This window comes from Musca domestica, unplaced genomic scaffold (genome assembly GCF_030504385.1).
Source record: "Musca domestica strain aabys unplaced genomic scaffold, Musca_domestica.polishedcontigs.V.1.1 39, whole genome shotgun sequence".
Taxonomy (NCBI): Eukaryota; Metazoa; Arthropoda; class Insecta; order Diptera; family Muscidae; genus Musca; species Musca domestica.
The window spans coordinates 6,427,015-6,489,015 of record NW_026712326.1 but is presented as its reverse complement, the minus strand read 5'-3'; the positions used below and the strand labels follow the sequence as shown (position 1 = coordinate 6,489,015).

The 62,001-nt window shown below is 35.9% G+C and overlaps 5 protein-coding genes across 5 annotated transcripts in view; all 5 read right to left on the bottom strand.

Moving 5' to 3' along the window:
• Window positions 1-2,193: 2,193 nt before the first annotated feature.
• LOC101895954 (uncharacterized) lies at window positions 2,194-6,198 on the bottom strand. The gene is made up of 3 exons (XM_020036713.2): window positions 5,817-6,198; window positions 2,575-3,438; window positions 2,194-2,513 (listed from the first exon to the last, which is right to left on the bottom strand). Exons 1-3 carry the CDS (start codon window positions 6,016-6,018, stop codon window positions 2,320-2,322), a joined length of 1,260 nt encoding a protein of 419 aa, XP_019892272.2. The 5' UTR covers window positions 6,019-6,198; the 3' UTR covers window positions 2,194-2,319.
• A 3,020-nt stretch (window positions 6,199-9,218) lies between these two features.
• LOC105261801 (uncharacterized) lies at window positions 9,219-19,465 on the bottom strand. Its single transcript, XM_059126471.1, has 5 exons — window positions 19,220-19,465; window positions 16,735-17,622; window positions 10,557-10,778; window positions 9,541-10,404; window positions 9,219-9,470 (listed from the first exon to the last, which is right to left on the bottom strand). Exons 1-5 carry the CDS (start codon window positions 19,422-19,424, stop codon window positions 9,277-9,279), a joined length of 2,373 nt encoding a protein of 790 aa, XP_058982454.1. The 5' UTR covers window positions 19,425-19,465; the 3' UTR covers window positions 9,219-9,276.
• Window positions 19,466-21,247: 1,782 nt separating this feature from the next.
• Window positions 21,248-40,751, bottom strand: LOC101895777 (uncharacterized). The gene is made up of 9 exons (XM_059126492.1): window positions 39,600-40,751; window positions 33,251-33,813; window positions 32,970-33,193; window positions 29,366-29,865; window positions 28,939-29,305; window positions 28,682-28,874; window positions 22,207-22,906; window positions 21,602-21,968; window positions 21,248-21,542 (listed from the first exon to the last, which is right to left on the bottom strand). Exons 1-9 carry the CDS (start codon window positions 40,572-40,574, stop codon window positions 21,349-21,351), a joined length of 4,083 nt encoding a protein of 1,360 aa, XP_058982475.1. The 5' UTR covers window positions 40,575-40,751; the 3' UTR covers window positions 21,248-21,348.
• Window positions 40,752-44,829: 4,078 nt separating this feature from the next.
• Window positions 44,830-50,039, bottom strand: LOC101893925 (uncharacterized). Its single transcript, XM_005183405.4, has 3 exons — window positions 49,103-50,039; window positions 45,131-45,693; window positions 44,830-45,066 (listed from the first exon to the last, which is right to left on the bottom strand). The coding sequence occupies exons 1-3, from the start codon at window positions 49,970-49,972 to the stop codon at window positions 44,949-44,951; spliced, it is 1,551 nt and encodes a 516-aa protein (XP_005183462.2). The 5' UTR covers window positions 49,973-50,039; the 3' UTR covers window positions 44,830-44,948.
• An 11,301-nt stretch (window positions 50,040-61,340) lies between these two features.
• LOC101895604 (uncharacterized) overlaps window positions 61,341-62,001 on the bottom strand; it is a 2,841-nt gene continuing 2,180 nt past the window's right edge. The window contains exons 2-3 of the mRNA XM_020036712.2: window positions 61,648-62,001; window positions 61,341-61,565 (exon numbers count right to left, since the gene is read on the bottom strand). The exon at window positions 61,648-62,001 is cut by the window's right edge and continues 13 nt beyond it. Of these exons, the coding sequence (XP_019892271.2) occupies window positions 61,375-61,565; window positions 61,648-62,001 (545 nt within the window). The 3' untranslated portion in view covers window positions 61,341-61,374. The remainder of the gene's footprint in view (window positions 61,566-61,647) is intronic.

The window sequence follows — 62,001 nt, the reverse complement described above, 5'->3', positions numbered from 1 at the left end:
TCATTTTTTAGAATAAGTTTAGATTTGTTCGAATTGGTCACCTTTTCACGAATTATGGCCTTCAAACGGCCAATGAAACCGACACACACTGCCTGAATGTTGCTCTGCCGTAGTTTGGCCCAAGCGCTTGTTTGAAGTGATTGATACTTTGGTATTTTTTAGTGCCAACCTTGCTTTCCAAAACACTCCAGACACAATAGTCTAATGGATTGGTATCCGGAGATTTTGGTGACCATTGTGCGCTGGAAATGAAGCGAGGAACCTCATTTTGTAAACATTCATGGGTGGCGCGTGCTGAGTCCTCTTGGAATGTCCAAGGTCTGCGGCCAAACTGCGGCCCACAACATCACCATTACCGGCGCTTGAGTTCTGGTGGGCAAACGAAGATGCACATTTTCAGCTGACCTCTTTGGCAAGTAGACACGATCATTTTGTTTGTTTACAAACTGCTGGACAAAGAATGTTTTCTCATCGAAGAAAACCAAATTCGGCACTTCACAACTTTTGCTCTTTTGAGTCTATTTTCTTTCAGTTGCGTTATAAGTTCTTGCACTGTTTGGAATTTCAATGGCTTTACCCCGAGTTCATTTTTCCAACATTTGCTGAATATAATATTATGTTATAATATGTTCAGCTCACGAGCCATTTTTCGGCCACTGCGACGCGGGTTTCGATCAAGTCGCTTCTTTACTTTTCGAACCATTTCTGCTGTTTTCTTTCACGGTAACGAGCAATGGAACGAGATACAAAAGATTTATTAACATTTAACTATAGCCACTTGTGGTTTTCCAGCCAAAATAAAGAAATAACACTATCACGCTTGAATTCCATCACGAATTATTTTTTTTCTGGAAAATTCTCACCAAAATGCTGTTGTACGCTTGTAAGCAAAATAATGAGCAGTCACTGGAATAATTTTAACAGCTGTCGGGCGAGTGGCTTAGAGTTGTGAGACAGCAGTCTGAAGTTGGATGAAGTTTTTTAATCTTACCCGAATATATTTTTATTATTAATCCTTTCTCATAAAAATCTGTAGACTTCTTGTCTTCAGATTTAAGAAGAGTTTCCAAAGATAAATAATTGTTGTTTCTCATCGGGTTTGAAATTGTGACCGAAACCTTCAAATTACCAAAAATTAGGAGTAACAGTAATTTGGGTCTATACGAAATACTGGAACAATCATGAAAAAATTTTGCGTGAAGAGATTATACCTACTCAGAACTCCAAATGTCAAGTTAGACATGATTTGGTTTAAAATTGTGGTGAAAACATTCAAAATACCCAAAATAATAAGAAACGTGGACCGATATGTCCCATTTTTAATTCCAAACATACTAATGTAAATGTCTGACGACAAATTTCAGAGCGATATAATGCTTCCATGAATTAATCTCCGTTTTTTTGCATATCAACCCATTGTGCGACGGTGACTTTTATACCCAAACCAATAGGCTTTGTCATTCTCATTTTTGGGGTTCCATTTTTCTGAGATTTTAGAATAACTCCTATATAAGGGTAGCCACAACTGATGGACTACAATTGAGGATGTATACATTTATGTCTTTGTGCATTTGTTTGTAACCTAGAGAAGGGAGCGAGTTAGACCCATATTTCCTTTTGTTGATCTGCATAGAATCACATTCGGAGTCGATTTATGCAGGTCCGCCCATCCGTTCTGTCCATGTAATTTTTAAATAAAGTACAGGTCGCATTTATTGAAATTGGAGATAATCGGTAAAAATTTAGATACAGCTCCCATATATAACTTCGACCGGTTCGCTTTTTATTGTGCACCAAATGTGTAATATCAGACCAAATAAGATGGAATTTGGCACATATAAATTGAGTCTAAAAACAAGTGTGTCAAATTTAGTGGAAATCTGTCCAGATATAGCTATTCAGACACAGCCATAATATGCACTCCGTAACAACGGTACTCGGAGAAATATATCAAATACTTCTCAGAAATACCTTAGCCAAATTGTATCGAGATCGTCTTTGGTAGGTTTAGTTCTCAATTCCCCATAAAAACGTTTATTTGTTATACGTAGCTGTACTACGTATGCATAATAGTGTAGGGTATCATAAAGTCGGGTCAGCCCGACATTGGCCTTTCTTTACTGAATTTGTTTTGCAAGCTTGATCTAATTAAAATTTCATCTTCTGAAGAGTCAATATAAGTACGCAGTGAATTTTATTTATTAAGTAATTAGATGCACTTGTTACAAAATCAACAAACGCAAAGAAACTTAAAATTGTTCTAATTAAAATTAGTTTAACTAATTGCTCTCTCTCTCTCTCCCCTCTCCATACAGATGCTTAGTAATCAAGCAGGCCTCGATACAATAGCCATGGCAATATAGCTTCCATGTGTTTGCGGTAGCGGGGATTTGAATACATTTGTCGTTTGAATGCAACGCCAGCATCCGATTCGCCCATAAAATTATCCAGACTTGCATTTTCATTTGGATCACATAGAACGGCGGACATGACGCCGGTCACGGTGCTAAAAGCTATAAAAATAATGACATTTTTAATATCACATTCGAGATGGTTTTTAAATGTATCTCTTACCCCATATTCCATCCTTGTACAGCATTAAATGCAGATCCTTGAGTGAGGGTATTTTCTTTGGATACTTCAACAGTTTTAAATTCTTCTCCAAATGCTGGTGATAGAAGGCAATGAGGTAATCAAATTGTTGCAACTTGATTTCATATTGAGCCGAGGATAATATGAAATACCACAAATCTTGGGCGGGTGATGCATATCTCGGTATTTGATAGTCCACAAAATAAGTTTCAAGTATCTTGCCCGCCTCTTCGTCATGACAGAACATAATATTATTAACCCAGGCATCGCCGTGATTGAGAACACTAAACTCACTGTCGCGCTTAGTGTCGGCTGTTTTGAACATTTCCACGGCAACCTTTTGATACATTTCTACAACTTTGCCGTAATACAAATCGGAATTGGAATACTCTTTGACACATTCCAAAAATATCTTTTCTGAAGATTCATACATTCCCTTGATCAAATCAAAAGATTTTGGTCGAATATAGCCTTCGCTGTAAAGATCCGAATACATGCCTTTGCTGGCAACTCGTACAGCTGAGGCAGCATGCCATTGGGCCATTTTCTCCAAAACACATTTAGTATGATCCATATCAAGGCCATCCAAGCGGTTGGCATTTCGGAAACCTTTTTCTTTGAGGTTCTCCAGCAGAATGTAGGATTGATCTGTGGCTAATGTATAGGATTTTGCTCCAAATTTCACATTGACACCGGCATCAGAATATATTTTTTCTAGTTCCGGTACTACCTCACGATACATCCCACTTTCGGCACCAAATATATTATGACCTTCCATCATTTCACGGAATAGGTCAGTGTCGTGACCAACTTTTAACATAAAACTTAGGGGTTTTGTTGACTCATCTGAAATTAATATATATTTTTTAAATTAATTAAAAACAAATAAATAAAAATTATTTTTTAATTAATTTAAATTAAAAGATAAAAAATAATAACCTTAAATAAGTTCAATTTGTTAATCAAAAATACATAACAGAAAATAATGAAAGATACAAAATTAATTACTAATTAATCGTCTGGAGGTGGTTTTAGAGATGCGTACTACAAGTACACGAAAAGTACTTTATGGTACCAAGTCTGGTACTGCTTGAAGTCTGATATTTGAAATCAGGGTCTTTGATGTAATTTGGGATAGAAGAACGAAGAAGAAAGAGTTTTTTTGAACTTCAAACAATAAAAGTACCAAAATGCACTAAATTTGAGAATACAATTTTGAGCCAGAATTGATACGGTTGAGATTTAGAGGTGATTTTATAAATACGGACAAAAAATGTGCGAAATTCTACACTAAATGGTATTAAATTAGAAGGTATGACTAAAAAATTACAAAACAGTACTAAATTTTATATCTGGGGATGTAATAGAGTTGGAAATCTAAAATAGGTCAATTTTTTTTTTTTTTGGGGGGGGGGGGGTATACAGGGCGAGATGAAAAAACGGCAACCAACTTCAGACTGCTGTCATTTCTAAGCCACTCGTCCGACAGCTTTTTAAATTATTCCAGCGACCGCTCATTGTATTCTTTACAAGCGTACAAAAGCCTTTTGTTAAGAATTTTCCAAAAGAAAAAGTTATTCGTGATGGAATTTAAGCGTGATAGTGTGATTTTTTTATATATTTGGCTGGAAAACCAAAAGTGGCTATCGTTAGAGCACTCCAGCATTTAAATGTGAATAAATCTTTTGTGTCTCGCACCATCGCTCGTTACCGTGATGCTGGTAGCGTAGCCCGACGTCAAGGAAGTGGAAGGAAGAATACAGCAACATCGGCTGAAATGGTTCGAAAAGTAAAGAAGCGACTTGATCGAAACCCGCGTCGCAGTGGCCGGAAAGAATGATCTGTGCATGTCCACGTCTTTGTATAGCCCCCATATAATGGAACCTCCCGATATTTGGTAATTTGATGATTTTAGCTACATTATTTACCGATTCTTTTAAGTTTCGCATTTGAATATTCTTTGCTTATGACAAAAGTTACCTACCGTCGTATAGACCCTAATATAACAGCTACATTCGGTATTTTTAAGATTTTAATAGAATTTTTAACGGATTTTATTGTTTTTGAGAATTGCCAAATTCGTTCCAAATGGTGGAGGGTATTCAAAGTTCGGACGGCCGAACTTACATCTTTGATACTTGTTGGAATTTCAATGGCTTTACCCCGAGCTCATTTTTCAATATTTGCCGAATATAATATTGCGATATGTTCTTAGCCACTCGTGAGCTGAACATATCGCAATATTCCATTCGGAAAATATTGCAAAATGAGCTCATGGTAAAGCCATTGAATTTTCAAATTTCCAAAATTCAATGGCTTTAGCTCCTAAGAGCTAAAGATTTGCTTCTCTTGGCCCAAAGTGGTGAACTGTCGAATTTGGTTTATTCCGATGAGAAAACATTCGTTGTTCAGAAATTTGTAAACAAACAAAATGATTGTGTTTACTTGCCAAAGAGGTCAGCTGAAAATGTGCACCTTCGGTTGGCCACCAGAACTCAAGCGCCGGCCATGTTGGGGGTGTGGGCCGTCATAACAACCGATGGTCACTCTACGCTCGTATTAATCGACCGTGGCATCAGAATAAATGTCGAATATTATCGCGAAAATATTCTGGAGGGTTTATTGAAGCCTTGGGCACGCAACCATTTTGGCCGCAGACCTTGGACACTCCAATAGGACACAGCATCATCGCACTCAGCACGTGCCACCCAAGAATAGTTACAAAATGAGGTTTCTTGCTTCATTTCTAGCGCACAATGGCCAACAAAATCTCTGGATATCAATCTCTGGATATCAACCAAAGTGTGGTTTACCTAAAGCAAGCGCTTCGCAGGAGATGGGCCAAAATACCGCAGAGCAACATTCGGCAGAGCAACTTTTCTTAATTTTGAAGTTTGCATTTCAAAAAATTCGTGCATCTATTCTGCTATAAATTAGTGACTCTCATTCCAAATGTTTGGTAAATTTTTGTACCTTTGGTATCCTTTTTGTACGAATTTCCCAAAACCCAGCACTATGACTGACCATCGTGCAAAATTTCAGGATTCTAGATTCAGCCGTTTCGACTGGGCATTGATTCGAGATCTGTCAGATAGTCTGTCATTTCATGATTCTAGCTTCAGCGGTTTCATCTGGCGTGACGTATGAATATTTCCAAATTCCACTAACAAGCACTAGCTAGTAGCGTAAATTATGTCTTTAAAGAGTGTTTTTAATTTACTTACCCTTTAATTTAATGATAAATTCCGCTTTGAGCATAATGGTGCAATAATTCTCTCCCGGCGCCAAAGCACCTTTGGCTTTGAAATTAACGATTTCTTTAAATTCCGATTCCACTTCCTTTAGAGCTCCTTCAAAGAGACTTGCTTCAATCCATTTCGGAACAATTGATGAAGTATCGTCTTTGTTGTTGTTTTTAGCACCCATTGATTGAATTGTTATAAAGTCAAGTCAATTGAATTCGTATCAATCTGCCACACGCTTTATTATTAGCTTTTCGGACAGCGTAAACAATGGCTGTGTTTATCAAACGAACGTAAAAACTTGTCTGGCAGCAGCACGCCTTAAATTCCCACCATTTAAACGTACCGGAGATCCCCTATCTACTGTTTGCAGCGACGACGACATCATGACTGGTGAAATTTGTTATTGTCCAAGCTCCAACAAACAAATTTCATCATAATGGCAAAGCTTTTTGTTTGTTGATAAATGAGAACTTACGGCAGTTGGAAGAAATTTGTTTGTGTTGTATTTCTGGATGGGGAACCTCTTGTGTGGGAACCTCTCTGGCTAAAGCTGCAACTGGTTTATATTTTAATCGAGCTTTTATTTTGTTTTGCTATGTGCTTGTAGCTGTTTACGAAAATGCAAAAACAAATGTTTTTGTCAACTTCACAACCAAGTCAGTAGTAACCGTATTGAATATTGTAAATTTTGAAAAAAATAAAACCGGGCAGTTAGCTAGTGCGTACTTGTATACAATGTTTCACACATATAATGTAATTTTTCTGTGAAATAGAGATTTTAATTGTTATACTCAGTACTTGTAAGTGACCGGTACTTTCTTGGAGAAATAACACATTAATAGAACAGAAACAAAAAAAAATATATTAATTTGTTTATTATAATAATAATTATTATAATAATTTTAAAATAAAACAAGCACAAAAGCTGTAAGTTCGGCCGAGCCGAACTTTGAATGCCCTCCACCATTTGGAACGCATTTAGAAATTTTCAAAAAAATCAAATCCCTTAAAAATTCTGTAAAAATCTAAAAAATACCGGTAAATAATGTCGCTAAAATCAATAAAATACCGAATATCGGGAGGTACCGTTATATGGGAGCTATAGGAAGACGTGGACCTTCACAGACAATTTTCTGTCTTAGGCTGAAGTATCCATAACGAACTTCAAATATCAAATTTGAAACAATTCCGGTGAATAATGTCGCTAAAATCATCAAAATACCGAATATGGGGAATAAGTGTTATATGGGGGATATACGAAGACGTGAACCTGCACAGACAATTTTCTGTCATAGGCTGTAGTATCCATTTCGAACTTCAAATAACAAATTTTAAACAATTCCGCCAAAATCATCAAAATACCGAATATCGGGAGGTACCGTTATATGAGGGCCATACGAAGACGTGGACCAGCACAGACAATTTTCTGTCTTAGGCTTTAGTATCCGTTATGAACTTCAAATACCAAATTTGAAACAATTCCGGTGAATAATGTCGCTAAAATCATCAAAATACCGAATATCGGGAGGTACCGTTACATGGGGGCTAAGTGAAAACGTGGACCTGCATGGCCCATTTACAAACTTAACTTACCTACTGGAAAAATAAACATTTGTGCAAAATTTTAGCCTTCTATTTAAAATTTGTTCGAAAGATAGCGTGATTAAAGCAGACCATCTTCGATCAGATCTTATGTTGGTATTAATATTAAAATGTGCGAAATTTGATTTTTTAAATTTTTTTTTTAAATTATTTTATTAAACTTATTTCTTATTTTAAAAGATTTATAGTTATTCAACATTTGTCGATTTTCGCAGAGATAAAAATCAGATCAAATAGGATCTACAAAGTTCGAACAAAATCGAATGAGCTTTTCTCATTCTATGAGGTAGTTTATTTTCTTTGAAAATGTTGACCATTTGTGGGCGAGGTACCAGAAGTAGTGCACGAATGTTTCCCATCTCCGAACTTAATTTAAGTTTGACAATAATATTACGATGTACCAAGTTTGAATTAAATAGGATACTCTCTTCGAGAGTTATTCTGCGCACGGCAGGGAATTAGCAACAATAAACGTAGACAATCCAGTGCCGCTAAATGCGTCACGTCTTGTGTTAAAGACATGGGAAAAAAACGCCCACATATCCCTATGGAACAATGAGGGTGTAGGGAAAACCACAAAAATCTTATGGGGCGATCCCGATGAGATAAAAAACGAAAAACCTTTTATTACTAGGTAAAAAAGAGATCAGTGAGGTAACAGGCATCCTTAAGGGGCACCTGGGCCTACAAGCTCATCTGTACAAGATAGGATGTGCAGAAAACAGCATATATGTGGTTATGTGGTAATCAGACCATGGTAAACGATATAAGACAAATTACAAATATAAAAGACTGTAAACTGCCCGCCTTCTTCAAAAACAAAACCCTTAGTCTAGAGCGCACAACAGGTCTATACCGGCTTAAGTGTATGTCCAACGTAACATTACCTAACCTATTGTGCGCACCAGTAAGATAGACGGACGGACGGACCCTTTAGATCGATCTGTAACCTATGATTGAAAATTGCTTACGTAGGCCCACGTCTCCATATAACAAATATATAACGGTATCACATACAGGGTGAGATGAAACCAAAGTGTCGATCATCTCAAGCAAGCGCTTCGCCGGGAATGGGCCAAAATACCGCAGAGCAAGATTCGGGCAGCGAGTGACGGTTTCATTGACCGCTTTTGAAGACAATAATTCGTGCCAAAGGTGATCAATTCGAACAAATCTAAACTAATTCTAAAATTTCCGACATTTTTTGCTTTCATTCAATAAAATTAAAAGAAAATGGAAAAATTATGGCGTTTGGTTTTATTGCAGTTATTTTTTTTGTCTCGCTCTGTTCTCTTCCAGGGGGTAAGATACTCAGAAGGAACTCCTTGTATGGATTTTCAGACTATTCCATTGAAAAATGTGACTAAAATCATCAAAATACCGAACATCGGGGGACGCCATTGTATGGGGCTATACGACGTCGTGGACCCATATAGAAAATTCTCTTTCAGGGGTAAATTACTCTCGAAGAACTCCTTGTGTAGAATTTCAGACAATTCCACTGAAAATGTGGTTAAAATCATCAAAATACCGAATATCGGGGGTACCGTTATATGGGGGCTCTAAGATATCGTTGCCGATATGGCCCATCTTCGAACTTGATCTGCCTGCAGACAAAAGACAGATCCGCGCAAAATTTTAGCTTCCTATCTTTATTCGTATTGACTAAATTATTATTTCGATAAGGTACAAATGGAATGACGAACGGAAATATATCAGCGCTTAGAAGCGTAATCAACATTCTAATGTAGATCGAAATTAAATAAAACAATTAGTTTAAATTACTATAAACAATAAATTTCTATTCAACAATCCTAAAACTAATGATGCAATTTGATTAAAAATCAAGCAAACCACGATAATACAACCATGGCAAGATGGCTTCCAAATGTTTACGATAGCGGGGATTCGAATACATTTGCCTCTTAAATGCTAGACCAGCATCAGATTCACCCACAAAATTATCGATGCTGGCATTTTCAGTGGGATCACACAAGACAGCGGCCATGACACTCGTGGCTGTACTGTAACCTGAAATTACATTAAAAAAATATTAAACTCACTTTCTCGCATTTTTTCCAATGTCAGATCCCCTACTTACCCCATATTCCATGTTTGTATAACATTAAATGTAAATCTTTCAATGAGGGTATTTTCTTTGGATACTTCAGTAGGTTTAAATTCTCCACCAGTTGTTGATGATAGAATGCAATGAAGTAATCGAATTCCTGCAACTTAATCTCATATTGAACGGATGATAGAATGAAATACAACAAATCCTGCACCGGAGATGTGTAACGAGGAATTTGATAGTCAACAAAATATGTGTCCCGAATTTCACCAGTCTCCTCCTCATAACGGAACATGATGTTATTCACCCAAGCATCGCCATGAATGAGAACCTTAAAGTCATCATCGTACTTGTATTCGGCAGTTTCGTAAAGTTTTCTTGCAAGCTCATGATGCAGGCTTACAATTTTCTCATAATACATTTGAGAATTGGGAAATTCCTTTACAACTTCCAATAGTACTTTTCCCGAAGCCTCATACATACTTTGAATCATATCCAATGTGTGTGCCATAACATAACCGTCCAGATACATTTTGGGATATATGCCCCGAGTGGCAACTCTGACAGCCGAAGCTGCATGCCATTGGGCCATTTTGCGAAGGACACATTTGGTGTGTTGCATATCGAGACCTTTCAAACGATTAAAATTGCGGAAACCCCTTTCTTTTAAATTCTCCAAGAGGATATAAGGTTGATCGGTGGGTAAGTTGTAGGATTTTGCGCTAAATTTCACCTGGACACCAGCATCGGCATATATTTGTTCCAATTCCGGCACCACATCAAGGTACATGCCTGCTTCGATGCTGAATATGTCATGAGTTTTCATCATTTCCCGGAAAAGTTCACTGTCGTGGGCAACTTTTAACATAAAGGTAATGGGTTTTGTGGAACCATCTGAAGTTCAAAAATTTAAAAATATTGGATGGATAAATTGCAAAAAATAAGATTTTAAATTTAATCGAAAATTGAAAACATTTTTTCAGGTATCAGGTTCCTCGTATTTGAAAAAAAAATATATATTGGGAAAAATTCCCCCTTTTCCTTACCTTTCAATTTGATCACGAACTCAGCCTTGAGCATAACAGTAGCATAATTTTCACCCGGCGCCAGAGCTCCAGCCACTTTAAAATCAAGAATTTCTTCGAAATCTTTTTCCACCAGTTTTAAAGGTTCCTCAAATAAATTCGCTTCAATCCATTGCGGAACAACTGACGGAACTGATGAATTGCTGTTGTTGTTTGTAATGTTGTCAACGCTCATTGATAAAAAATAGTTTTAATTCACTTGAGTCTCTAGAGAAATTTCGTTTGAGCTTTTCGAACAACCGAATGTAACTGTGAGCGAAAACTACTCTACCCGAACTTTTTATATTTTCTAAACATACATAGTGAGTTATCTACAAATTGTCACAAGAAAAATGATAGATAGACAAGATAAAATTTTAAATCTCCTAATGCAAATTTCATCATATTCCGAAAGTTCAAATGCTTTTCATTGTGAATGTTTTCAATATGTTTACCATAAACTTTGGCAAAAACTACAAATCATAGATGTTTGAGCTTTTTAATTTTAAATAACGTAAACTTCTTCATTAATCCAAAAAAAATTAATGATAATGGATAAGAGTGATAACGATAAATATAAGTCGTATTTCACAAAAAATTCTGGCAAGTAAATTATACTGTAGTAACAATTGACCTATACTTCGTTTACTGAATATACCGATAAAGAGATTAAAATGGTGGAAAATCAAGAACTCAACAAAAAGTAAAACAAGTAAAAAAGCAGCTAAGTTGGGCACGCGAACTTTTAATACCCTCCACCATTTGGAAAGAACTTTCAAAATTTAAAAAAAAAAAAAAAATCCGAAAATTACCACTTAAATGGAAACCATTATATGGGGACTATACGAAGACATAAACCTGCATTCGACATTTTTACACCCTACAACACTATGTGTTGGGGGTATTATAAGTTTGATTGGGCCAAAAATTATGTAACACCTCGAAATATTGGTTTCCCACATAGGAAAGTATATATGGATCTTCCTAGCTCGCCGAGCTGAGTCGATCTAGCTATGTATGTCCGTCCGTCCGTCTGTCCGTCTGTCCGTCTGTCCGTCTGTCCATGTTAATTTGTAATCACTCTACAGGTCGCAATTATGGCCCGATCTTCACGAAATTTAGAATGTAGGTGGGGTTGAGGTCAGAATAGAACCCTATTTCTTTTGGAGATGATCGCCAAATGTTTAGGGGCTGAAATGGACCAAATACTGAAAAAATGTCGGATTTTGCAGTAGCTGTACAGGTCGCACTTATAGAACAATCGACGCGGAACTTCGCATGTAGCTAGAGTTTAGGGCGGGGAAGAAGCCTACCAATTTGGGTGGTCATCGGATAATATTTAGCGGGTAAAATAGACCATATCTTTTGTGTCGAAAAAAATCAAAATTTTTCATTAAACCGCGAATATTTTAAATCCCGGCAAAATCACAAAGCCATGACAAGGTTACTTCTGACCTTTACATTGATGTTAACATCCAACAAAACGGATATATAGCAAAATATGTGCGATATATATGTCTATCAAAGAATATATGCTTGAAAGATCTCTTATATGTCGAGAACGGCTGAACTGACTTCGACAGTTCTCATTAATTTAGAATGGCCTCTTGGCAGGAAAGAAACAACGTCTAAAAAATCGCATAAAAATATCTCTCTAAAGATGAAAATATTGATTTTGAAACATTTTCTCATATTTTTTCAATTTTGTCATATTTTTGGCATATTTTCATTTTGAATTAAACATTTGGTAATATTTCTACAGCTAACAAAACTAAGTAGTTAGGATATCAGGATATCATATACAGATCGCATTTATGGCCCGATCCTTACGAAATTTTGCATGGGGATAAGATGAGGGTCAGAATAGAAGCCTACTCTTTTTGGAGATGATCGCCATATATTTAGGGGTTGAAATGGACCAAAAAACTGCAAAATTGTCAGCAGATCGTAATTATTGCCCGATCCTCACGCACATTTGGATGGGGGTTACCGGACTTTGCAAAAGCCAAGCAGTTTTGGATGGCCATCCCAAAAATATTCAATGTGTGAAATAGTTTGCCAACTTTTGTAGACAAAATACGAAAATGTCCATTCCGGTGACTTTTTGGAGAATTCACAAATACAGGAAAGACGCACTTCTGACTATTTCGTTAACGCTGATTTCGTTGCGTTTCAGTAAAAAACCAATAATAAATGTTAATCTTTTGCCACGTCTGAGGGATTATAGGTCTTTGGGAAATATAGGTTCCAGATCTAGGAAGACCATTTAAGTGCAACATCTACCAATTAATTTTAAATGTGCAAATTAGTTTAAGTTGCTATTATACGAAAATTAGAGAACGAAACCTGATGGTTTTCTTTTATTATTTGTCACAATATCTTGTGGAATTCTTTCGAGTATCTCGCCTATATAAACTGTATCATTTATTATAGTGTTGTAGGGTATTCAACGGTCGGCCACGCTCGACTGTAGCCTTTGCTTACTTGTTTGTCATAGGCATGGGTACAACATAGGGATGGGTACGAACTTCAAATACGAAATTTGAAACAGTTACAGGGAATAATGTCGCTAATATCATGAAAATACTGAATATCGGGAGGTACGATTATATGGGGGCGATACGAAAACGTGGACCGTTATATGGGGCATATACGTAACCGTGAACCTGCATTAGAATTTTTTTTTTTCATATGCTGCAATACCCATTACGAAATTTAAATGCGAAACTTATTACAATTCCGGTGAATAATGTTGCAAAAATCATTAAAATATCGAGTATCGGGAGGTACCGTCATATGGGGGCTATACGAAGACTTGGACCTACATACGAAATTTTTTGCCATAGGCTGTAGTACCCATGAAGTCTTTCCAATACGAAATTTGAAACGATTCCGGTGAATAATGTTGCTGAAATCATCAAAATACCGAATATCGGGAGGTACCGTTACATAGGGTCTATACGAAGCCGTGGACCTGCATACAAAACATTTTATTATAGGCTGTAGTATCCATTACGAACTTCAAATACGAAATTTGAAATAATTCCGGTAAATAATGTCGCTGAAATCATCAAAATACCGAATATCGGGTGGTACCGATATAGGGGGCCATACGAAAACGTGTAGCGACATGGCCCATTTACGAACTTTATCTGCCTTCTGGTAAACTATGCATGTATGCACAATTTTAGCCTATCTATCTCAATTCGTTCGAAAGACAGCTTGATTACAACAGACAGAGAGACAGACGGACATCGGTAGATCGTTTTAGAATTTAACGCTGTTCCAGAATATACATACTTTGTAGGGCATATAATGAATATTTCGAGGAGTTACAAACGGAATGACAAAGTTAATATACACTCCATAAATTGGTGGAGGGTATAAAAACAGTAAGTACAGCCGGGCCAAACTTTAAATAACCTCCTCCATTTGGGAGGAATTGGGAAATTTTCAAAAAATACTGAATATAGGGAGTACCGTTACGAAAACGGACATTTTTTGTCAAAGGCCATTACAACGTTCTAATAAAATCATCAAAATACCGAATATAGGGAGGTACCGTTATATGGGGGCTATACCTAAACGTGTACCTATATAGTCCATTTTTAATACCAAAAGTCCTGCAGACCGAACACATAGACATATTTTTAAGAATGGACATAGAATTTTATGCTGGTCTGGGGTCTAAATGTATATTTTGAGGTGTTACACATGGAATGACAAACTTAATATACCATCCATACTATGGTGGAGGATACAAAAATTTGATTCTAATTCCACACACATGGGATATAGTTGTACATCCTTGCAAATTATGTTTTCTAACACTACATGATATAAGTAAAATATATGTGTTTCAGTCGACTTGGTGTTTAAGTCCCTCACATTCAGAATATGTACTTTAACACAATGATTTAGTACCAGATATTAGATGCAGATCATTAGAATACCTCTCTCTAATTGTATTAATATCGGTTCAGATTTGTTCATAGCTCCCATATCCGAGTTCACGTTCATTACGCATCAGCATTTGGAGTGGAATTGCAAGTACGACCGAATTCAGCCTAGAAGCAAGTACATCAAATTTGGTGAAAATCGATTCAGATATAACTATAGCTCCCCTATATATGTTTCATCCGATTTGGATTTTTAAGCCCCTCACATGCGTAATATGCACTGCACAAGAATGATATTTGGTATCAGATATCATATACAGCCCAGAAATACCCTTGTCAAATTTTATTGAGATCGGATCAGATTTCGATTTATCGATGGCTAATATCAGCCCAAATTAAATGAATTTTGGCACTTCCGACGGAATTCAGCCCATAAGCAAGTACTTCAAATTTTGGAAAATCGGTTCAGATATAGCTATAGCTCCCATATATATGTTTCATCCGATTTGGCGTTAAGGTCCGTCACATGCGTAATATGTACTCCACAAAAAGGATATTTGATACCCGACGTCAGATGCAGCTTGAAAATACATCTGACAAATTTTATCGGGGTCGGTTCAGTTTTTTTTTTATCGATTCAGAGTTGGATATAGTTCCCAAATTGTGACTACTCTGAAACCATGATACGCATTCAAATAAGGTTCATAGTTGGTATGATCTACTTCACATAAGTTCCCAATATAAAATTTTTTGTTACGGGAGCTCTATGAAATACACATAGTGGTGTTGGGTATCATATAGTCGGTCTCACCCGACTTTTGAACTTTCCTTACTGGTTTTATTTTATTTGATATTTCATTTTTATACCCTCCACCTTGGAAAGGAGGGTTTATTAACTTTGTCATTCCGTTTGTAATATCCCTAAATATCCGTCGTAGACACCATAAAGTAAATATTTTAAGTCGATTTAACGATGTCCGTCTGTCTGTCTTTTTGTAGCAGAACAATTTGTATTATGGTAGTTGGTATTCAAAATGTTTTGGTATAGTGCAGATATTCGGATTTTTCACGGATTTCTCTAAAAATTGGTATTTGTTGGTCATAATAGATTCTAGCTCCGGCGCCGAAACACGTTTTGGTACAGCCCCTATAAAACGGTACCTCCCGATATTCGGTATTTTGATGATTTTTGCCACAGTTTTTTACGTATTTCTCTATAAATTAGTATTTGTCGTGTATTATGGGTTCTAGCTGGTGTGGCGAAACATAGTATGTATAGGTCCACGTTTTGGTACAGCTCCATATTACGGTACCTCCCGATATTAGGTATTTTGATGATTTTTATCACATGTTTTCATGGATTTGTCTAAAAATTGGTATTTGTGGGTCATAATGGGTTCTAGCTCCGTTGGCGAAACATTGTATATATAGGTCCATGTTTTTGTATAGCCCCATATAACGGTATCTGCCGATATTCGATATTTTGATAAAAATTGGTATTAATAGTTCATACCCACTATCTTGTCCGGTGGCAGAACATTGAATATTTAGTTCCACGTTTTTCTGTAGGGCACATATAACGATACCCACCGATATACGGTATTTTAATAATCATAGTCCTATTTACCCCAGAAATTGTTTCATATTTGGTATTTTAGAAGATTTGATAGATGATATTCTTTAAGTATAAAATTTTCTATAGAGGTTCCTGTTTTGGTATGTCCCCATATAACGGCCTCACTTACTTTATGGTTTTTTGATAAGCTCAACAGCATTATCCAACCGGTCTTAGTGGTATATTAAATTAATAGTGAAACACGCTTGAATGCAGATACTTTTATATAAAAATGTTTCCTTTACCCTTATATGGAGGCTATTAAAACTTCGACACGGCCGTTTTTTTCTTGTTTTATACATTTTTTTCTATTTTATTTTTTTTATACTGAAATAGGTTTAGCAATCCAAGAGTCCCCGATTCAATAGCCATGGTAAAATGGCTTCCATATGTTTTCGATAACGTTCATTTGAATACATCTGTTTTTTAAATGCCAAGCCATCATCCGTTTCAGAGATGAAGTTGTCTAAATTAGCACTATCACTGGGTTCACACAGAACCGGGCCATGACATTGGTGATGGAGACATAACCTAAGAAAAAAGAAAAATGTATGTTATGAACTTTGTAATTTTGAAAAAAGAAATTAAAAAATATATTTTTTTTAGCATGCAACGTTTGAGCCTAAGAAAAAGCCAAAAAACTCACCCCAAATTCCGTATTTAAAAATCATGCAATGAATATCTCTGAGTGTTGGTATTTTCTTAGGATATTTGAGCAGTCTTAAGTTTTCCGCAAGAAGTTTATGATAGAAGGCAATCATAAAATCAAAATCCTGCAATTTTATCTCATATTTGCACGAAGTCAATATGAAATACAATATATCTTGGGCTGGTGAGGAATAGCTAGGAAGTTGATAGTCTACCAGATAAGTTTCCAGCAATTCTCCCGTTTCATCATTATACTTAAACATAATGTTGTTGGACCAAACATCACCGTGATTGAGGACCTTGAATTCCTCCTCAGCATCAATATCCCCAACATCGGCACTGTGATTTTGTGTTACCTTAAACAGTTCATCGGTTACTCGATGTTGAAGTTTAGCCACTTTGTCATAGTACAAATTCGAATTTGAATATTCTCGAATACATTCCAATAGCATTTTGGTAGAACTATCAAACATTTCCTTCATCATGTCATAGCATTCCGATCGAAAATATCCAGCAGAATATAGATCTGGATATGGTCCTTTTTGAACAACTCGCATAGCTGAGGCAGCATGCCAATAGGCCAACTTTGTGAGCACACTTTTAACGTGTGTCATATCAAGACCCTCCAAACGGTTGGTATTACGAAATCCCATATCCTTAAGATTTTCCAAAAGTATGTGTGTCTCATTTGTGGGTAGACGATATGATTTGGGTCCAAATCGTAAATTCACACCAGCATCGGCTAAAATATGCTCCAATTCAGGTATCACATCTCCATAGATTCCAGATTCAACATCAAACATGTTGTAAGTTTGCATCAGTTCTTGAAACAACTCATTGTCGTGTAGAACTTTCAACATGAAACTTTGTGCTTTATTCGAGCCGTCTGAAAGAAGAGAAGAACAAGTATAGTACATTTTTGTAACAGATTTTAAGCAATCCATATAAAATTATGTTGGACCAAGGAGTTCAAATTGTCGACGTTGTTGCATAATATTAGTATGTCGCACAGATTGTCGCCTTTTTTTCCTGAAAGATATTCCGTTCGTTAAGAAATTTTTGATGATACCCCCAATTAGTTCAATCCTTCTGGTACCTCCTTCACAGACACTCGTCTTTATCGACCGTGGCATCAGAATAAATGCGAATATTATCGCGAAAATATTCTGGAGGGTGCATTAAAGCCTTGGGCACGCAAACATTTTGGCCGTAGACCTTGGACATTCCAACAGGACTCAGCACTATCGCACTCAGCACGCGCAACCCAAGATTAGTTACAAAATGAGGTTCCTCGCTCCATTTCCAGCGCCCAATGGCCACCAAAACCTCCGGATACCAATCTTTCGGACTATTGTGTCTGGGGATTTTTGGAAGTAAAGTTGGCACTAAACAAGTGAAAAAGCAGTAAGTTCAGCCGGGCAGATCTTTGAATATCCACCACCATTTTGATCGAATTTGGCAATTTTCAGAAAAATAAAATCCTTACAAATTCTATTAAAATCTTAAAAATACCGAATGTAGCCGTTATATCAGGGTCTATACGACGACGTGGTCCTGCATAGGCAACTTTTGTCATGAACCATTGCCATATTCAAATGAGAAACTAAAATCATCAAAATACCGAATATTGGGAGGTACCGTTATACGAAGGGGCTATACGAAAACGTGGACCTATACAGACAATTTTCTGTCATAGGCTGTAGTATCCAATACGAACTTCAAATACCAAATTTGAAACATTTCCGGTGAATAATGTTGCTTGAATTACAGTAATACCGAATATCGGGAGGTACCATTATATGGGGGCTATATCAAAACGTGGACCTACATCATCCATTTTTAATACCAAAAGTCCTGCAGACATAATACACATTTGAGTAAAATTTTATCAACCTACTTCATTTCGTTCGGAAGCTAGTGTGATTTCCACAGACTGACATACGGATAGACAAACGGATATCGCTAAATCGACATAGAATTTTATGCTAATCAAGAATATATATACTTTTTGGGATCTAAAAGGTATATTTCGAGGTGTTACAAACGGAATGACAAACTTAATATACCTCCATACTACGGTGGAGGGTATAAAAATACCAAAGTGTCGATCAGCTCAAGCAACCGCTTCGCCGGGAATGGGACAAAATACTGCAGAGCAACATTCAAGCGGTGTGTGACGGTTTCATTGGCCGTTTAAAGGCCATTAGTCGTACCAAAGGTGCTATTTCGAACAAATGTAAACTTATTCTAAAATTTTATGCTATTTCCGACCTTCCTTTTATTCGATAAAATTAAAAAAAAAAAAACGTATAAATTATGGCGTTTGACTTTGTTGCAGTTTATAGGTAATCAATTTTCTAACTTTGATATTCTTGCAACTTCTTTGCATCGCGAAAACCGTAACATCCGATTTGAGAAGAAACATAAACATGGCACTCTAAAAAATGTCTTAAATTCCAATGTTAATAATTTCAACACATTACCCTTTAGTTTAATAACGATATCAACTTTCAACATAATCGATGCATAATTCTCTCCCGGCGACAATGCTCCAACCACATTGAACTCTTCAATGCACAGGAATTCCGGTTCGATTTCTTTTAAGATATCCACAAAGAGATGTGATTTAATCCAGGATGGTACAACTGGACCTGCGGCTTCTTTATTATTTTTAATTTTTTCATCCATTTTCAAAATATTTTTTTTCCGACCGAATGCTAAAATTACAGCTGTGTATGACTTAGAATGACTTGCGTCCGAAATTGATTTAAACATAGATATGTTAGACTAAACCCTATTAACTATTAAAGAAAAAGCTCTCCAAAAGCTTCAATCATCATGCATGCAATTTACATGGAATCCGTTGCTGGACAATTGAATTAGTATGAATTGTATCAGCTGATTGTACGAAGATTAAAACTAAAAATATTTACGTAGATATGTTTGTATGTATGTAGCTACATTAGGGTAGGTAATTTTGTACGTTTTTAATGTAACCCAATACAATTTGATGCTCTTAAGACATTAAATTTTTCTATCAACTCGACCTTTGCAAAAAGTACCTCGGTGGATCAACCTTCCATCAGGATGTACTGTAGGTACAACTGCGCAATACAAAAAATAGTTACGCGGATAGTATAGCAGATTATGAAAGTAGAGCTAAAAAAGAAGAAAAAAATAGAGGGGACAAGTTCCCCCTCTCCTACAACATTTTGGATTAAGATTCCTGGAAATCCCTGCGTTTTAGGTACATAGTGTCTTTGGTAATATTGCAGATAAAAATACGAGGAATATATTGGCTAAAAATCGATCGAGTCAATAAAGGGGTCTTTTTGGTCCATACATAGTATGGAGGGTATATTAAGATCGTCATTCATCGAAAAGACAATTGTAGACCCAACAAAGTATATATATTCTTGATCAGTCCGTAATGGATATTACAGCCTATGACAAAATTTACAAAATGCAGGCCCACATTTTCGTATAGCCCTCATATAACGATACTTCCTGATATTCGGTATTTTGATTATTTTAAGAACATTATTCACCGGTCTTGTTTCAAATTTCGTGTTTGAAGCTCGTAATGGGTACTACAGTCTATGACGGAAAATTGTCTATCTAACGGCTTTCCTTTCGACCTAATTTGGAAATTTTCATGTTCCTTAAAAATGTAGCAGGGTTATTAAAAGCTTTTAGCTACATGTTTACTGGCTAGCTCTACTTTCATAATCTGTCGGATTTTCCTCGAATTTTTTAAAATTCCCTACCGCAAAACAGTGACAAAAAAATAAGACAAACGATCGGGATGTAGTATCGATGACAGAGATGTCAGACGGTTGATAACTTTTCAATAGCTTGCCAAGAGTCAATCGTCAGCTCAAGTCGTTGTCATCTCTGTACCTCGATAGGATCCGATAGCTCATCACCATCTCGTAGAGGAGTAACTCAACGCATTTTGGAAAGAGGTTATCATTAAATCATTGATTACTCCATCCATAGCACCTGGACTGGTCGTCGGCAACACTTTAATAGTTCATAGTTGGTCGTTAGCTCATCGATATCCTGTCAACAATACTCCGTGGCCCACTGTGACTTTGATTGAATTTATAAAATACTTGGGATTTGAAAGTGTGGGGAATCGGTTCCAGAATTTTGAACTTTATCGCTAGTTTAGCTAGCTAGTTTATCGGGGGTTTAATAAATCGATTGCTCTTCGATAGCGTTTTAATAGAACGCCGTTTAGGGTTAAAACTCATCGATAGCTCTTGGTAGCTCATCTATAGCACGTCGATAACTGATTTATATTCTCGCTATCACGTCGATGATTCATCGATAGCACCTCGATAGTTCGGCGATAGAATTTCGATAAATCGATAAACCTACAAAACATTCATCTTGAATATATATGGATATGACCCTCATATAAAGTTAACTTCTGATTTTCGGTACTTTGAAGATTTGAATGTATATTTTCGATCATAAAGTTTTTGAAAAATTATTTTTTAATTTATTTTTTTTTATTTACAAATGTTAGAAAAAAATTTACAAAAAAATATAACTAAATTTACAATAAATTATTATAATTAGTTAATTATAATTTTGCGGTTCTACTCTAAATATCCAAACATCCCCGTTTTGCTAGCCATGGGAAAACGATAGCAGCATTGGCTTTATATTTGGAATTCAAGAACAAATCGTCACGGAATTTTTTGCCTTCGGGTGTATCAGCAGCAAAGTTGGCCAAATTGGCGTGCTCATTTGATTCCAAGAGGCAGACGGCTGTTGTGCCAAAGGTGGTGTTGAAGCCTAAAGAAATAAACGAAATAAATAGAAATCCGGGCGCAAATAATTTAGCGTTTGCTTACCTAGGTAGCCATATTTCAACATGACCTGATGTAATTCATTCAAAGTGGGGATGTGTCCGGAATATTCCAACATTTTCAGGTTCTCCTCCAGTTTTTCATGGTAATACCGAATGAAGTAGTCGAAACTGTCCACCTTAATCGATTGTTCCGTGGATGACATGATGAAATACCACAGATCTTGGGCAGGTGAATCATATTTGCAGACTTGATAATCTACGAAATAGGCATCCTTGATGTTACCGGCTTCATCATGTTTGAACATGATATTGTTTAGCCAACCATCACCATGATTAAGAACATTGAATTCCGTAGGATCGACTTGAGCCAAACGAATAGTTATATCGACCATATTATCCAAGAGGGCAGGCTGAAAGGATGAGGGGAATATAAATCAGATTACTTGGGATAAATCTAGGACATTTTTCAATAATGATTATAGGTTCGAATCAGATTTGCTACCAGATTTTAAATTTGAATATATTTAAATGAATTTCGAATTTAATTTCCAATTTTAGTCAATTAAAAAAATCTGCTGCAATATTTATTTAGGTTTAAGACAAAAACCTGATCGACTCTGTAATCGAAAATCGATTGCGCACACTCACCACTTTATCAAAATATTCTTCATTGTTCTCGAATTCCTTGAAGTAATCGACAAATTTTCTTCTATCCATGAGTTCGAAAATTGCCCGACTCTCTTCGGAGTAGATACCTTTGTGCAGCTTCTCTGGGAATGGACCATTCAATTCAACATATTTAGCCGATACAGCATGGAATTGGGCCAATTTGGTTAGGACACACTCGACATGAGTCATGTCTAAACCTTCACGACGATCGCCACACTTGAAACCAGACACTGAGAGATCTTCCATAATGATCACATCAGTTCCCACTTCCTTGGTGAATTGATAGGATTTTGGTCCGAAATTAAATTTACCACCATATTTGCTGTACAGTTCTTCAAATTCGGGCAAATATTTGTTGTACATAAGTATTTCCTTTTCAAAGAAATTCCACATGGAAACCATGCCACTCTCCTCTTCAGATTGCAAAGGGAATTTCAGAATATAGGATTTGCTTACATTGCTACCATCCTTTAGCAGGGCATCGACTTTAACTCTTAGCAGGCTTGAGGCATAATTGTCACCAGACTTAGTTGCAGAATTGGCTGTGATGTTGGTGATCTTTTCAAGATTTGTAAAATCTGCTTTTAAAATATCTTCAAAATGTTCGGCATCAACCCAAGAGGGGATTTTGATGTTTTTTAATTTTGGATCTGAAGCTTGAGTTTCGGTCACTTCAACGCTAAATGATAAAGCGATATTTGAAAATTAAAAAGGAAACCTTTACAGTTTTAAAAAATATTCAAATCAGTTTTGGAAACTAAGCAAGGAATTATTACCCGAATTTTAGAAATAAATTTTTACTCAACTTTTGGCATTACATCTTAACTGAACCTTTAGCATGGCACTTAAAGCGCATTTTTGACATGATATCTTTATCAAACCTTGCTCTGATATTTGACATTTTTTTAACATAAAACCAGTAAGGAAAGCTCAAAAGTCGGGCGGGGCCGACTATATGATACCCTACACCACTATGCATATTTAGTAGAGCTCTCGTAAAAAGGTTAATACAGGGCATTTCAGAGCTCTATGAGATATTTGGTACAAAATCAAAATCTATCGTGCATTTTACGAACTATAGCTATCTTTGAACCGGGTTTCTCCAAATTTGACGTATTAGCTTCTAGACTGAATTCGGTCTTATGTACAAAAATTCAGGTGATTTGGGCTGATATTGGCCATTTGTTGCACAATTGACACGAAATCGGATGAAGATACATATGGGTGCTATATCCAAATCTGAACAGATTTTGATAAAATTAAAATCGACTATTTTTGGGCTTTATCTGATATCTGGTACCAAATATCATTCCTGTGAAGAGTATATTACGAATGTAAGGGAGTTAAAGAGCAAATCGGATGAAACATATATATATGGGAGCTAGAGCTATATCTGAACCGATTTTTACTAAAATTTGTGTACTTGCTTCTAAGCTGGTTTCGGTCGGATTTGCCAAAATTGATGCTATTACGGCCATTTGGTGGTCAATCACCCGAAATCGGATGAAGATATATATGGGAGCTATATCCAAATCTGAACCGATTTCGATAAAATTACAAACAGCTATTTCTGGGCTGTATCTTATATCTAGTACCAAATATCATTCTTGTGGAGTGCATATTACGAATGTGAGAGGCTTAAACACCAAATCGGATAAAACATATATATGGTAGCTATAGCTGTTTCTGAACCGATTTTCTCCAAATTTGTTGTATTTGCTTCAAGGCTAATCTCGGTCACATGTGCCAAGGTTCGGGCCATTTGGGCTGATATTGGCCATTTGGTGGTCAATTAACCCGAAATCGGATGAAGATATATATGGGAGCTATATCCAAATCTGAACCGATTTCGATAAAATTTAAAACAGCTATTTCTGTGCTTCATCTAATACCTGGTACCAAATATCACGGTTGTGGAGTGCATAGTAGGAATGTGAGGGACTTAAAGATCAAATCGGATGAAAGATATATATGGGAGCTATAGCAATATCTGAACCGATTTTCTCCAAATTTGATATACTTGCTTCTAGGCCGAACTCGGTTGGGTGTGCCAAAATTCAGATAATTTGGACTGATAGTGGACATTTGGTGCACATTTAACCCGAAATCGGATGAAGATATATATGGGAGCTATATCCAAATCTGAACCGATTTCGATAAAATTTAAAACAGCTATTTCTGTGCTTCATCTAATACCTGGTACCAAATATCACGGTTGTGGAGTGCATAGTAGGAATGTGAGGGACTTAAAGATCAAATCGGATGAAAGATATATATGGGAGCTATAGCTATATCACAACCGATTTTCTCCAAATTTGATATACTTGCTTCTAGGCCGAACTCGGTTGGGTGAGCCAAAATTCAGGTAATTTGGACTGATAGTGGACATTTGGTGCACATTTAACCCGAAATCGGATGAAGATATATATGGGAGCTATATCTAAATTTGATCCGATTCTCACCAATTTCAATAGGGTTCGTCCTTGGGCCAAAAAAATATTGTTTGGAGAATTTCATCTCAATCGGATAATAAATGCGACCTGCATTTTGTTCACAAGAATACATGGACAGACGGACGGACGGACGGACGGACGGACGGACGGACAGACGGACTGACATGCATAAATCGACTCAGAAAGTGATTCTATGAAGGTTCTCAAAAGTAACTATGGGTCTATCTCGTTTCCTTCTCCATGTTACAAACAAATGCACAAAGACATAATACCCTTACCACTATGTGGTGTAGGGTATAATTAACATTTCTTGAAAGTATGTTTAACATTTAAAGAAAGATCGGACGTCTCAAGGTGTTTCATGATGCAACTCAGAAGAGAATAGATCAGAAAGAGTTTATTATTTATATGAAGCGTGATGCGAATTTTGAAGTTAGAGTTAATCAGACATACGAAAATGGATTACAAATTAGGACTACAAAGGTTAGGCACATAAGTAGCTCTAAAAGTTCGTTATTCTTTCATTAAAAACTTCGTAGCGAAAAGTCGACCTTAAAATTTTATATTTCTTCCAACAGTTAGTGTTAGGTCTTTTTAGCACTCAGAAACAACAAAGCACAAAACTTCGTACTACATTTTCAGACTTTCAAGGTTTTATATTTTATTCCAGTTTTTCTTCCTTCGGAAAAATAATAGGAAAATGATTACCTTTTACTGCAAAAAGTTCAAAAAAAATATATTTTAAAGTTTCCAGATGAGGATATTAGTAATACCATTGCACAATGGACCAACAACCCATTTTTATGTCCGAAACTATTTTAAGGTCTCCATATGTAAACCCTAGAAACCAACAGGACCTCAATATTCAATTTCAGAATTTCAGCTCTTTCCCTCCACTCAATACAAATTTAGCAACATTTAGTACCCATATCCAAAGCAATCCACATTTCTTCCTCCCAGACACCAGCAGTGATCCAAAATTAGTATAATTCAGTACTTTTCGAACAATTATAGCACACATTTTAAAAACTTCCTCCAGATACCAACATAGACCTTAATATCAACTTTCGAAATCCCAGCTATATCTCTTCACCCAATACCAAATTAAGTACTATTTAGTAATTTTCGTACAATTATAGAACACATTCCAAAACCAACTCAACTGTGAAATTTGAAGACGGCAGCACTATCCCTTCACCCATTTAGTACTTTTCGTACAAATATAGGACGTATTTTCAAACCACCGAAAAATCTCAAACACACATGCCGTCAGTAATCTTCACCCAATACCAAACATTGTGCAATTCAGTACTTACCGTACAATATTATACACATTTCCGAAACCACCTTCGTATGTCCAGGCTACATATGAACAGCGATCTGATACCTAATTTCAGATTTTAAGCACTATCCCATTACCCAATACCAAATTGTACCAAATATAGTACCATTTAGGACTCGTCGTGCAATTAATGTACACATTGCCAAAACCACCCCCATATCTCAATTCCAGATACCAACAGAGACCTCAATATCAAATTTGAGGATTTCAGTCCTATCCATTCACCCAATACCAAATTTAGTACCATTCAATACTTTTCGTACAATTATGGTTTACATTACCGAAATCACCTTCATATGTACAGGCTACACGTGAACAGCGACCCCAATATCAAATTACAGATTTCAAGCTTTATCTGTTCACCCAATGCCAAATTTTACCAAATATGGTACTTTTTAGTACTTTTCGTACAATTATAGCACACGTTTCCAAAATCAACTCCACATCCCAACTTTATATACCAATAGAGACCTCAATATCAAATTTGAGGATTTCATCCTTTCACCCAATACCAAATATAGTACCATTTAGTACTTGTACATTTGTAGTATACATTTTCGAAACCACCCTTATATGTTCAGGCTGCACATGTACAGCGGGTCTAATACCAAATTTCACATTTCAGCACTATCTGTATCAATACCCAATTTCACCAAATATTCCAAAACTACTTCTTTATCACAATCCTACCATCAACGAGTACTCCAATACCAACATTTCAAATGATCCAAATTATTCAAATTTAGTTCATTTTAGTACTTTTGTTAGAATTTCAAAAACCTTTCACTCCAAATTTCAGATTTTCAGCTCTATCTCTTCCCTATATACTAAAGTTAATACTATTTAGTTCCTTTTGTACTTTTTAGTACGAATTTTCTAAATCCTTCCCTATGTATAAATCAAACCGCACAAAAGGTAGTCCTAATGCCAAATTTTAGACTTTCAACTTAGTCTCATACTCAAATACCAAATTTAGTACCATTTAGTACCTTTTAGTGCATGTTTCCAAAACCATCTCCAAATCTCAACCGTGACATGCCAAAATCTTTACAACTCTATTCCATACCCAAATACCAAAATTAGTACCACTTAGTACTTCTAAGTACTTATTTCCAAAACTATTGCTAAATCTCAACCTTCACACTAACACGGATCTTAATGCTAAATTTAAGATTTCAAGAAGCATCCGTTCATTCAATACCAAATTTAGTAGCATTTAGTACCTTTCGTACACTTGCTGAACGTATTTCCAAACCAAGCACTTATTATTTACCCTACATACCAGCAGAAACCCCAATATCAATAATTTAAATTTCCCAATCTATCCGTTCAACCAAAACCAAATTGTATCGAATTTAGTACTATTTAGTACAGTTGTCACACTTAGAACATATTTACAAAAACACGTACTTAAATCAATACTACTTCCCACATTTAATTATATGAGGGCTGCAAACAACTTGTCGATTTGAGTTGGTTTAGTTCAGCGGTTCACATTACCTTTTGAACCATGGGTCAGTTTTGTTTAACCGAATCGAACCATTTTTATACCCTCCACCATACATAGTATAGAGGGTATATTAACTTCGTAATTCCGTTTGTAACTCATCCAAATAATCATTTTAGACCCCGTCCGTCTGTTGTATATCCCCCATATATCGGCACCTTTCGATGTTGGGTATTTTTAATGGATTTTTTTTGAAAATGTCCTAATTCGTTCCAAATGGTGGAGGGTATTCAAAGTTCAGTCCGGCCGAACTTACTGCTTTTTTACTTGTATGAAGGATATATATTGATTTCGTCATTTCGTTTGTAACTCATCGAAATAAAAATTGTAGGCCCAACAAAATAAATATATTCTGGATCAGCGTAAAATTCTAAGATATTTTAGCAATGTCCGTCCGTCTGTCCGTCTTTGGTAATCACTCTAGCTTTATAATATTTTACTCAAATGTGTGTTTGGTCTGCAGGACTTTTGTTATTGAAAATGTGCTACATGGGTCCACGTTTAGGTATAGCCTGCATATAACGGTACCTCCCGTTATTCGGTATTTTGCTGATTTTAGCGACATTATTCTCCAGAATGGTTTCAAATTTCGTATTCGCACTTCGTAATGATTGCTACAACCTGTGACAGAAAATTGCCTATGCAGGTCTAGGTCTTCGTATAGCCTCCCTTATTCGGTATTTTGCTGACTTCAGCGAAATTATTCTCCGGAATGGATTCAAAATTTCGTATTTGCACTTCATAATGAGTAATACAACCTGTGACAGAAAATTGCCTATGCAGGTCCAGTTATTCGTATATCCCCCATATACCTCCCTTAATTTGGTATTTTGCTGATTTCAGCGAAATTATATTCCGGAATGGAATAATACCCTATCACAGAAAGTTGCCTATATAGGTCCAGGTCTTCGTATAGCTCCCATATTCGGTATTAGGAATTTGAAACTATTCCGAAGAAGAACGCAGCTAAAATCACGTCTCGGTTCATTTTCAGAAAAACCAGTTCGGTTCGGAACTGACCTAGATGTTTCTTCTGGGCCTTGATGAATATGAAAAAGAAATGTACAAATACTAACAATTTTGGAAATATACCGGGCTCCCAACCCTGGTACATAATTTCTGCTAAAATTTTAATCTTGTACTCCTACTTACATCAAATCCAAAAGACCGCGTCTAACCATCCAAGGGAATACTATTTCGGCATGTTTGCGATAACGAGGATTCAGGTACATATTTCTCTTAAAGGCATCGGAATCTTCACCAGATGCCAACATTGTTTCCAAACTGGCATTTTCTGTGGGATCCAATAAGGCAGCAGACATGACTCCAGAAACGGCATAGGGAGCTAAAAATACGTTTAAGTTGGTCATTTGTAAAATAAGTCACTATTTAAATATCTTTCAACCTACCAAAAGGTCCATGTTCCAAAATATCAATATGCAAATCCTTAAGACTTGGTATATCCTTAGGGTATTTAAGTAACTCCAAAGCAGTCTTAAGTTGTTCATGATAGTAGCGAACGAAGTAATCAAAAGAATCGATTTTCATTTCAAATTGTGTTGAAGACAAAATAAAATAGTAGAGGTCAAAGGCTGGCGAACCGTACCACATCAATTGGAAATCAACGAAATAGGTATTGGCTATTTGACCCTCATCGTTGTACTGGAACATAATGTTGTTCACCCAACAATCGCCATGATTTAAGACATTAAATTTGCTCCGATCTACGGAAAAAGCCTTGGCTAGGCTTTCATAGGCATTGTTGAAATAGTATTCCTTTGGAAAAAGAACAAAAAATGAAAAAGTGAAAAATTTAACGAATCTAAATGTACCTACCAACTGTTCAATGTACTCCTCATGACCATCGTATTGCTTGCAGCAATCGAGGAAGACATTATAGAAATCCTTAAATTTGGCCAAATGCATTTCCTTAAATTCTGGCTCATAAGCGGAGCGTTCAAAAATGTCCGGATATGGGCCTTCAGCCTCATACAAACAAGCGGAGGCAGCATGGAATTGTGCCAATTTCTTTAAGGTCTCCAGAGTGTGTTTCATATCCAACCCCTGTAAACGATCGGCATTCTTGAATCCCTTCAAACGTAGATTTTCCAAAATCAATTTCTGCACCCCATTGTCCACAGTGGGTTTGTAACTCTTTGGTCCGAAAACAACTTCGGTGTTGGCTTGTTCTTTGAATATCTTCTCAAGTTTAGGTATGATTTCATTGTAGGCAAGTGTTTCCTTATTAAACGAGCCCAAGAAGGCAATGATGGCTAGGGCTTCTTCTCCCTTCGGTGGAATTTTTACCATATACGAGAGGCTACGTTGGGTCTTATCTGAAATGAAGAGGGCAATTCTAGTTTAGAAGAAGTGAGAACAACGTTAAGCTTGGCAGAGACTTAAATTATGGCATGAATGATTGGTTTAAATTTTGGCAGTTTCGTGATGAACAATAAACCGGAAGACACTAAGTGCTTTATATGTTTTTTATACCCTCAACAATATGGCTTGAGAGTGATACAATTTAATACGGCAAAAACGTGAACATCGTAATAGACCCTTGGTCTCTTTGGACCAAATCCGGTTCAGGACATTTTACAGTCGATCTAGCGATGTTGGTCCGCTCGTCTGACAGTCTGGACGAGCGGACCAACATCTCGAAGGGAGTATTCGATTTGGTCCAAGCTTGGTGCATCGTAATATTCTTATCTAACATAGATCTAGTTCGGAGATGGATAATGTCTTTCGAAAAGGTCGAAATTTTCAAAAGAAATATATTACTGCAAAAAAAGAAAACGGAAAATGTGATTTGTCTCCAATTTAGCAAATCCCAATATTTGGACCAGTGCTAGATTTCGCACCTGACTACATCGGCTCTCTTCATCAAGTATGTCACCCACCAAGGGTCAAAATTTGGAATAATTATAACTCTTATAAAATGTGATGTATGAGCCCGATTGTCTTCATATTACACACATCACAATACTTTTATTCACCCAAAGTTTGGTGTGAAGATGTGACATATCGGACTAGTCCTTCTGGCATCTCCCCCACAAAGGGTCAACATTTTAAACATCCATGAAGCCCATAAAAAGCGAAATTAATATTCGATTCCATTCAAACTTTCCACATCTCAATATTTCCATTAGCACAAGGTCTGTTATAAAGATGGTAGAGATCGGACCACTCCATCTGGTACCTCCCCAATTAGGGTTCAAGATTGGATCTGATCGGAAAAATAAAACGTTCAAAAAAAGCAAACAAAGAATCCAACGCTTTTCAAATTTCACACAAACAAATTTTTTCTGTTGTGAAGATGATATATATCTGTGAGCCCCTTCCTCACCTCACCCACAAAGGGTCACTATTTATCTGTCATAACTTGCGAAACTGTCGCATAAAATTAGATATAAATACTCAATTTTGCCCATACCAACATTTATACCCTACACCACATTGTGGTAAGGGTATTATATCTTTGTGCATTTGTTTGTAACATGGAGAAGGAAGCGAGATAGACCCATAGTTACCTCTGAAGATCTTCATAGAATCACTTTTTGAATCGATTTATGCACATCAGTCCGTCTGTCCTTCCAAACAACATTTGTTTGGCCCAAGGACAAACCCTATTGAAATTGGTATTAATCGGATCAGACTTAGATATAGCTCTCATATATCTTCAACCGATATAGGGTTATGGCATGGTATATATCAGTTCAAAAATCTTGAATTTTGGTACATCCGACCGAATTTAGTATAGAAGCAAGTACGTCAGATATAGCTATAGCTCCCATATATGTATATGTTTCATCCAATTTTAAAGTCTCTCGCATTTGTAATATGCATTCGATACCAATTATATATTGTACCAGATATTGATACAGCCCACAAATACCACTGCCAAATTATATCAAGATCGATTTAGATTTGGATATAGCTCCCATATATATCCTCAACCGATTTTGGGTTCATCGTGCACCAAATGGCCAATATCTGCCAAAAAGTCCTGAATTTTTGTTACATCCCACCGAATTCAGTCTAGAAGCAAATAAATCAAATTTCGTGAAAATCGGCTCAGATATAGCTACAGCTCCTTGTTCCGAATTCAGCCCGAATTGCATTGATTCTGGCACATATGAGCGAAAATGTGTCAAATTTTGTGAAAATCGATATATAAGTTTCATCCGATTTTGTATTTAAGACACTTAGCCCGTAAAATGCACTCCATATATATACCATACAGATCGGTTCAAATATAGGTCCCACATATTTCTTAATCCGATTTCACGTTACCTGTACACAAAAAGTGCAATATGAACTCAATTAGGATGAGTTTAGTAAAAATCGAAGCTGATATATCTAAAGCTCCGAAATATATGTTTTATTTTAAACGTTCTCAAAGTCAAGGGATACAAATGCCTCCGTAACTGCTATAAAGTCATAATACGCATTCAATAAAAACGTCTTTTTCTATGGTAGCTCTACTAAATACGCATAGTTGTGTAGGGTAATAGACAAGGCACGGTCGACGAGAAGGTTTTTGTTGTAACAGACAAAATCAACTTACGTGGTTATGCCACTTCGTTCGTGTAAAAGGAAAGCTTTAAAAGTAGAAAAAGATAAAAAATTTTATAAGTGCGGTTGTAAGATTTAGAAGTTTTTCCAAAAGAATTTTAGTTTTCTGTAATTCTTTGGCTCCTCTTCTATTAAGCTTACGATCTCGTCACTTTAGTAAGAAAAGTTTTTTGTCATAGAAGTTATTCTTAAAATAAGTTCTGGGGAAAATATCCGAGACATAAAAAAAGGGAACTGATAAAGATTGGTGGCTCTTTTCGAAACCTAGGTATTCCCTGCCTTACCCCCTGGTAAACATTACCATCGTTCTCCACTAATAAACTAAAGTTGTTTTTATAAGAAAAACAATAATGGGATTAAGCCTGACCATTTTGCAACAACAAAATACCATGTTATCCCGAACAAACAAGCAAACATTGTTCTATTATATTTATATATTAATAAATTCTCTCGGATGGTTTTCTACCCCCAAAGAAACCTATTTTTTATCAAAATCGATGGGAAATATTATTTTTATGAGTATCTTTATTAAAGCTATAACAATTTGTTGTTATACCCATTTACTACACCCATTAATAACTTAGATGTCCCGGACCCATTAATAATTTTACGGCAAACTTTATTGATCTATTCCAAAACAAAACAAAACGAACACCGTTCTTATCGGGAGAATTAAACCAATGCCCATTATCGCCTAAGGCACGCTTCAAAATATTACCTTGATAACATGGCGAGCATTGTACTCCCCATCGGATACCACGCAGTATAAAAATGAACGAAAAAAAAACATTCAATAGATAGCACTCGATGAGTGGGCATATTCTCAACAAGTTCCATAAATACCGACCACAAAATACTCACGTACCCTTTAGCTCGATATCGATGTCGGTCTTCAACATTATCGACGAATAGTTATCTCCGGCATTTGTTGCTGGGCTGACGTTGAACTTGATAATTTTTTCATAATTTTCAAATTCTCCACGGAGTATGTCTTCGAAATACGATTCGTTTAACCATTCCGGAATGTCTTTGGTGGATGGAGCCGAGACAGCTTCAGGGGTTGTTTCCTCTGCTTTTAGAGCAGCAAATCTGTAAGAAAATGTCCAATGACAATTACTTTCTCAAGAAAATTGTTGTGTCACCTACTTTGGTTCCATATAGCCATGATTGTACAGCCAGGGCAACAGCACATTAATATGTTTGATATAACGTGGATTGGAGTAAACGTTATTCTTAAAGTCCACACTCTCTTTTTCTTCGCCAATGAAATTCTCAAATTTGGCACTGTCGGTGGGATCCAAAAGCACAACACCCATTGTCATGAAGGCAGTAATTGTGGCCCACGAACCATAGGTAATCAGCTGCTTGTGGAATTCTCTTAGAGAGGGTATTTTCTCCTCAGGATATGACAACAAATTCAAATTTTCCACCAAATGTTGATGGTAATAGCTCACGAAGTATTCGAACTTGTCAACCTTAATATCAATTTGTGTTGATGATATAAGGAAATAGAAAAAGTCCTGAGCTGGCGACCCGTAATTGGTATTTTGGAAATCCACGTAGAGGACATCTTCTAATTTGCCATTATCGTCATATTTGAAGAGAATGTTATTGGACCACGAATCGCCATGATTCAGACAGTTGAAGAAATCGGGATTTGGTTTACGACCTACCATGAACTCTTCAACAGAGTTGTCGAAGAAATTGTTCTGAAAAAAAAAAAAAAACTAACTATGACATCAAACTCTACAAATATTATTATACCTTCCACCATAGTATGGAGGGTATATTAAGTTAGTCATTCCATTTGTAACACCTCGAAATATACATTTTAGACCCCACAAAGTATATATATTTTTGATCAGCATAAAATTCTATGTCGATTTATCAATGTCCGTCGGTCTGTCCGTCTGTAGAAATCACTCTAGCTTCCGAACGAAATGAAGTAAGTAGATAAAATTTTACTGAAATGTGTATTATGTCTACAGGACTTTTGGTATTGAAAATGGGCCATGTAGGTCCACGTCTTCGTATAGCCCCCATATAATGGTACCCCCCAATATTCAGTATTTTGATGATTTTAGCAACATTATTTACTGGAATTGTTTCAAATTTTGTATTTGAAGTTCGTCATAGATACCACAGCATAAAACAGAAAATCGGCCATGTAGGTCGACTTCTTCGTATAGCCCCCATATAACGGTACCCCCCGATATTCGGTATTCTGATGATTTTAGTGACATTGTTTACCAGTATTGTTTCAAAATTGGTATTTGAAGTTCGTAATAGATACTACAGCATAAAACAGAAAATGGGTCATGCAGGTCCACTTCTTCGTATAGCCCCATATAACGGTACCTCCCTATATTCGGTATTTTGATGATTTTGGCGACATTATTTACCGGAATTGTTTTAAAATTAATATTAAAAGTTCGAAATAGATACTACGGCTTAAGAAAGGAAATAGGCCTTGTGGGTTCACGTCTTCGCATAGGTCTGTGTGGGTCCTCGTTTTAGAACCCCATGGTACCTCCCTATATTCGGTATTTTGGTGATTTTAGCTACATTATAAACAGATTTTTTTTCAAGTTTCGCACTTGAATATTGTAATAGCTTGTGACAAAAGTCGTCTATGCAGGTCCACGTCGACGTACAGACCCTAATATACGGCTACATTCGGTATTTTTAAGATTTTAACAGAATTTTTAACGAATTTTATTACTTTTTTTTTTGAAAATTGTTAAATTTGTACCAAATTGGGGAGGGCCCGGCCGAACTTACAGCTTTTTTACTTGTTATTTATAAAATATATATTTATACATACAGGTGTAAAAGGCGATAAAGCGGAGTTTTGGAAATTCGAATTAAAAAGTACTAAAAAACCTTGGTTTTGGGATAACATTATATTTTCTTAAAATTTCGTATGCAGGACGTTTGTACTAAACAGGAACCAAAAAATTACTGCAATCTGTGATTGTATACTAAAACTCTAAACATTAACAGGTAGAATCTTCTAATTTCGCATATAGGTCGCTGTTAGTACGAGGATTTTTTTGCCTGGTATGGCCTCCGAAAAAACTCGCTTGAATTCGAGTAAGGAATGAAACTCGCTCGAAGTCACTTAGGAATGGAAACAATGAAACGAACCAAATTCTGATTAGCTCGATAAAGCGATCATGTTTTGCTCGATTTAGACCCGTACGAAAAGGGTATAACGTCATACTAAAAGGGTACTAAATTATTAAAAAATTGTATTTTTTCTTTAAATCTCACACTTTTCCATGCCTAGTGGCATTTGAAAATATGTTGTACTAAAAAGTATTTGATGTTGCACTCTTAGAGCTAAAATTCAACGATTTTATTGGGCTTTGTCTGAAAATGCAAAATTGTTTTAGAAATTGTACATTTTTGGTACTAAACAAGTAAAAAGCAGTAAGTTCGGACTTTGAAAACCGTCCAATATTTGTAAATTTTCAAAAAAAAAAAGTTGAAAATATCGAATATAGGGAGTTACCGTTAAGTTTTGTCATAGGCCATTACAATATTGAAATACGAAACATTTAAAAATCAAAATAAATCAAATTATAAAATTAACAATTATCTTACATTTATATTAAAATTTACCTAAATAAGTTATTCCTGTTTGAGGGGTGAGACAAGAAGAATTTTTGGAAATTTGACCTTAAGGATACGAAAACCACAAAAAAAATATAAATAAACACAAAATGGTACTGCGATGACATTTTCATGAGACTCATCCTTCGAATAAACATTTGCCATGTGATACAGCTAATAAATTGCTTATTAACATAACTTAGTTAGGGCCTAGGCCTCTTTAGGCGAAATCCGTATTAGGGCATGTGCACGATAAATTTCAAATATACGTGCCATATCCATAACGATATAAAAAAGGATGTTCAAAACAGTCTTTTGAGATATAATGTAATTGATTATTGGTGACATACCACAATACTATAGCCATAACCGTTACCGTAGATATCAATTGAATTTCTCTATTTATGTACATTTATTTGTATATTATTGCAGAAATGTGTAAATAAGAGCTCTTTATGGCACTGCAAATCGACCACATTAAATGTGTTTAGGCTCATTCGTTTTAGGCGATGTTTTATGTCATGTCTAAATAATCCTTAACTCTGGAAAAAGAGTATCCGATTTTGTTCAAACTCGGTACAGACTTAGATCGAGTTCGAAGATTGGCAATTGGTTTACTCCTAATGGTTCTTTCCCAACAAAAGTTCGAAATTTTGGAAAGAAATAAAAATCTCATATTATGCTTAAATGGACAGGTGTGAAAATGGTAATATTGGCCCACCCCTCTAAACACTGCGTCCAGCAAAAGTGAACAATTGCAAAAACTCTCGTAATATGTAAGACATTGTCCGATTGTCTTTATACTAATATTTAGTCCTATATTAGACCACGTGTAAAAATCGAATATATTGGCCCACTCTTTTGATACCTCCCTCGCAAAACTTAAACCAATTTGCAATAAAAAACATTAAAATCTCATAATGCGTAATGGTATGATTCGAAATTGTTCAATCTTAGCACATTGTAATATTTGAGGTAAAACTTATGTCTAGTGTCAAATTAGACAATATTTTTGTTCAAAAGGTCAAAATTTTGAGAAAAATACTAACTCCATCAAATTGCTAAATCATAGTTTAATTTCTCTAAGTTCTGTATAATCCGACATTTATACCCTTAGTCATAAGGCTACAAAGGGTATATGTCATTTGATACGGCCAAATAGGCTGTTGACCTTAGGTCTCTTTGGACCAAATCCCTGTCAGGACATTTGGAGTCGATCAGGTGTATCCGTCTGTCTGGCTGTTACGCACGATAACTCTCGATGCGATTATTCGATTAAGTTCAAACTTGGTACATTGTGATATTATTGTCAAATTTAGATCGAGCTTGGATCAGATCGAGATGGGCAAAATCAGTCCACTCCTTCTGGTACCTGTGCCACAAAACGGCAAAATTGTCAAAGATAATAATTTACGGCATAGATTGAGAAAGGATCATCCAATTTTGTGCAAACTTCGAAAATCTCAATATTTTCATCAGTGCTGGGTCAGATGCGAAAATAGACAATATCGCATGATTACAACTCTTTAAAAATGTGATTGATTTCAAATTACACCCACCACAATATTTTTTTAACCCAAGGTCTGCTATGAAGATGGAATTTATCGGACTACTCCTTCTAGTAACTCCCACAAAGCGTCAATATTTTGAATAACAAAAACTATCATAAAATCCAATATAAGCATCCGGTTCTCTTCATATTTCACACATCTTAACATTTATGATAACACAAGATCTGCCATAGTGATGCTAAAGATCGGATCATTCCTTCTGGTATGATCTGATTTGAATAACAAAAAAAAAAATTCAAAATTAACATCCGGTTCTCTTCAAATTTCACACATACAAACATTTTTGCTAACACAAAATCTGTTGTGAAGATGATAAATATCTGCGAACCCTTCTGGTACCTCATCCACAAAGGGTCACAATTTTTTAATAATTTTATCTCTCATAACTTGCGAACAAGTCAGCGATTCTTTACCAGAAACCCGAGATAAATATGGAATTTATGATCTCGCATAAAATTGGATATAAATGTTCCATTTTCTTGTAATTTTGCCCACACCAATATTTATATATGTATACGATGAAGTATGTATGTAGTCGACTATCAGGGCTGTCATAGAAACCAATTTTGTCACTATTGGTTTTAAAAACGACAAGAGAAAATGATTTGGTGGATAAACGTGGATTTTTAAAGATTTTTTTAAAGAGTATTTAAAGGACTATAAACGTGGATTTTTTAAAGATTTTTTAAAGAGTATTTAAAGGACTATAAACGTGGATTTTTTAAAGATTTTTTAAAGGATATTTAAAACTATCTCCGGCAACTCCAGTGAAATCTCTAAGAGCTTTTCTCGTCACCTTTTCTGAGAGTTCTTCGTCCAACAACACAAAAACTACCACTGCTGATGCCATCTTACTTTATTTATAGCGACTTATTCCTTTTTTTATTTACTTTACTTTTAATGATATTTCAATGACAAATAAACAAACAACACATGTAAGCAACAACAGCTGTTTCGAACATTGGTTTTATTTACATTCGAAATTGACAAAACCAACTTGGTTTCATGACACCAAATGAAACCAACATTGGTTTACAAAAACGACAATAAGCAAAACCGACATGGTTTCTGTGACAGTCCTGTATATCTGGTAACTGACGCACATTTTTACATTTTCTAAAAATTATGAAATATTGCATATAAAGTGAATGAAGTGACGATTATATAGTCCATTATGATATGTTGCATTATATATAACGTATTTATTTAGGTCCGATACGAAATAAACCTACTCGACGGTACAGGGTTGCCCATATTCGACGGACCCATCTGGCAACGCCATAACTTTTGACAGAGATGTCACATCGCTTAATGACATACAGCGTTTGAAGCGTCAGTCCAAGCAAATTTTTACCATGAACCAATACACGCCACGCGAGCGCTCTGAAAAAGTTGAAATTTACATTCAACAGAAGAAGTCAATTGTGAAAACTCAACGTGCTTTTAAAACATTAAAAAATGTGAGAAGTGCGCCTTCTAAGAACATCATTAGGCGTTTATACGAAAAATTTTCAACTGGTAAGGCTCTTTCTAATCCAAAGAGGCCATAAAAAATTTGACCAAGGCGATCGGCCGAGAATATCGCTGCCGTACGAACCAGTGTTGAGAGGTCCCCAAGAACATCCCAAAAACGCCGTTCTCAGCAGTTGGGCATGGCTCGGTCCACTTTACAACGGATTATTCTCATTGATTTGCATTTGTTCCCGTACAAAATTCAATTGACGCAAAGAATGTTGCCTGCGGACAAGCCTCGTCGATTGGAATGGGCCCAAAGAGTCATCGAAAAAAACATGGGTCCGTCGAATATGGCTAACCATGTATATCTGAAACTTCATTCCCAATTTTTTTACGAAATGGGTAATAATGACCCATTCCTTTAGAACCTTCTCCATTTGAATAATCATAGCAGAAATCCAAATATATTTAAATAGTCGAACATATGCTATGGGTATTTATCTGTCGGCAAAACCGATTGATACATTTTAACTTGTTCTACTTATCTTAAGTGTCAGTAGTATGGAGTCGACAGTATAGCTAAAACTGTATTCCCATATTTTTTAAATAATTTTCAATATTCAATCATCCGTAGAAATATAGTATTTATCAGTCACGAGTTTGTACTTGTACTTCTTTTCCTTTCTGAGTACTAAAATCTAAGACTGCACTGGTTTGGCATGTGATTTTTTTCTTTTATATCATAATACCAATTGAATTAAAATTTAATATTTTTGTTTTTCAAAAAATATTCAGCTGACATCAATTCTAAGTGGCATTCCAAAAGTCATTATAACTTTGTGACAGTTACTTACCATTGCATCATAATATTTTTCACCATTCTCAAACAACTTGATATTATCCAAAAATGGTTTCTTGAAGGAGCTAAACATTTGCTGCATAAAACCACGGCTCATTGGATTATCCAAATCACGATTGAACTTCTCATCGTAATCTCCCTTGAGCAGAACACGAACAGCTGAGGCGGCATGTAACTGAGCCATTTTGCGCAACACTGCCAGTGTGTGTTCCATATCCAAACATTCCAAGCGATTGGCATTCTTAAAGTTTCGAGATCCCAAATCTTCCATTAAACAATAGTAATCGACGGGAGCTTCTTCGGCCATAATGTAGGCCTTGGGACCAAAGGACACATTTACACCAGCCTTGTGATACATTTCTTCCATTTCCGGAAGGACTTCATTGTAGGCGGCATTTTCGACTTGGAAGAAGTTCATGTGTTTCAGCATTAGCTGCATTTCCTCAGTGTCGTGAGCTACCTTTAACATAAAGGTCAGATCTTTGTTGGTCCCATCCAAGAGGCTAAATGTAACATAAACTCTCAAGATAAGCGTGGAATAATTTTCGCCAGCAGCCAAGGCGGGTTTGGCTTTGAACGAAATGATTTCATTGAAATTGGGATACAGCTTCATTAGCACAGGTTGTATGGTTTGCCTATTGACCCAAGTGGGTACGCGAGGATCCATCACTTCTTCCTCTTCTGCTGCTTTGTCATTTTCTTGGATCACGGCGGATGTGACAACTGCAACCTGAATTTCTTCTTTGGTCACTTCTGGTTTAATTGTTGTTTCATCTTTCGTGTCGTATGTATTAATTGGAGGCCCACCCGGTTGTTCCTCCGTAATGGGGGTTTCGGGTGTAACTATCACCGTTGGCAATTTAACTTCCGGCAATGGTCTCGGTGTTCTTTTATATTTAAAATCTTTGTCAGACACTACTGGAGCTATGTCGTAGCTCTTGGGTTCGTGTTTCGAACTACGTGAACCCATTGTGAACAAATTTGCACGCAAAAAAAGAATCTATTTAAAAACAAAAACAACAAAACGATGTCAACGACCGGAAAACAAGAGACACTAAACAACCTTCACGGTCCACTACAAATTCACTACTGTAGAGCGGCGATTAACAAATTTTTCGGTTTTATGCATTTCATAGATATGCGTGAAAACGCCGCGATCGCTTTGAGCGATAAACTGAGAGACTGTTGTTGTAGTTTTCCCCAAAAAAAAATTGAAATTATTATCAAGTTTATTTTAAGCAACACACCGTCGTCGGGCATTTCGGCGATTGTGCGTGGTAAAATTATCACAATCAAATCAAAGATATCGTACGCTCTCTTTATCTCTCTCCCTCTCTCTTGCTTGGCTCTCTTTTGTTTTTGAAATGTTAATTAATGACACTGCTTAATTTTAATGTCAACCGCGGTGGCTTCTAATGGCATTGTTGTTTACCAGCACAAATTGATCTAAATTTTTAGATAAGCTGGACTTTTAGTTATTTCTGATGTAATAACATTGTACCTCGCGCAATACGGGGGGCCTGGGAATTTAAATTCAAGATATCATATATTGATGGATATGAATACGTTAGATCTAAAAACTACAAACATTTTATTAGTATACTATGATGATCTAATTTTTCGGTCTAACATAAAATTTCCAGAAAAATGGTTAAAGTATTTAATAATATCCAAAAAATATACAGGGTGAGATAAAAAAACCTGCAACTAAGTCAAACGATATAATTTTTACATTTTTTTATACCCTCCATATATTAAGTTTGCCATTCCGTTTGTAACACCTCGAAATATACATTTTAGACCCCACAAAGTATATATATTCTTGATCAGCATAAAATTATATTTCGATTTAGCAATGTCCGTCCGTCTTTGGAAATCACTCTAGCATCCGAACGAAATGAAGTAAGTTGATAAAAATTTACTCAAATGTGTATTATGTGTGCAGGACTTTTGGTATTGAAAATGGGCCATGAAGGTCCACGTCTTCGTATAGTCCCCATATAACGGTACCTTCCGATATGCGGTATTTTGATCATTCTTATAGCCCCCATATAACGGTACCTCCCGATATTAGATATTTTGCTGATTTTATCGACATTATTTACTGGAATTGTTTCAAGTTTAGTATTTAAAGTTCGTAATGGATACTATGGCCTAAGAAAGAAAATGATCCATGTAGGTCCACGTCTTCATATAGCGCCCATATAACGGTTCCTCTCGATATTGAGTATTTGATGATTTTAGAGACATTATTTACCGGAATTGTTTCAAATTCCGCATTGAAGTTCGTAATGAATACTATGCCTATGACAGAAAATTGTTTGCGCAGGTTCAAGTCTTCGCATAGCCCCCATATAACGGTACCCCCGATATTCGGTATTTCGATGATTTTAGCTACATTATGTACCGGAATTATTTAAAATTTTGTATTTGAAGTCCGTAATGGATACTACATCTTATGCCAGAAAATTGTCTGTACAGGTCCACGTTAATTTAGGCTACATTATAAACAGATTTTTTTCAAGTTTCGCATTTGAATATTGTAATAGCTTATGACAAAAGTTGCCTGTGCAGGTCCACGTCGTCGTAGAGATCCTAATATACGGCTACATTCGGTATCTTTAAGATTTTAATAGGATTTTTAACGGATTTTATTTTTTTGAAAAATTGCCAAATTTGTACCAATTGGTGGAGGGCATACAAAGTTCGGCCTGGCAGAACTTACAGCTTTATTACTTGTGTTTTTTTTTTAATTTTATTGAATGAAAACAAAAATTGTCGGAAATAGCATCAAATTTTAGAATAAGTTTAGATTTGTCCGAATTTGTCACCTTTGGCACGAATTATGGCCTTCAAACGGCCAATGAAACCGTCACACGCTGCCCGAATGTTGCTCTGCGGTACTTTGGCCCATTCCCAGCGAATCGAACTTTTAGAATTATTTAGTGCCAACCATGCTTTCCAAAATACACCAGACACAAGAGTCCAACCGATTGGTATCCGGAGATTTTGGTGTCCATTGTGCGCTGGAAATGAAGCGAGGGACCTTTAATACGCCCTCCACAATATTTTCGCGATAATATTCGACATTTATTCTGATGTCACGGTCGACTAACATGAGCGGAGAGCTACCATCGGCTGTTATGGCGGCCCACACCATCACCATGGCCGGCGATGCACATTTTCAGCTGACCTCTTGGACATGTTAACATCATCATTCTTTTTTACAAACTGCTGGACAGCGAATGTTTTCTCTTCTTAGAAAACCAAATTCGGCAGCTCACCACTTTCGGCCAAGCGAAGCAACTCTTTAGCTCTTTTGAGTCTATTTTCTTTCTGTTGCGGTGTAAGTTCTTGCACTTTTTAGAATTTCAATGGCTTTACACCGAGCTCATTTTTCAATATTTGCTGAATGGAATATTGCGATAAGTTCAGCTCACGAGCCATTTCGCTTCGCTTCTTTACTTTTCGAACCATTTCTGCTGATGTTGCTGTTTTCTTCCGTCCACTTCCTTGACGTCGGGCAACGCTACCAGTATCACGGTAACGAGCGAGATTTATTCACATTTAAATATTGGAGTGTTCTAACGATAGCCACTTGTGGTTTTCCATCAAAATATAAAGAAATCACACTATCACGCTTGAATTCCATCACAAATAACTTTTTTGCTGGAAAATTCTCACCAAAATGCTTTTGTACGCTTGTAAACAATATAATAAGCTGTCACTGGAATAATTGCAACATCTGTCGGACGAGTGGCTTAGAAATGATAGCAGTCTGAAGTTGGTTTTTTGATCTCACCCTGTAGAACACATTTCCAAAACCACGTCCACATCTCAATTCCAGATACCAACAGAGACCTCAATATCTTATTTAAGGATTCCAACCCTATCCCTTCACCCAATAAAAATATTTAGTACTTTTCGTAAAATTATAGGACACTTTTTCAAAAACAGTTCCATATGTCCTGACTACACATGAACAGCGACCCTAATACCAAACTTCAAGCACTATCTCTTCACCGAATACCAAATTGTACCAAATATAATAATTTTCGTGCACTTGTAGTACACATTTCCAAATTTCAAAATGTCAGCTTCATCCGTTCACAAAATGTTCTAAATTGAGTACCCTGTAGAACAGTTCGCAAACTGGTACACATTTTGAAATTAAACTCCATATAACAAACCTACTTTCCAACCATGATTTTCATACAAAATTTAAAAAGTTTATCTTTATCTGTTCATATAACACCAAATTGTACCAAATATAGTACTATTTAGTACTTTTCGTACACTTGTAGTACACATTTTCGAAACCACCTCTTTATTACCACCAACAGGAACCCCAATACAAGATTTCAAAATTCCAGCTTCATCTGTTTATCCTAAACTAAACTGTTTTAAATTTAGTACCATTTAGAACATTTCGCACACTTAGTACACATTTTCAAAACCACCTTCAACATCAAACTTACTTTCCAACCTTGATTCTCAATCAAATTTATAGCTCTATCCGTTCACATAATACCAAATGGCTTCATTTTGGAACTTTTCATAACCTTAAAGTTAAAATTTCCAAAAACCCTTCGGTACATCTATCCTACACTCCATTAGTGACTCTCATTTCCGAATTCTTGTTTAATCCGTTTTTCCAATACAAATTATTTACTTTTTTATACAGATGAGTACTTCTCGTATCCTTTTATTACGAATTTCCAAAGCTTATCATACGCCCGCGCTTTGAAACCCATCCTCGTGCAAAAATTCGAGATTCTAGCTTCAGCTGTTTAGTATGGGCGTTGATTCAAGATCAATCAATCTGTTATTTCACAAATCTTATACATATATAGATGTAACGCTTTCGACGCTAAGTCGAAAACATAAAAAATGTTAAAATGAATTAAATTTTAACACAAGCAAGAAGAAAAGAAGGAAAAAGAGTCTTCTTATCATGCACGGCTTAATGTACCCTGGGGCCAATTTTAACAATTCAATATCGAACAAATTTTGTTCGAAACTAATTTATTTTAATTATAAATTAATGCTGGGTCCAGCGTTTAGCTCTAATATTCAGTATTAACAAGTTTCTTTCGAAATTTTCAATTATATTTTCAAATCCATTCCGATTGGAAATTTTTTTGACACTGAATCTTCCCCTATTATAATATTTCTTTGCTTTCAATACATACTGGTTTATAAATCTATCGCCCCTAAACATTTAATATGTGTCAGTATGTTCGGCTATTAACTTGTAGGATTTATTTTTATGAAGAATCTATAAATATTTGGCACTAATTGACATAAAAATACACATATTTTGAATTTCTATACACACACAAATTTATATACTAATTCTTGAAAATAATATCTTCAGTTTGTTTTTAATTTCTTTATTCTTCTGAACTACACATGGGGCCCTTTGTTCATAGATTTTTTCAGACCCTTCATTGCTCCAATCACTGTAGATTAAATAAAAATATTATATTTAATTTTAAATATTTCTTTTCTTTGACTACAACTTACCGGGTTTCCATAAAACCTCGAGCATGGAACCATGGCAGCAATTTGGTAATATGTTCCACATATCTGGTATTCGAATAAATTGTCTTTTTAAATTCCAAATTATCTTTTTGTTCGCCCAACATATTTTCAAAGTTCGCCTTTTCGCTGGGATCCAACAGCACTATGCCCATTGTAAAGAAGGAGGTAATAATGGCCCAGCTGCCATAGAAAATTAACTGCTGATGCAGTTCACGGAGTGTGGGAATTTCCTCTGGAGGGAATATAAGTAAGCGTAGACTTTCTTCCAAATGTTGATGATAGTAGCGTATGAAATAGTCAAATTTATCTATTTTTATATCGATTTGCGTTGATGATATGATAAAATAGAAGAGATCCTGAGCCACGGGACCATAGTTGGTATTTTGAAAATCGACGAATAGGGCGTCTTCAACTGTGCCATCAGCGTTGTGTTTGAATAGAATATTATTGCACCAGACATCACCATGATTGAGAGCATTGAAGTAGGCGGGATTTTCCAGACGACCGTAAATGAATTCATCCACAACATTGTCGAAAAATTTATTCTGAAAAAAATAGAAAAAAAATCCATGTTTGCGATCAGGAAATCTTAAGAGCGTGCTAAAAAGTCTTGAAAATCTCTCATTTGGAAGTTTACCGCAGAGGATATAAGTAAAACCTTGCAAAATGTATACCTTAACCACATACACCAACTGTGACATTGAAATCAAATTATAGGATATCAGCTCTATTCCTTCACTCAATACCAAATTTAGTACTATTTAATACTTTCCGTTCATTTATGAGTTGTTTAGCCTCAATATCATATTTGCGGCTAAACAACTCACGCCAAAAAGTGTCATTTAATACTTTTCGTACAAATATATTACCATTTCTATACTGCCACCAAATCTTAAACACAGTAATCTAAATATAAATTTTCAAAATTGTATTTATATATCTTCCCCCAATAGAAAATATAGTACCATTCAGTATTTTCGGTGGTTTCGGAATTTTGTACTATAATTCCGAAACCACCGAAACCAATGCAGCGACTCTAATACCAAATTTCATATTTCAAGCACTATCTATCAATACCGAATTGTACCATATATAGCACTATTTAGTACTTTTCGTACGCATGAAGTACACATTTACCAAACCACCTCCGTATCTCAATTCCAGATAACAACACAGACCTCAATATCAAATTTCGTAATTCCGGCCCTGTACTTCACCCATTACCAAATTAAGACCATTTAGTACTTTTCGTTCAAATATATACGACGCATTTCAAAATCACCACCAAATCTCAAATACAAATGCCTTCAGTAATCCAAATATCAAATTTCAGAATTTTATCTCTATCCCTTCACCCATTACCAAATATAGTACATTTGAGTACTTTTCGTGCAATTATAGTACATATTTCTGAAACCACCTCCGTATGTCCAGACAGAACATGAAAAGCGACCCTAATACCAAATATGATATTTCAAGCACTATATGTTTACTCAACACCAAATTATATCAAATATAGTACTATTAAGTACTTTTTGTACACTTGTAGTACACATTTCCAAAACAACCTCCATGTCTCAATTCGAGTTATCAACAAAGACCTAAATAGCAAATTTGGGACTCCCTTCACCCACTACTAAATTTAGTACCTTTTGTACAAATATAGGACGCATTTCCAAATCACCAAATATCAAATTTAAGATTTTTATCTCCATCCCTTCACCAAATATCAAAAAGAGTACCATTTAGCAGTTTTCGTACAATTATAGTACACATTTCCGAAACCACCTCCATATAACCTAGCAACACATGAACATCCATCCTAGTACCAAATTTCATATTGCAAAAACGATATCTGCACACAATACTAAATTGTAGCAAATATAGTACTACTTAATGCTATTCGTACACTAGTAGTGCACATTTCCAAAACCAGCTCCATTTCTCAATTTCAGATACTAGCAGAGGCCTCAATATCAGGCCTATTCCTTAATACAATACTAAATTTGGTACCACCTAGTACTTTTCGTACAAATATACAACGCATTTCCGGAACTACCTACAGACACACAAACTCCACACCACCTATCACAAACCTACCCCTAACAGGGATCCCAATACAAATTTTTAAATTTCCAGCTCCTTTCGTTCCCCCTAAACCCAACTATTCCAAATTTAGTACCACTTAGTACAGCTTGCACATTTAGTACACATATCCAAATCACATTCATTTATCAAACTTATCCGTTCTTATAATACAATTGCAATTTGTACCAAATTTAGTACCATTCGGTTCACCTAAGTAAAAATATTTATAACTACCTACATCAAACAGTCCAGTAGAAATCTGAATTTCCAATTTCAGTATTCAAACTCTATTTGTTCACCCAAATTTTCAATTGTACCAAATTTAGTACCATTTAGTACACATAAGTATGAATTTCCTCAGTCCCAGAATGCAATAGAAAACTTATTTCTAAATTTCAAAGTTCCACCTCTATCGGTTCACCCAAATCGAAATTGTGCCATATTTAGTACCTTTTAGTACTTTTCGTGCACATAAGTGCAAATTTCGAAATCTTGCCCCATATCACCATTCTCACACTCCGCCGGTAATGTTAATGTCAAATTTTAGGACTCCAGCTCCATCCGTTGATCCAAATTTAAATTTTACTAAATTTAGTATTGTTTAGTACTTTTCGTATACATGAGTACACACTTTCAAAAGCTACCTCCTTACATCGACCCTACTTCTTAACCGTGATTCCCATTCCGATTTCAAATTTCACGTTTTTATACCCTACACCACAAGGTGGTCAGGGTATTATGTCTTTTTGCATTTTTTTGTAACAGGCAAAAGGAAACGAGATAGACCCATAGTTCCTTTTGATGATCTGCATACAATCACATTCTAAGTCGATTTATGCATACATATATATCTTCGTCCGATTTGCCTTTTATTGTGCACCAAACGTGTAATACCAGCCCGAATAGTATGACATTTTTCACATACAACTAAATTAGGCCTGAAAATAAGTATGCCATATTTGATCGAAATCAGTTCAGATATAGCTATAGCTCCCATATATATTGTTCATCCGATTTGTTATTTTTATCCTCCGCAGCCGTAATATGCACTCTGTAACAACAATATTTGGGGGAAATATATCAAATACAGCTCAAAAATACATTTGCTAAATTTTATCGAGATCGGTTCAAATTTGGATATAGCTCCCATATATAACTTCGTCCGATTTACTTTTTACTGTGCACCAAACGTCTAATATTTTTCCAAATGGGATGGAATTCGGCACTTCGGAGTCTAGAAGCTAGTATGTCAAATTTGGTGAAGATCGGTTCAGATATAGCTATAGCTTCCATATATACTGTTCATCCGATTTGTTATATTTGTTACCCACAGCCGTAATATGCACTCCGTAACAACGATATTCAGGGAAATATATCAAATACAGCTCAGAAATATCTTTGCCAAATTTTATAGAGATCGGTTCCGATTTGGATATAGCTCCCATATATATCATTATCCGATTTCAAATTAATTGTGCACCAAATGGGTAATACAAGTCCGAATTTAAAAGGTACAAATCATATTGAGTCTTTTGAACTTTAAATTATAATCATATCGTGTATGATTGAATTCTCTCATAAAAACTTTTAATTGTTATGCGGAGCTCTACTAAATTAGCAAAGTAGTGTAGGTTATCATAAAGTCGGCCCAGCCCGACTTTAAGACTTTCTTTACTGGTTAGCTTTAACCGTCCACATGATAGGAAATGGTACTAAATGTAATACATTTTCTTACTCTTATTGTGCGTACAGTTTAGTACCTAGAGTGACCCTCACCCAAAATTTCAACATTCTGGCTTCAGCCGTTTCGTCTGGGATTTGATGAATCTATCATTAACATAGATATACGTTATCAAGTCTACTTACCATACTTTCGTAATACTTTTCACCATTTTCATATAACCTCAGATTTTCCATAAATGGTTGCCTAAATGAGTTAAACATTTGCACAATGTACTCACGACCCTGAGGGCGTGATAAATCTGCTTGAAATATTCCCGAATATGAGCCCCTCTCAGCGATACGGCAAGCGGATGCTGCATGAAATTTAGCTAATTTCCGTAAAACCGCCTCAGTATGATCCATGTCCAGGCATTTCAAACGATTTACATTTCTATAACCACGCACACATAAATCTTCGAGTAGGACATAATTGGATGAGGGCACTGCGTCCGATAATTCATAGACTTTGGCCCCAAATGAGACATTGCCTCCTACCTGGCGATACATTTCTTCCATTTCAGGTATAACTTTGCTGTAAACTTCTCTCTCAACATCAAAGAAATTTTTCATTTCCAGCAATTCTGCCATTTCACTGCTATCATGAGGCACTTTCATCATAAACGAGAGAGTTTCGTTTGAGTTATTCTTAAGTCTCATGATTATGGTAATTTTTAACATTAGAGTACAATAGTTCTCGCCTGGGGCCAAGGCTGGGCGGGCTTGAAAGGATAGAATTTCCAAAAATTCGGGTTGTTTATTAGGCAAAAGTTCCTGGAAAATGTACATATTTATCCAGGTGGGTATTGCCGGTGAATTTCTAGAGCTATTCATTGTTGTTTGGTTTGTTTTGTTCTCAGTCTCTAATTCTTTATCAGCATCTGGGGTAATAATCACTTGAGGCACTGCAATATCCGGCAATGGTCTAGCAGCCTTCTTATATCGAAATTCTTTATCCGAAACAATTGGAGCAATATCATAACTACGCGGACTACGTTTAGTATTTATTAGACCCATATCGGAGGGTTTTGCATGAACACAACAACCTATCCAAGTCAAATTATTTTGTGTACTGAAATGTCAACGTTTTATTACTGTTTTACTTTGCAATTTGATTGTCTTAAAAAATTCTTGTAGATAACTTTTTTTTTGGTTTTGTTAAATTGTTATCTTGTTTACATTGCCACCGTATCGTGCAATAGAAAGACATTTAAGCTATTTGAGAGTTGAAAATAATGCAATTTTTGATATACAATCTTGCCGCAGTGGGGAAAATATTAGGGTCGATCCGATTCTGATCAATAATGGGTTGGAAAATGTTCGTGATTTTTCATCTAAAATAGGATGGACCCCTTCAAAAAAATATTTCCAGTGGCTATCGTGTTATTCGATTGAATATTGAGCATTTTTATACCCTCCACCGTAGTATGGAGGGTATATTAATTTTGACAATACCCACCGAAATTATTTAAGATGTCGTATTTGAAGTTCGTAATGGATGCTAACAGAAAATTGTCTATTTAAGTTCAGGTCTTCGTATAGCTCCGATGTGACGGTACCTCCCTATGTACGGTATTTTGATGATTTTAGCTACATTATTCACCGTTTATTTCAAGTTTCGCATTTAAATATGGTAATGGCTTATGACAACAATGCCTATGTAGGTCCTCGTCGTATATACCCCAATATAACGGCTATATTCGGTATTTTTAAAATTTTTACAGAATTTTTAACGGATTCTATTTTTTGAAAATTTCCAAATTCCGAACTTACTCCTATTTAATTTGTTTCCAATATGATGTTTTGACGGACTTAACGATTCATCAACGACCAGACGGAACAGCTGAAGCTAGAATCTTGAAATTATGGGTGAGGTCACTCTTGGTTCGAAGGGGTCAGATGAGACTGAATTTTTGGAAATTCGTACTAGAACGATATGAAAAGTACAAAAAGGTATTAAACATGGTGCCCTTTGTATTTGAGGAAGAAGTAGAGCTAGAACACCTACATTTGGAGTGAGGGTCACTGATGGAGTATATAATAGATGTACCAATTGGTTTTTCCAACTTCGCACTGTAAATATACGGAAAGTGCTAAAATGTACTACATTTGGTACCAATTCGTATCATGTGAAAGGTTAGAGTTAAAAACTTGATGTTTGGAATGCAAATCAAAATTGAGGAGTAGGGTCGATGTAAGGAGGCAGTTTTAGTGGTTTGTTCTCATGTACAGGGTGAGATTAAAAAACTGCAACCGACTTCAGACTGCTGTCATTACTAACCACTCGTCCGACGTCTATTAAAATTATTCCAGTGACAGCTCATTATATTGTTTACAAGCGTACAAAAACATTTTGGTGAGAATTTTCCAGAAAAAAAGTTATTCGTAATGGAATTCAAGCGTGATAGTGTGATTTCTTTATATTTGTCTAGAAAACCACAAGTGGCCATCGTTAGAGCACTCCCTCATTTAAATGTGAATAAAAGTTTTGTGTCTCGTACCATTGCTCGTTACCGTTATATTGGCAGCGTAGCGCATCGTCAAGGAAGTGGACGGAAGAAAACAGCAACATAAGCAGAATTGGTTCGAAAAGTAAATAAGCGACTTGATCGAAACCCGCGTCGCAGTGGCCGAAAAAATGGCTCGTGAGCTGAACATATCGCAATATTCCATTCGAAAAATATTGGACAATGAGCTCGGGGTAAAGCCATTGAAATTCCAAAAAGTGCAAGAACTTACACCACAACAGAAACAAAAAATATTTTGAGTTGCTTCGCTTGGCCAAAAGTGGTGAACTGCCGAACTTGGTTTTCTCCGATGAGAAAACATTCGTTGTCCAGCAGTTTGAAAACAAACAAAATGATCGTGTTTACTTGCCAAAAAGGTCAGCTGAAAATGTGCACCCACATTTGTCCACTAGAACTGAAGCGCCGGTCATGGTAATAGCGTGGGCCGCCATAACAGCCTATGGTAGCTCTCCGCTCGTATTAATAGACCGTGGCATCAGAATAAATGCCGAAAATATTCTGGAGGGTGTATTAAAGCCATGGTCCCGCAAACATTTTGGCCGCAGACCTTGAACATTCCAACAGGACTCTGCCCCATCGCACTCAGGACACGCCACCCAAGAATGATTACCAAATGAGTTTCCTCGCTTCATTTCCAACGCACAATGGCCACCAAAATCTCCGGATACCAATCCGTTGGACATTGTGTCTGGAGTATTTTGGAAAGGAAGGTTGGCACTAAAAAATACCAAAGTGTCGATCACCCCAAGCATGCGCTTCGCCGGGAGTAGGCCAAAATACCGCAGAGCAATATACGGGCAGCATGTGACGGTTTCATTGGCCGTTTGAAGGCCATAATTCGTGCCAAAGGTGACCAATTCGAACAAATCTAAACTTATTCTAAAATTTGATGCTATTTCCGAAATTTTTTGCTTTCATTCAATAAAATTAAAAAAATGTAAAAATGATTATTTTTTATCCAACGCACTATAGTATCATAGTTATCAACACCAGAAAATTATAACTGTTTGTCCATATTTGTGGCATAATATTTTACATGGCTTCGTATGCTCTGATACGGAAGTGATGAATATGAAAACGTCCGGAAAGGCCGATTTTAATACAAAAAAATAATGGGAACTTAGAAATAACTAAAATGTCTTTGCCAAAATATCTGTATTAAGTATTGTTAACTCTGGCATAAAATTTGGCGAACTTATCATTTGTGGTTAAATAGAATTGTTGTATTTTTACTATACTGACATAAAACTCTCTTCAGAGATCGTTGCCCCGAAATTATCCCCTTATGTTTCGATGTGCTTTTAATTCATTCATTTAGACAAAGCAAATAAGACTTAGAGGTTATCAACATAATCTTAAATTATATCTTTCAATGCACTTTTTGACGACCATTTTTTATAATTCAAAAGTACGCCTTATTGTTTCTACTTTTTGCAAGTCATTGTTAACTCTTGCAATCTTAACAAAGACGTCTGTTTGATATTTCCTTCAAAGGCTATATACAACTTCTTCAACAAGACAAATTTTCTTATCAGTCAAGTTATATCAAAATATGGATTTATGACGTCGTATTGATAATACAAAAATAATTAATATAATAATCTGATGTACATATTCGCAACTATTTCGTCAAGATTGTCATAATCTTGTGGTGATTATCGATGTGGGAACATTATTTATTATTTGGTTAGTGACTAACATTTCTGCTTTGTTTGCCTTTGCCCCTTATTCTTAAAGAACAAACTTATGTTTGAGCCATGCCTAGATTTATTTTATTGTTCTTTATTAAATTTTAAATACTAATCCGGATATTACTGATTATATGTACCTCAAATAACCTTGTCCTTAACACTTTCTTGAAGTTCCAAAATGATTGACAGTTGAAAGAACCATCCACATAATCTTATCTTAGGCAACACGCCGTACAACATATGACTACAAGATTATTTGTTGTTCTTCTGTATTCTTATCGTCAAAACTTTATATGTCATGGTGTGTTGGCTGATTAAAATAAGAAAGAATGAAAATATAGATAGGTATTGAATCAATAGAAACCGTCATTCTTTTAGATCTGCAAAAAGTATGGAAGATAGAACCAGATAGGTACGAAAGCACTTATTTTTTTAATAATATATTTTCAAAGCCCTTAAAAAGACAGGTAAATCATGTTTTATGTTTCGTCAACGGCGGCTGGTTCATTGTATCAATGAGATAGTTTCTTAGATTTTAGGTTTTACTGATATTTAATAACTTTTAATACACCCATAAAAATATTGCCTAGTGTTAACCAAATTATATTAGGACCTACGAAGATGTGGACCTGCCATAGATGGTAGTACCCATTAGAGAAATACGAAATTTGATACATTTCCTATGAATAATGTCGCTAAAATCATCAACATACCCAATACAGGGGGTACCATTATATGGGGGATATACAAAGACCTGGACCTGCATATGCAATTATCTGTCATAGACAGTAGTAGCCACTAGAAATTCAAAATTTGAAATAACTCCGGTGGATAATGTCGCTAAAATCATAAAAATGTCGAACATAGGAAATTACCGTTATATAGGGGCTTTACGAAGATATAGACCTATATTTGGATGTACAATTATATAGGGAATATATGCAAATATATTTTTTTAAATAATGGGAACATATACTGCCAATTTAGAGCAAATTTGATTGAAAAATGTGAGTACAGCCGCCAAAAAAAACCAAAAAAACCAAATTTAGACAGAAAGAAGGACATCGCGTCATTGTATTATTAAAGAGGTTTCGTAAGAATAATGACACATTTTAATTAAATTAATTAAACAACTTTCACATCGTGCTTTCTCAAGCGTTTGCACCTTCTTCTACTTTTTTTGGTCTTTCCATAAAAAGCAGTGTCAAATAAGAGCTCTTCGAAGCTGGAGATTGCATATCTTCTCATTTTATTATGCAACGAAAAATAGAAATACATATGTTCGGAAATATAAACAAATGCCCTATTAACAAGAGTGGCGCTTTAGAAATTAAGTTTCCGGACTAAAAAATATAAAATTTAAATAAATAAAATTGAGGCCACTTGACCAAAAAGAAATATAATTCCAACAAATAATTGCTAATATCAAAATTAAAAGATATACAGGGTGAGATGAAAAAACTGGAACCAACTTCAGAATGCAGTCATTTCTAAGCCTCTCGTCCGACAGCTGTTAAAATTATTCCAGTGAAAGCTCATTATATTGTTTATAAGCGTACAAATGCATTTTGGTGAGAATTTTCCAGAAAAAAAAGTTATTCGTGATGGAATTTAAGAGTGATAGTGTGGAATTTAAGAGTGATAGTGATAGTGATATTTGGCTGGAAAACCACAAGTGGCTATCGTTAGAGCACTCCTGTATTTAAATGTGAAGAAATCTTTTGTGTCTCGTTCCATCACTCGTTACCGTGATACTGGTAGCGTAGCCCGACGTCAAGGAAGTGGACGGAAGAAAAGAGTAACATCAGCAGAAATAGTTCGAAAAGTAAACCAGTAAAGAAAGTCTTAAAGTCGGGGGGGGGGCCGACTTTATGATACCCTACATCACTTTACTATATTGAGAGCTCCGCAAAACAACACGTTATGATTATAATTATAATTTAAAGTTCAAAGGACTAAATATGCCGAAGCATTTGTATCTTTTAAGTTCGGACTTGTATTGCCCATTTGGTCCACAATTAATTAGAAATCGGATAAAGGTATATATGGGAACTATATCCAAATCGGAACCGATCTCGATAAAATTTGGCAAAGATATTTCTGAGCTGTATTTGATATATTTATCTGAATATCGTTGTTACGGAGTGCATATTACGGCTGTGGGTAACAAATATAAAAAATCGGATGAACAGTATATATGGGAGCTGAACCGATCTTCACCAAATTTGTCATACTAGCTTCTAGACACAATTCGGTCGTAAGTGCCAAATTTTGGACAAATATTAGACGTTTATTGCACAATAAAAGGTAAATCGGACGAACTTATATATGGGAGCTATATCCAAATCCCAACCGATCTCGATAAAACTTAGCAAAGGTATTTCATAGCTGTATTTGATATATTACCCCAAATATTGTTGTTACAGATATTGTTGTCACGGCTGCGGAGGACAAAAAATAGCAAATTGGAAGAACAATATAGCTAGATAAACAAGCTATAACTATATCTGGACCGATTTCGATCAAAATTTGGAATACTTATTTTCAGATCCAATCTGATCGTTCTGATATTACTCGTTTGGTGCATAATAAAAGGCAAATCGGACGAAGATATATATGAGAGCTATATTATTTCCAATTTCAATAGGGTTCGTCCTTGGACCAAACAAATGATTTGTGCAAAATTTCATCTGGATAGGACAATAAATGCGAACTGTACTTTGTTTACAAAAATTCATGGACGGACAAGCATAAATCGACTCAGAATGTGATTCTATGCAGATGATCAAAACGAACTATGGGTTTATCTCGTTTCATTTTGCCTGTTACAAACAAATGCACAAAGACATAATACCCTGACTACCTTGTGGTGTAGGGTATAAAAAGCGGCTTGATCGAAAACCACGTCACAGTAGCGGAAAAGTGGTTCGGGAGCTAAACATATCGCAATGTTGGATTCAGCAAATATTGAAAAATGAGCTCAGGGTAAAACCACTAAAATTCCAAAAATGCAAGAACTTACACCGCAACAGAAAGAAAATAGACTCGAAAGAGCTAAAGAGTTGCTTCGCTTGGCCGAAAGTGGTGAACTGCCGAATTTGGTTTTCTCCGATGAGAAAACCTTCGTTGTCCAGCAGTTTGTAAACAAACGAAATGGTCGTGCTTACTTGCCGAAGAGGTCAGCTGAAAAAGCCGGAACTCATGCGCCGGCCATGGTGATGGTGTGGGCCGCCATAACAGCCGATGGTTGCTCTCCGCTCGTATTAATCGACCGTGGCATCAGAATAAATGCCGAATATTATCGCGAAAATATTCTGGAGGGTGTATTTTGGCCGCAAACCTTGGACATTCCAACAGGACTCAGCATCATCGCACTCAGCACGCGACACCCAAGAATGGTTACAAAATGAGCTTCCTCGCTTCATTTCCAGCGCACAATGGCCATCTATCCGGATACCAAACCGTTGGACTATTGTGTCTGTCCGCACTGCAACATTCGGTCAGCGTGTGACGGTTTCATTGGCCATTTGAAGGCCATAATTCGTGCCAAAGGTGACCAATTCTAACAAATCTAAACTTATTCTAAAATTTGATGCTATTTCCGACATTTTTTGCTTTCATTCAATAAAATTTAAAAAAAGAAATGTAAAAGAAATTTAAAAGTAAAAGTTAGCATAGGTGCTGGAAAGAATAAAGTTTATAATGGGAAATTTTGTGAAGTAGATCATACCAACTTTGAACCTTATTTGAATGCGAATAATAGCTTTAGAGTATTCACAATTTTGGAACCATATCCAATTCTGAATAGATTTTCAACAAATTTGAAAAAAAAAACCAGTAAAGAAAGTCTGAAAGTCGGGCGGGGCCGACTTTATGATACCCTACACCACTTTGCTAATTAAGTAGAGCTCCAGATAACAATTAAAAGTTTTTATGGGAGAATTCAATCATATACGCTATGATTATAATTATAATTTAAAGTTCAAAGGACTAAATATGCCGAAGCATTTGTATCTTTTAAATTCGGAATTGTATTGCCCATTTGGTGCACAATTAATTTGAAATCGGATAAAGATATATATGGGAGCTATATCCAAATCGGAACCGATCTCGATAATATTTGGCAAAGATATTTCTGAGCTGTGTTTGATATATTTCCCTGAATATCGTTGTTACGGAGTGCTTATTACGGCTGTGGGTAACAAATATAACAAATCGGATGAATAATATATATGGAAGCTATAGCTATATCTGAACCGATCTTCACCAAATTTTACATACTAGCTTCTAGACTAAATTCGGTCCTAAGTGCCGAATTCCATCCTATTTGGACAAATATTAGACGTTTGGTGCACAATAAAAGGTAAATCGGACGAAGTTATATATGAGAGCTATATCCAAATCTGAACCGATCTCGATAAAATTTAGCAAATGTATTTCTGAGCTGTGTTTGATATGTTTCCCCAAATATTGTTGTTGCATAGTGAATATTACGGCGGCGGTAGACAAAACTAACGGATGAACAATATATATGGGAGCTATAGCTATATCTGAACCGATTTCGATCAAATTCGGCATACATATTTTCAGGCCTAATTTGGTTGTATATGCAAAATTCCATACAATTCGGGCTGATATTACACGTTTGGTGCACAATAAAAGTCAAATCGGACGAAGATATATATGGGAGTTATATCTAAATTTTGACCGATTATCTCCAATTTCAATAGGGTTCGTCCTTGGGCCAAACAAAAGATCCTTGCAAAATTTCATCTGGATCGGGCAATAAATGCGAACCGTACTTTGTTTACAAAAATACATGGACAGACGGACGGACGGACATGCATAAATCGACTCAGAATGTGATTCTATGCAGATCATAAAAAGGAACTATGGGTCTATCTCGTTTCCTTCTGCCTGTTACAAACAAATGCACAAAGACATAATACCCTGACCACCTTGTGGTGTAGGGTATAATTAGTACAAATAATATTCGATAGACCGACTTTCACCAAATGAAAAAACTCGGTTTTGTTATATACATACAGACATTATACTCTTATCACTATATTGTGTAGGGTTTAAAAATAGGACCACTTTTGATATATATTTACATTATATAGTCAATTTACCACAAATATTGCTATTAATATAAATATTTTATATTTCAGGCTAATAAGAAGTGACTGACTCATCATTAGTGGGAGAAAACTACCCGCTGACGCTAAAACCTTGAAAGATTACGTCAGGGTCACTATTGGCTGAAGAGGTTGAGATAAGAATACCAAAAAGTGAAACGCCAGAATTCGATTCCAGCAGGCGATTAGAATGTAGGACTTTGTGAGAAATTGTGATTTAAATTTTGATTAGTGTTGCTACTTGAAAGTGTGGAAATAAAAGGTGAGACATTTTCGAAATTGCGATTTTATTTTTTAATAAACATTTTTTTTTTCGTACAAAACGGGTCAAATACCAAGAACTAAAAATGCTTGGTTTCAGAAAAATTCAGAAAAAATATATCGTAAAATAACAACCTTAGGAGGAAGAGTTATGTGAAACTATAAGAAAGAGCGGAACAATATATACTATTTATTGTAAATGACCTACATTTACAGACAATCTTGTGCCACCAGAGGGATAACCCCTTACAAACTCTGTGGCTGCAATCATTAAAATATCTGTTATCGCGAGGTACTCTTATAGGCGGGCTATAGGAAAACGTGAACCTATATGTGTTTTAAATCGTCAAAATACCGAATATCCGAAGGAACCGTTATATGGAAGTTATCCCCTGATTTCAGTTATTTCTGGGTTCTTGCCCACAATTTTATACTCTCAGCCATATGGCTAGAGAGGATATACAGGGTGAGATAAGAAAACTGCAACAAAGTCAAACGCCATAATTTTTAAATTTCTTTAAATTTTATTGAAATAGCATCAAATTTTAGAATAAGTTTAGATTTGTTCGAATTGGTCACCTTTAGCACGAATTATGACCATTGTGCGCTGGAAATGAAGCGAGGAACCTCATTTTGTAACCATTCTTGGTTTGCGCGTGCTGAGTGCGATGGTGCTGAGTTCTGTTGGAATGTCCAAGGTCTGCGGCCAAAATGTTTGGGTGCCCAAGGCTTTAATACACCCTCCAGAATATTTTGCGATAATATTCGGCATTTATTCTGATGCCACGGTCGATTAATACGAGCGGAGAGCGACCATCGGCTGTTACTGAATGTTCAGCTCACGAGCCATTTTCGGCCATTGCGACGCGGGTTTTGATCAAGTCGCTTCTTCGCTTTTCGAATCATTTCTGCTGACGTTGCTGTTTTCTTCCGTCCACTTCCTTGACGTCGGGCTACGAGACACAAGAGATTTATTCACATTTAAATGCTGGAATGCTCTAACGATAGCCACTTGTGGGCTTCCAGCCAAATATAAAGATATCATACTATTACGCTTGAATTCCTCAACAAAAACTTTTTTTCTGGAAAATTCTAACCAAAAGCTGTAAACAATATAATGAGCTGTCGCTGGAATAATTTTAACAGTTGTCGGACGAGTGGCTTAGAAATGACAGCAGTCTGAAGTTGGTTGAAATTTTTTCATTTCGCCCTGTATATCATTTGATACGGCCAAAACGTGCCTCATCGAAATAACGGTCTTAAATCCTAGATCTCTTTGGACCAAATTCATTTCAGGACATTTGAAGTCGATCGAGCGATGTCCGTCCGTCCAAACATCGTAATATTATTGTCAAACATAGATGGAGTTCGGAGATGGACAATATAAGACCACTCCTTCAAGTACCTCCCCCAGAAAAGAGAGGAGAAAAAGAGTTCGGTGAACATTTTATTTCACGTTTGAGATCCGCAAATTGATCGCCTAGATCGTGTGACTTAACGCCTTTAAACTATTTTTGGTGAAGCTGGTCAATTGACGCATTTGAAGACGGCATGTGGGGAATAACTATGCCTAAAGGGGATTAATCGGAATGACCATTTGAGGCTCAATCGCGGTCAACATTTGCATGAAATAATTTTCAAACATTAAACTATATGGACGGTATTTCCGAATTTTATGTTTTTTATACCCTCCACCATAGTATGGAGGATATATTAAGTTTGTCATTCCGTTTGTAACACCTCGAAAAACACATTTTAGACCCCACAAAGTATATGTATTCTTGATCAGCATAAAATTCTTTGTCGATTTAGCGATGTCCGTCCGTCTATACGTCTGTGGAACGGTACCTCCCGATATCCGGTATTTTGATTAATTTAGCGACATTATTCAATGGAATTGTTTCAAATGTGGTATTTGAAGTTCACAATGAATACTGCAGCCTAAGACAGAAAATTGTCTGTGCAGGTCCATGTCTTCGTATAGCCCCTACATAACGGTACCTCCCGATATTCGGTATTTTGATGATTTTACCGAATTTATTTACCGGAATTGTTTCAAATTTGGTATTTGAAGTTCACAATAAATACTACAGCCTAAGACAGAAAATTGTCTGTGCAGGTCCATGACATCCTATAGTCCCCACATAATGGTACCTCCCGATATTCGGTATTTTTTAATGATGATTTTAACAATAATGATGATTTTAACAACATTATTTACCGGAACTATTTCAAATTTAGTATTTGAAGTTCGTAATGAATACTACAGCCTCTGACAGAAAATTGTCTGTGCAGGTCCACGACTTCCTATAGCCCCCATATAATGGTACCTCCCGATATTCGGTATTTTGATGATTTTAGCTACATTATTCACCTATTTTTTAAGTTTAGCATTTTAATATTGTAATGGCTTATGACAAAAGTTACCTATGCTGGTCCTTGTTGTCGTATAGACCCTAGTGTAGCAGCTACATTCTGTATTTCTAAGATGTTAACAGAATTTTCAACGAATTTGTGTTTGAGAATTGCCTAATTCGTTCGAAATGGTGGAGGGTATTCAAAGTTCGGGCCGTTCCAACTTACAGCTTTTTACTTGTTTTTTTTAAGCTTTCCGATAGCTTTTAGTAAATCGCCAATTATTTTAAAGCTCCCAAAATGTTTTTGTTTTTATGATCCAATAACGTTATTTAAATAATTAATCATTGTTATTATTTAGAGTGATGATCACATAATAAAATATTGAAAATATGATTATACTGCAATTAAAATTAATTTAAATAAGGTTTTGTTTTATTTATAAATTATACTTCAAAGGCACCACGATTATCCATCCATGGCAGTAAAAACTTCATACTTTCTGCTAATCTTTTGTTTGTGTACATGGCCTGGCGGAATTCGTTGCCTTCTTCTCCACCTATGACATTGTCGATGTTGGCATCCTCACGTGACTCGCAGAGTATTACCGGCATCAAATTTGTGGCAATGGTATAAGCTAAGTAACAAAAAAAAAAAAAAAAAATAAAAATCATCAAACAATTACAAATAAAATTCAATGTTTTGTAAAAGAGTCTTACCCCAATAATCATGCTTGTACAAGGCTGTGTGTATGTCTCTCAAGCTTGGTATTTTCCCCTCGAACTTGAGCAGCTTCAGGCTTTCAACTAATTTCTCGTGATAATAAGCAATGAAATAATCAAAATGTTTTAGCTTAATTTCTATATTTGTTGAAGAAAATAGAAAATATTGCAGATCCTGTGCCGGAGAACCATAGCGACCCAATTGAAAATCAATGAAATAGGTTTCCTTCAACGATCCATCCTCATTGTATTGGAACATGATGTTGTTCACCCATAAATCACCATGATTTAGTACAGTAAATTCAGCGGGATTACGTTCTGATTTCATTTGATACGGATCCGATTGAGTTT

Excerpts from the sequence above, each read along its gene's own strand:
- LOC101895954 (XM_020036713.2), bottom strand. The coding sequence starts at position 6,018 with ATGGGTGCTAAAAACAACAACAAAGACGATACTTCATCAATTGTTCCG. Across the intron at positions 3,439-5,816 it reads ATTTATCATTAAATTAAAGG|ATGAGTCAACAAAACCCCTA; the intron begins GTAAGTAAATTA and ends TATTAATTTCAG. Across the intron at positions 2,514-2,574 it reads GTACAAGGATGGAATATGGG|CTTTTAGCACCGTGACCGGC; the intron begins GTAAGAGATACA and ends TTATTTTTATAG.
- LOC101893925 (XM_005183405.4), bottom strand. The coding sequence starts at position 49,972 with ATGGGTCTAATAAATACTAAACGTAGTCCGCGTAGTTATGATATTGCT. Across the intron at positions 45,694-49,102 it reads AAAAGTATTACGAAAGTATG|AATAAATTTTTCGACAATGT; the intron begins GTAAGTAGACTT and ends TATTTTTTTCAG. Across the intron at positions 45,067-45,130 it reads CGAGGTTTTATGGAAACCCG|TGATTGGAGCAATGAAGGGT; the intron begins GTAAGTTGTAGT and ends TTTAATCTACAG.
- LOC105261801 (XM_059126471.1), bottom strand. The coding sequence starts at position 19,424 with ATGGATGAAAAAATTAAAAATAATAAAGAAGCCGCAGGTCCAGTTGTA. Across the intron at positions 17,623-19,219 it reads TATCGTTATTAAACTAAAGG|ACGGCTCGAATAAAGCACAA; the intron begins GTAATGTGTTGA and ends CTCTTCTTTCAG. Across the intron at positions 10,779-16,734 it reads TTTTAAATACGGAATTTGGG|TTTTATCAATGAGCGTTGAC; the intron begins GTGAGTTTTTTG and ends ATTAAAACTATT.
- LOC101895777 (XM_059126492.1), bottom strand. The coding sequence starts at position 40,574 with ATGGGTTCACGTAGTTCGAAACACGAACCCAAGAGCTACGACATAGCT. Across the intron at positions 33,194-33,250 it reads CATGGCTATATGGAACCAAA|ATTTGCTGCTCTAAAAGCAG; the intron begins GTAGGTGACACA and ends ATTTTCTTACAG. Across the intron at positions 29,866-32,969 it reads CATCGATATCGAGCTAAAGG|ATAAGACCCAACGTAGCCTC; the intron begins GTACGTGAGTAT and ends TCTTCATTTCAG.